Source organism: Nicotiana tabacum, chromosome 13 (genome assembly GCF_000715075.1).
Source record: "Nicotiana tabacum cultivar K326 chromosome 13, ASM71507v2, whole genome shotgun sequence".
NCBI lineage: Eukaryota > Viridiplantae > Streptophyta > Magnoliopsida > Solanales > Solanaceae > Nicotiana > Nicotiana tabacum.
Window position 1 is genome coordinate 67,163,450 of NC_134092.1, and position 72,089 is coordinate 67,235,538.

The window sequence follows — 72,089 nt, forward strand, 5'->3', positions numbered from 1 at the left end:
ATATTCCAGGTGATCTTTCTTGGATTATTTCCTTTGTCTTAACTTACGTCTCGCACTGGCTCCTTATTTATCAATAACATCTCTGGCAGGAACCCTTACTTCCTCTCCTTGATGCCATGCTTGCATAATGTTCTGGAATCATAGCATAACTGTAGGATTGGAATAAGTGCAATCTCATCCCTTTCTCATTTTTATCGCATTCTTCCTTTACCATTCCATTGTTACTAGAACCACTTAATTCTGACTTAATGTCACACCCCTCCATATTCCCCCCTTTAGGGGAGTATTAAGATTTAGCGCTATGACGATCTACCTATAGATGCTTTACCTCTTCATCTTTGGCGTCTTTTCACATCATCGATGACCCTTACTCACCTTACGGTAATCCTTCTGTACCAAGGATAACAAATTTACTTACTCGCGAGGGTGACACCTAGTGTAACTGGCACAAATAGTCCCTTAATCTTAACTTTGCTCACATTGCTTGCTTTAGGGAAGCGTCTTCCTGAATGAGCTTTAAAGGTTATTCTTCTGTCGTCCATTCTATTATCGGCGGAACACAATCTTTGAAATTCTCATGATTCCAACTATTATCAAATCACTCAGTCCCTAATTCATGTTTAGTTTATCTTGTTCACCAGCCCATACCCATTACTCTGGGGTCTAACTTTTCCTTCTGGTAATCACGTTAGAGTCACGAACTTATTTCTCGAAATCAAGATATGACTTTATGGCCTATACTCTTTTGTTGTCTCAAGGCCTATCACCTCTCATCCTTTCTTTCCCTTGACTATAGACTCTGTAATACTGTAATTTCTTTCTTTTTTTTTTGATCTACCATTGTCATCCATGTATCACGTCTTACTCATAATGCTTCATTAACTCTCTTCTTATTTCCCGCTAACATTTATGTCTATCACTTTATTCTGAAAACTCGAACAAGACATTCCTTTGCTTTTAGCTCCCCTTGCTCCATCTACTGGCTCTTCGGGTTTCCTAACATTCTTTTTCTACTAGGGACGGGAGCCACACTAAGGTAATATTTATCCCTTCAAGGCTTCCAGTGCTTATCTTTGTAGTACTCATATCCAGCTGTACTATTTTAGAGTGAACCATTTACAATATCCTTTGGAAATGTCAACTAATACAAACAATCCATTCACCATTTTGGGTTACTCTAACCCCAGCCGGATCCTGATATCCCATCCTTCTCTTAAACTACACCTGTCAGCCCCCATAGGGCATAACTGAAATAGGTGTGATCAATTGTATATATCTCTGTTACTGTTGAAATTAACTCATAATGCTTATATTTCTCTGCTTGAATTGTAAATACGGTTAACCTTCATTAACTGAGTACCTCGTACCCTTCTTCACTTTGCTTCTTTTACTTGCTGAAACTTGTGTCTGCCTTCCGGTTCTCTTATTCTTTTTACCGTAAGAATGGATAGATATTCTTGCCTTAGGGATCCTTACCAAGAAGCTTACACATCTTAGTACACATACGATCAGCTGAATACCTCATATTTATCCATCATAAGCATGATGCAAAATAGAGTTCCTCTAACTCAACTCTTCCACAACTATATCTCTTACCAACCGTCTTTTTGGATGTAGGTATCATCTTATTACGAATAGAATAGAGTTTAGGAATCTAAATTCTTAAAAGTAAGCTCTATCACACGATCTAGAGTAAGAAGAAAGAGTGACAGTCCTAAATGCCCTGTAGCCTTCTGCTTATAAGTGTGGTGCACAACACACCCATAAACAAGACTCTACTAGACACGGCTTGTAGACTCCCTAGGACAGAACTGCTCTGATACCACTTTTGTCACGACCCAAACTGATGGGCCGCGATGGGCACCTGGTGCCTTACTCAACCGAGTACCAACATAACATATCTTTCTTATCGTACTATTGTTGGCAAATGGGCCAAATGGGCTGTAATGTGATAACCAGAATAAACACAAGAGAATACTCAATATGGGATGACCTAACCTAATATAAAAATTTATGCATGTGACATACGGGCCTATAAAGCCAAAATGATCACTCGTACACTGGACATAGGCCGACAAGGCCATACTATCTTTCATATACATGACATGTGTCTACAAACCTCTAAGAGTAGATTTATACCATAAAGGTTATGACAGGGCCCCGCCATGCTAATCCATACACGTTCAAATCATACTGACCAAATAAGCAACTCCGGAGCAAATGGATCCCATAACTTTTTCTCATATCCCATATACATATATATGCATATATAATGCCATCTTTTCATGGGTCAATATACATGTATAAATGAATGCAATGCATGAGAAGTACGTCAATAAAATCTTTCGGAATGTCATAAGACCATTATGCCTTTGTTTAATATCATGAAGTAAACTTTATCAACTTACGTAATTTCTGAGACCCATGAACAAATGATAGAATAATAGGACACATGGAGAATCAAGAACATAAGCATCTCTAGTATTTCTGTGAATAGAGTCATTTATGGAAGTTGTGCATTTGCTCGTTTCGTTTGTATTGTATGGATCATGCCAAAAAGAAAGAAGGGATAGCCTTAACATACCTGAGCCGATTCTCTTGACAATTCCTCTAATATACGTCAATTGTGACAAATCACGTAACTACGGATCGAAGTAGGGAAAAATCCGTATGATATTCTTGAAAAAGATTGTACCATGCTTTCTTAGAATTGCATCTCATGCATAACAGGATCTTGCATGAATTTGCTGAAGCTCATCCATTACTTAGAAGATGTAAGCATCCTCAATTTGTGAATTAATGAGAGGCTTCATCGTTACAACATAACATCATCTCTTAATAAGGTAAGAAGACCTCTTATATTTGTAGGTTTGTGCGGCCCAATTGTATAATGACTAAGCCACAAAAAACTCTCTTAATGCCACCTTATTATATGGATTTAGGAGTCACACTTTCTTTAAGACTTGGGTGCCACATGAGGATGGTGTTCCCCCTTAAGCTTTATTCCCCAAAATTTAATTTACAAGTTAATCTCCCACTTAAAAATCCATAATTATCTAATTATTTACATAATTAAGAATTATCTCAAATTACTTAAAATACTACTTACTTTTAGCATACTTTATACACCTTACTATCATGGTCATGTGGTATCTTGTATAGCACTAATCCATAAATACGGGGTATTGTAGCTTGGACCGTATTTTATCTCAATATGTCAAACTTCGACGAAATTTATTTTCTTCGATTTGCTTACCCTCTCACCTTCACGAATTTACTTATCACTTGTTTGAAATAGCATAATGCTTATAATCTCAAAATAATCTCATTTCCGAACTTACGTCAATTAACTTATGACAAAACTTTAACATACGAAAATGCGGGATGTAACATCTCATTTTCAAGATTCCATCAACTTACTTATGGCGTACTTTCACGTACGAAAACATGGGGTGTAACATGGTGAGTCTCTTTGCCTTAGCAATTTCATTCTCTTTCGTTCATATCTACGCTTTGTGATGCTTAAACCTTTTATGAACCAATGTGCTATTATATCACCCTGCTATTTCCTGGCTCTGAATTTTTTAGACCTCTGAACTTGCTTAATTTCTACCTCCAATGTATGCATATTGCATGTGTTCAGCATAAATAATTCTCACTACCTCGAGCATGTCTAGCCTAATGTATTTTTATGTGTCTGAATGTTTATACCTGCTGCTCGCCCTGAGATGATCTCCCTACCTTATTCTGTATTCTTGTGATAGACCAATTCATGTGTTTTAGTTCCTATTGTATCACTCCTATTTAACTTAATGCTCTATTGAAGTCAGTTATCAACTATGTTTGCCAAATATGTTGCCCTGCTAATTGTGAACTTTAATAAGTGTTCCATGTCTAGTTTAATCCTATGCCGTTTAGTCCTGCTTATGGCTTACAAGGTAAACAATGCAATATCAGGCATTTCTCCTGTGTATAGTCTGATAATCCGATTCTTGAGATATCATTGCCCGCTGTGAGTTCTGGTGTTGTTTGAACTTTTATGTTATGATTGGTATTTGGCATGTTCTATCTTCTTCATGCTCAATTAATGTTTGTTTGTAGACCATGTCCACCAACCTATTTGGTTATGCCATTTTCATTAAGCTCTGATGTTGTACATCTTTATGTGAGGATTCTACTCTATTAGTTCCCTGCCCATGATTCTACTAAACTCTCATGTCTGAAGTCCTTTACTATGCTTTGCTCTGAAACATTATTTGAAGTAGTTTATTATCCTATGATGGTCAATCCTGTCACCTTAGCTTTTAAAATGCAAGTATAAACCTGCCTTATGTATTCCCCCATGAATTTGTCAATATGCTTTAGTGAGAAAATATTGTTAGTCACAGCTCTAAGAACTAAGTGCTTAAGCCTCAAAGCTGTCTAATTAATTCTATGTGTAGTTTGTCACTTGTATGACTAAGTTTGGCATCCATTTGGGTAAGTAAGTTATTCGTTTGGGCCTGGTATGTTGGGCATGCCTTTGATATTTGGGTTCTGATCCACATTGTCTGCACTTGGAGTTTGAGCCTGCAGTCCACATGAAGTTCTAAGCCTATTTGAAGACCAGATGTGCTACTAGGTTATTCTATATTTGTATTTGGGTCTGTAATCATTCAATGTGGTCTGTAATAACTTATAAAACTGAACAATGGGAAAATTAATGAAAAGGGGGCTGGGGTATTCTAATGCTCGCATGAACGGGTAAAAACATGTCTATAGGGTTTAATTGCCTGTTTTGGATATTTGTTTTGACGTGCTTTGATTCTACACACTAATAGAAATCATGCCAATAGGAATCGCGCACACCTCACTTAATTTGTCTAATACTAGTGCATTGTTCAAAATATGTTAGCTCAAGTAACTGCTACACCTTTTTCCATGTCTACTACTGAACGCTTTTAGACAGCACGTTCCTAGGGATTAAACATCTTGCTTAACTATTAGACAACATGCCTATAAGATGCAATAACACACGCTTTGATAATACTCATCTAGATAACATGACTATAGGGTTAATTAATTAATCAGTTGCTTCTGTTATTGTACTGCCCCACTTACGACATGCCTATAAGAATAAAGTGTTATAAAATCAAGTCCAATTGTCAATTGTTAAAAATCCTACCTATAGGATACTCTCACTCGCCTAGGAGAATGGTTTATAAAATTAACGCTATTAATGCTGGGTTGTCAAGCTGTTTCACTGCCTCCCTGCGCAACATTAAAATATCATGCCTATAGGGTTTGTAATGTTTATAAGTTGCGAATTCATTGATCTAAAGTTGCAGTATTGCCTGTACAAATGCTGGAAATCAAAGTCACCTAGAAATTATGCCTATAGAACCTAACGGCTATAACATTTCTTAATTCTAAAATTGTCCATTTGCCTAAATCTGCCCGAGTGCATTTCTTGCTTATGTGTGGAGGCGAACTTGAGCCACTTATTGTCTTTATGTGATGTCCTATATGTTTTTTTTGAATGCGCATTAGTTTTATCCTTTTTGAGCATCCTAAGTAGAGTCTAAAACCATCCAAATAGCAGGTCCAAAAGGCTCCTGGACCATAGGAATGGGATGGGTAGTGCATGCCTAGGACGTGGTTTAGAATTGAATTAGAACGCTTTAGGTAAATAACTTTAACATAGTAATTGGGTAGCAGAAGATGATAGTCTGTGCCCGCTGAATAATATGAGCAATCCCTGTCCTAAAGGAGTTGCGAAGTATTATTTATATTGCACGGGGTGATCCTTTAGGCTAAAAAACTAAAGACCCCCCCCCCCCCTTCTTTATACATTTATTGCTCACACTTAGTCATCAAACATAGAATAATCAAGTTGTACCTTGCAACCTTTAAAGACTTGTGTTGATTATCTATATAGTCTAGTTGTTGCCTGATTCTTTTTCCACGTGTTCTTAATACAACCTTTAAATTACTTGTCTTCCCTCACTTATATGATCACTTAGGACAATTGTAGTGTAATAATCCACTTAACATGAACTTTGGTCAGGACCCACGATTGTAGCCCTCAAAGAGTGCCTAACACCTTCTCTTTGAGGTAATTTGAGCCCTTACCCGATCTTTGGTAACCTGGACTAGTTCTAACAGATTTATTTGCAAATAGGTGCCCTAACGTTAGGTGGCGACTCTTCTCTTTTAACACCCATTTAAAAGATTTGTCACACGTCGAAACTCGCTTTCGCGAGAAAATGGGGTGCGACATATATGATGCACTCCGCACCCAATAGGCAATAACTTGAATATAACTGAAGATGGAAAGAGAAACAAATGAACTATCCGAAAAGTCCAACAGGTATAACCCCAACGGAACCATACTATGAATCCATCCCCACAAGGGAGAACCAAAACACACGAAATAACCACAAAGAATCTCAACCTAACATAAACCCATTGCGGTACATAGACCAGTCCAAACATACTAATCCACATGGAATACCTATCGAGCCATAATTCTCACAATCAACAACCACATGTGTATCAACAACAAACACGTGAAATGCATGACCATAAGCATAGAGAAACATATGGCACAATATACCACCGATAGAAAAAGAATAACATAGAGGAAATAAGCAACTCAACATCCCAAGAGCCATCTCGCTCCAAATCTCGCCACCGGGCCTAAACAGAATCACATCATATGTGTGAACAGCCAAGTAGTCTTACAACCCATCGTACCATAAGAGAGCAACATATGAAAAACATCAAGGCACGGACAACATCCTTCCCGCCTGAGGACACACTCACAGTAAATGTTGCATAAGAATGAGCAAACCTCATCCGATGTAGGGTACACATTCTTACTAGGCCTACCAATGGGCCCCCAAGTCAATCCCAGTCATCCTAAAATAGGTAAATAACCTTCCAAAAGTCCATAGTAACCTATCTATAACACATACCATCAGTTATATAACTCTTAACATATCTTCACAGTCCACAACCAAGGAATAGTCAGCATCTAAGAACATCCAGCCTCTAAACCTGAAGAATACATGAATCTCCATATCTCATCCCAACTCCACCACTCAAATGACTCACACATCACTCGTACACAGTTATCTCACACAAAATACTCACATAAATCTTCTGCGCCACATAGCAAACCTGCACCTCATAAGCCAATAACCAAGTAATACTATTCAAGCATCCGCAAGTCAATACATAGTGAGCCTTTAAAACCACCCACCCTTCTCAGGCAATACAAGATAGTGCTAGCATGCTTTTAAACATCTAAAGTATCCCATGTTGTCTAAAACTCATGACCTTTCTTCTTAAACTAAAATGCAACCTTGTTCATACAATCCCAATGCCTCACGACTCACTGCACCTACCATGCTACAATATGAAGATATGAGAATCTCATGATCAATCCTGAATCACAAGTGGGATAAACACGCCATCAATTAAAAACCTTCCACTTAACTCAATCCATAAAAGACATCAACCTCATGTTGTGGTCAAAACTATCATGAACTCTTCAAAACCAGCTAGCACCTAGCCAAGACATCAGAACTGGGTCTATCTAAATCAACCAAGTCACGTAGACTACCAAACCCAAAAGCAACTCAAATCGAAGTGCTCATTTTGAAGAGACCCTCTGTGAATCTGAAGCTATTTTTTGCATCTCTTTAATACTGCCATGTAGAGTCAGTAATGATATATAGAAGTACCGCAAGTCTAGGCACCATCCAATACAAATCTCGAGTCCTAGCCATACACAAATATGAAAATCCTTAAATACCTCATATGAATCTTGAACCCATTAGAACCTTCTCGATAGTCATCTACTTCACTCCAATCTCTGATGTACAGCCAATAAGTATCGAACAACCTGTGCTCCACCAGCATATGAATATCCAAAAAAAAGCAAGCAATCGATTCCTTTCCTTAGACACTACATTCACAACGAGCATTAAACCTGAATCATCTCAAGACCTCTATATACCCATAAGGTATAGTACATCATACATCCAACCGATCCCTTGATCGGATCATCCTCGAAATCATCCTTTTCCAAGTCATAACTAATCTACAAGCATCCCTTAGTCCAGAAACTAATATAACACATGACCGTATGATCCAATTGTCAATAGCATACTCCCCCATTTAGCTCGAAGCCATAGAACACCTTATTTGTAATGCCTAGTACCCTTCCTTTATAACTAACCTAATTTCGCACTGCTAATCAGCTGAATACTACATAAACTCATGTAACACTAGTCATAAACACTCCAAAGACTATGCCAAGTGCATACTCATCCTCGCGATAGTTGACAGAACTTCCTCAAGCGATCTGAACTCCAATTGTAGCACACACATCCCACTGGATAAAAGGAAAACTCTTTATAGAAACCTCGTATGAATCACACCACCTCAAAACCTCCTCGTAGGAGATAATCCACCTGCTTAGCCTCAAAATGACATCTCTATATGGCTCCACCATTGTCATAACCATTAGCAAATTAATCAATCCTCCTGAGCCTGTACTCGTAAGCCAGATACAAGAATTTTCCTTATTCTACAAATGAACAACTGAAAGATCTACCAACACATATGTATCTAAGTCTGGACAATTCATTGAGACGTTGATCAGGTATCCATAGCTCTTCGCATCCATCCATAATACCACAAGCCATCGGTGCACCACTGATATTGAGTGCTCAATATCACATACAAGTGAATGGAAAGATATCATAGGTATAAGCTTCAAGATGAAACAAAGTCGCATGATAAGGAAAGAAATATGGAAAGTTTCCTAGATGCCATGCAGCCTCTCAAAGTTAGGTATGGACGCCATCATACCGATCCGCAATAATCTACTAGACACTTATTTATGACTCGTAGAACCTATGAACCTAGAGCTCTGATACCAACTTGTCACTACCCAAAATCCCACCAAGTTGTGATGGCACCTAACCAACCCGCTAGGTAAGCCAAACAGTATAAGTCACAACTATAATGAGAATTCATTAATATTTTTAATAAAACTGCAAAAGAATTCAATACAACCACCCCAAGGACTGGTAGTACAAGTTATGAGCAACTATGATTTAGATTTACAAAGCTAGTGAAAGAATAAATACAATATTTATTTGAAATTTCATAAACAAATTGAAATTTTAAGCTACCATGAATAAAAAGGTAGCATGAATCCGAAAAACGGGTACGCCTCCAATGCAAAGCTCCGTCTTCATAGCTACTAAACTCCAAAATCTGCACGCAAGGTACAAAAGTGTAGTATGAGTACAAGCGACCCCATGTACTCAGTAAGTATCTTCACTAACCTCAGAGAAGTAGTAACGAGGTTTTTAAGTCAAAAGATTCTTACTTTGCAGAACCTGTGCATCTCAATAACATGTATAACACATAGAAAATATTCCAGATAGACCGCTATGAAATAAAAAGTATCAACAATAAAGATGTCCAACATGATCCGATTTTGTACCAATTACTAAATAACACGTTCAAAAGAACCTTTATAGAATCAAATGTATCAATGCATGATGGCAACTTTCTTTTTACATCAACCTGTCACGCTACCAACAACTCAACAAAACATGAGATGTCAACTCAACTCAAGTAATCCTATCCTAGCAACCAAATCGTCAAATAACCATCGAGGCATATATTAACAAGTTAAGTGCAGCATAAAAGATGTAAAATGCGTGACAACTCATAAAGAATTCACTTGCAAAAATTGAGGCAACACCTAGTTTGGAAAACAAGTCATCAAATAGAAACACAAACATATGGCACCTCGTGCCCACACAAAAATCAGAATATCCACCCGTATCACTTCGCCTTGACAAAATCCCAATAGCCACCTGTATCACTACATTTTTCAAAATCACAATAGCCACATGTATCACTCTGTCCTAACAAATCTTCATAGCCACTCGTATCGCTCTGCCCTGACAAAATCACAATAGCCACCCGTATTGCTCCGCCCTAACAAATAATAATAGTCACTCGTATAACTTCATCGAACATATCCACATGTACCACAATCACAAAAATACAAAATAATAATTCATCATCAAGAAGCATACCCTCATAACTCATCTATAAAGTGCACAAGGACATAATCAACAAAAGTGCGCATGGGATTCAACAAATAAAACATGACTATGGAAAAATAAGATTTAGCAACCAAGTTCAAGTAGTCATACAAAGGATCACTTGTGTGTCACAGAGTGCACATGTCACAATCAAGGCTCAACACAAGAATACGCACTAATGTATGTTCATAACATACACGTATCTACCTCCGAGGAAAACTTAGCATAAATCTCAAGATTTGCTCATCATGTTCAACATAAGGTATCAATAGCCTCAACATTCCTCTAGCGTTGTTTATTATGCTCACATAGTTGATTAATTGAATAATACATTGAATCAAGTACAACACACAACCAAACAAGGCGTAGAGTAAGCTAGAATTTACCCCAAGCATGAATACCAATGTCACATGTATATACGCTCATCACTTCATATATACATTACCCCCACATGTAGCAAAAATACCAATTAGTAGGAAATATTTCCCCAACCAAAGCTAGGCAATACACTTACCTCAAACAAGCTAAAACAATACTCTAAAAATCCCTTTCCCCGCGAATCGACCTCCGAACAGCTCGAATCTAGCAAAAAATAACTCAATAACATCAAATAATACCATAGGAATCAAACTCAAATGATAAACATTGAATCTTTAATCAAATATTCAAAGTCAACAAAAACGTCAACCCCGGACACCCACTCCAAAACGTGACAAAACTAATAAATTCGAACAACTCGTACGAATAAGAGTCCAACCATACAAGTTTCATCCAAATTCGACTTTAAGTCGGTGTTCAAAATCCATTTATTCACTTTAGAAAAGTTTTGCCAAAACCCCCAAAATGCACTTTCTTATCTTCCAAGCCAAAACCCTCTTTTTTCTTTAAGAATCCTTGATTTAGAGCCAAAATCAATGATAGATTCATGTTATGATCATCAATTCAAGTTAGTTTTACTTACTCCAATAAAGTAAATGAAAACTCTCTCAAAAAGTGCCGCTTCCCGAGCCAAAACCTTGTGAGAAAAAGTGACAAAATTTCAAAAAAAGTAAAAAAAAAATGCAATAGCTGTCGCAGCTCAAATAAGATCATAGATGATCCCAAAACTCAGTTTTTATAAGGCCAACATAATCCTTGCAAGATTACACCAAAGATAGACTTTTGAATCGCCCAGTTTAAACTTAAAATGAGGGTGATATGATATTTTGAAGTTTTTAAGGAAGTCTAAAAATTTTGGGAATAACTGGTATTTTCGTAATTATTGCACCAGAAAATCAGCAATCACAAAATCTTCGTTTTGGCACCCAAAACTCATTTGGAACCTCACGGACATAAACTGTAACGATCCGGCCGGTCGTTTCGAGAGTTATAACCTCATTTTCCCCATTTCTACTTCTTTTTGTGTTATTCAACTATATTATGTTATATCGGGTTAGTTGGTTCGGGTCCAGAAGGAACTCGGAGTGAAATGAGATACTTAGTCTCATAATTGAAAAATTTAAGTTAGAAAAGTGGACCGGATATGGACCTATGTGTAAACGACCTCGGATTTGAATTTTGATGATTCCAATAGCTCTGTATGGTGATTTGGGGCTTAGGAGAATGTCCGGAATATTATTTGGAAATCCGTAGAGGAATTAGGCTTGAAATGCCGAAAGTTTTATTTTTGTGAAGTTTGACCGGTGGTTGACTTTTTGATATCGGGGTCGGAATCCGATTCTGAAAATTGGAATACCTCTGTTATGTTATTTAGGACTTGTGTGCAAAATTTGAGGTCATTCAGACGTGGTTTGGTTTGTTTTGGTCATCGGTTACCGAATTTAGAAATTTAGAAGTTCTTAGGCTTGAATCCGAGGGTAATTTGGTGTTTGGATGTTGTTTTGAGTGATTCGAAGGTTCAACTAAGTTTGTATTTTGATGGTATTTTTGGTTGAGGTCCCGAGGGCCTCGGGGTGATTCCGGGTGGTTAACGGAGTCGTTGAAGTTGGAAATTTCAGCTGGAGCTGCTGTTTCTGCTATTTCCGCAGCTGAGGTAGAAAGGGTCGCAGGTGCGAGGCCACTGGTGCGTGAGGCCTTGAGCGCAGATGCAGAGATGAGGCGTTTGGACAGGTTTCGCAGATGCGCACCTGGGACCGCAGATGCGAGTGCGCAGGAGCGAGGAAGGGGTCCGCAGACGCGGAATCTGTGTGATTGAGTGAGTTGCGCAGGTGCGCACCGGTGTCCGCAGATGCGGAAGTGCAGGTGCGAGAAAATGGCCGCAGGTGCGAAAAACCTGGGCAGAATCCTTAAATATAACCCTTCGCGAATTTTGGTCATTCTTCACAATTTCAACTCGGGTTTTGGAGCTTTTGGAGAGGTTTGAAGAGGAATCAAGGGGATTTCATTGAGGTAAGTTACTTGAGCCCTAATACTTGTATATATGGTGATTTTCCGTTGTTTAATCATGGTAATTAGTGAAAATGAGGGGTTAGGGCTTGGAAATTTTGGAAAAGTAATTTAAGGATTTGAAGGACCAAACGATGTCAGATTTTGATAAATTTGGTATGGTTAGACTCGTGAGTGAATGAGCTTTCTAGTTTTGTGAATTTTGTCGGATTTCGAGACATGGGCCCAGGGGCCGGGTTTGAGCCAATTTCGGGTTTTGGTCTAATTTTGTAGTTTTTCTTGTGGAAATTCATTCCATTAGCGCGTATTGATGGTATTGTACTGATTGTGAATAGATTCGGAGCATTTAGAGGCCGAGTCCAGAGGCAAGAGCATTGCGGGGTAGAGATTTGACCGGTTTGAGGTAAGTAACGATTGTAAATCTAGTCCTGAGGGTATGAAACCCCGGATTTTGTATCATTCTACTATTTTGAAGTGACGCACATGCTAGGTGACGGGCGTGTGGGCGTGCACTGTTGGGGATTTGTGACTTGGTCCATCCCGTAGCAACTGTAAAGTTGCATACTTTGTTGAAACCATTTGATACTTATATGTTTTAGAAAGAATTTCTGTAAATTGGGCTGAATGCCATGTTTGGGCCTTGCGCCAATGCTGTTTGGACCCTTAGGGGCTGTTTCTTACTATCCTCTCATTATTTTCGATTGAAAATCTATACTCAGTCATGTTTATACTTGTTTACCACATAACTCAGTTTTATGACTCTATTTTGATGCATATAAATGTTTTGGGCCGAATGCCCTGTTTTACTGAAATGCCCGAGTGGCTTGAGATATTTATAACTGAGTGAGGCCGAGGGCCTGATTTGTGAGGATGAGTGTGGATCGGGGCTGCCCTGCCTGCAGCATACTTATGACTAAGTGAGGTCGAGGGCCTGATTTGTGAGGATGAGTGTGGATCAGGGCTGCCCACCTGCAGCATACTTTATTATTATCGCACGTGAGATGTTTGTGCAGATTATAGCGCTTGGGCTGAAGGAGCCCCTCCGGAGTCTGTGCACACCCCCAGTGAGCACAGGTACCTACTGAGTGCGAGTGCTGAGTGCCGAGTGCTGAGTGACTGGGAGGCATGAGCGATTGTGAGGTATGCCCGAGTGGCAAGAGTGATTGCGAGGTATGCCCGAGTGGCACGAGTGACTGTGAGGTTTGCCCGAGGGGCTGTATATGAGTGATGTTTTGCCCGAGGGGCTGTTTATGATTTCATCATTTTTTCTCACCTTTACATTGAGCCTTTGTTTGAAAAACTATTGGAAAAATGTCTTTAAAATGATTTTTACTGGAACTGGGTTTAAACGAGATGTTTGATTCAAATCCTGATTTTTAAGAGCATGTGGTAGTTTACTGAGATTTCCTGATATGAACATTATATGCTTTATTGCTCGTCACTACTGCTCAGTCTTTATTTATTGTTGTTACTTACTGAGTTGGCATACTCATGTTACTCCCTGCACTTTATGTGCAGATCCAGGTGTAGCTGGACACGGTAGCGGTTATTGAGTGTTCTGGTTGCAGATTTTCTTGGAGATAACAAGGTTGCTGTTTGGCGATCACAGCCCCTACTCTTCTCCCTCTTATCTTCCTCTAGTTGTATTTAGCTATTTTGCGGGCTGAGTTAGCCTTGATATTGTTAGACAGATTGTAGTATATGCTCATGACTAGTGACACCCCGATGTCGGGCTTTTCTTTTCCGCACTTCTGTTTTCTTTGATTTGAACTCTTTAAATGGAGGTTTTATGTTAAATAACCTTGGAATTATCTTTAAAATGAAAATATTGGTTTGTTTTGGAAATGAGTCATCTTGCCTAGTTCCACGATAGGCGCCATCATGACAGGGGTTAGTTTTGGGTTGTGATCGATTGGTATCAGACCCTCGATTACATAGGTCTCACGAGTCATGAGTGGGTTTAGTAGAGTCTTGCGGATCAGTACAGAGACGTCTGTACTTATCTTTGAGAGGCTGCAGAACCTTTAGGAAACTTCACATTCTTGGATTCTTGTCGTGTGAATTTGTTGATTCTCGTAATTAAACATTTGTTGTTTCATTCTCTCACAGATGAGGAGGACTCGTACTATCGGTCAGGAGGGCCAGCCACCAGTACCACCAGCCAGGGCCGCGAGAGGCCGAGGCCGCGGCAGAGGCCGTGGTAGGGGCAGAGGTGCAGCCCGTACAACAGTTAGGGCAGTACCTACAGATCCACTGGTTGTCCCAGATCAGGACCAAGTTCCAGTTGTTGATACACCAATTCAGGCACCACCTGTGCCTATTGTGATTCCAGGCCTTCAGGAGGCCCTAGCTCAGATTCCGACAACATGAACTGGCCTTGCTCAGGCGGTCTCTATTTCAACGGCCGCAACCATTTCTCAGGCCACGGAAGGCACTCAGACTCCTATCGCTCGCACACTCGAGCAGGTTATTTAGGGACTTCAGACACCAGAACTACCACCAGCCCAGCCGGTTGCTGTTGCTCAGGATTATGTGGTTCCTGCTATGCATGAGGATGATCAGTGCAGGTTGGAGAGGTTTGGGAGATTTCAGCCACCACCTTTCAGTGGCACAGAGAGAGAGGATGCTCAGGACTTTTTGGACAGGTGTCAGAGGATACTCCGTACTGTTGGTATTTTGGAGACTTGTGGGGTCTCACTCACTACCTTTTAGTTTTCTGGGACTGCACTCAGATGGTGGGAGACTTACGAGAGGCGTAGGCCTGTTGGCGAAGCACCCCTTACTTGGCAGCAGTTCTCCGTGGTCGTTTTGGAGAAGTTCGTGCCTCGATCTCGCAGAGAGGAGCTGCGCAGACAGTTTGAGTGGCTTCGCAGGGTGATATGTCTGTGACACAGTATGAGATGCGATTCTCTGAGTTGGCCAGTCATGCTATCTGGTTGGTTCCCACGGACAGAGAGAGGATCATGAGGTTTATTGATGGTCTCACTTATTAGCTACAGTTGCTCATGACCAGAGAGAGGGTTTCAGGTGCTACTTTTGATGAGGTAGTCGACATTGCTCGACAGATTGAGATGGTTCGCGGTCAGGAGAGGGTTGAACAGGAGGCAAAGAGGCCTCGTGGTCAGGGTGGATTTAGTGGTGCTCCTTTTGCGGGTCAGTTCCACCACGGTAGAGGTCGTCATTTCAGACAAGCTCAATCAACTCGGCCATTTCATCAGGGTGCATCATCTGGCCATGGTTCTCACAGTTCTCATCAGGGCCACTCATCACTTAGTGCCCTTCCAGTTCAGAGTTCGTCCCGTGCTCCACCTGTTCAGGGCTCTTCCGTGCCAGGTTCTTCTACCAGTCATCTCGGTGCTAGGGGTTCCCTTCAGTTTTTGCCACCAGCACCAGGGAGTTGTTTTAAGTGTGGGGAGCTTGGTCATATATGGAGGCAGTGTCCTCATCGTCATGGAGGTCTATCTCAGCAGAGGAGTCAGCCTCCGACTACAGCACCAGCTACCTCACCACCCGCCCAGTCAGCTCGGGGTAGAGGTCAGTCAGCTAGGGGTTGCCCTAGAAGGGGAGGCGGATCAGGGGGTGGTCAGGCCCGTTTCTATGCTCTCCCTGCCAGAGCAGATGCTATTGCTTCAGATGCTGTGATTACAGGTATTGTCTCAGTTTTCCACAGAGATGCCTCAGTATTATTTGACCCTGGTTCCACGTATTCATATATTTCCTCATATTTCACCCATTTTTTGGATATGCCCCGTGAGTCCTTAGTTTCATCTGTATATGTATCTACTCCTGTGGGCGATACTATTATTGTGGACCGCGTATATCGGTCATGTGTGGTGGCTATTGGGGGTCTGAAGACCCGAGTAGATCTATTGTTTCTCAGTATGGTTGACTTTGATATGATATTGGGTATGGATTGGTTATCTCCATGTCATGCTGTTCTAGATTGTTACACTATGACAGTGACGTTGGCCATGCCGGGAATTCCGAGGGTTGAGTGGAGCGGTTCTGTAGATTATGTACCAAGTAGGGTGATTTCATATTTGAAGGCTCAGCGCATGGTTGAGAAGGGTTGCCTATATTATTTGGCTTTTGTGAGGGATGTTAGTGCAGAGACTCCTGTCATCTATTCTTTTCCGACGGTACGTGAGTTTCCGGATGTGTTTCCTGCAGACCTACCGGGCATGCCGCCTGACAGGGATATTGACTTTGGTATTGATTTGGTGCCGATACTCAGCCCTTTTCTATTCCACTATATCGTATGGCACCGGCGGAGTTGAAGGAATTGAAAGAACAACTTCAGGAACTCCTTGATAAGAGGTTTATTCGGCCTAGTGTGTCACCTTGGGATGCACCGGTTCTATTCGTGAAAAAGAAGAATGGTTCCATGAGAATTTGTATTGATTACAGGCAGTTGAACAAGGTCACAGTCAAGAACAAGTATCATTTGCCTCGTATTAATGATTTATTCGACCAGCTTCAGGGAGCGAGGGTGTTCTCCAAGATTGATTTGAGGTCCGGTTATCACCAGTTGAAGATTCGGGATTCAGATATTCTTAAAACAGCTTTCAGAGCCCGGTATGGCCATTATGAGTTCTTGGTGATGTCTTTTGGGCTGACCAATGCCCCAGCAGTGTTCATGCATTTGATGAACAGTGTATTTCAGCCCTATTTAGACTCATTCTTTGTTCTATTTATTGATGACATCCTGGTATACTCCCGTAGCCAGGAGGGGCACGCTCAGCATTTAAAGATTGTATTAAGATTGAGGGAGGAGAAGCTTTATGCAAAGTTCTCCAAATACGAGTTTTGGCTCAGTTCAGTAGCATTCTTGGGGCACGTGGTGTCCAGTGAGGGTATTCAGGTGGATCCGAAGAAGATAGAGGCGGTGCAGAGTTGGTCCAGACCGTCCTCAGCCACGAAGATTAGGAGCTTTCTTGGTTTGGCGGGTTACTACCGTCGATTTTTGGAGGGATTTTCATCTATTGCATACCCCTTGACCAAATTGACCCAAAAGGGTACTCCATTTAGGTGGTCGGATGAATGTAAGAAGAGCTTTCAGAAGCTCAAGACTACTTTGACCACAGCTCCAGTGTTAGTTCTGCCATCAGCTTCAGGTTCTTACACCGTGTATTGTGATGCCTCGAGGATAGGCATTGGTTGTGTTTTGATGCAGGAGGGTAGGGTGATTGCCTATGCCTCGCGCCAGTTGAAGACCCATGAGAAGAACTATCCTATCCATGATCTTGAGTTAGCAGCCATTGTTCACGCCTTGAAGATTTGGCGTCATTATTTGTATGGGGTTCATTGTGAGATCTATACTGATCACCGGAGTCTGCAGTATCTATTAAAGCAAAAGGATCTTAATTTGCGTCAGCGGAGATGGTTAGAGCTTCTTAAGGACTATGATATCACTATTTTGTACCATCCGGGGAAGGCCAATGTGGTGGCCGATGCTTTGAGTCACCGGGCAGAGAGTTTGGGGAGTTTAGCATATCTTCCAGCAGCAGAGAGACCTTTGGCATTAGATGTTTAGACCTTAGCAGGCCAGCTTGTCAGATTGGATATTTCGGAGCCTAGTCGGGTATTGGCTTGTGTGGTCTCCAGGTCTTCTCTTTATGACCGTATCAGGGAGCGTCAGTATGATGACCCTCACTTGCTCGTTCTTCAGGACAGGGTTCGGAGAAGTGATGCTAGGGATGTGACTATTGGTGATGACGGGGTGCTGAGAATGCAGGGTCGGATATGTGTGCCTAATGTAGATGGGCTTCGAGAGCTGATTCTTTAGGAGGCCCACAACTCGCGGTATTCCATCTATCCGGGTGCCGCGAAGATGTACCAGGATTTGAGGTAGCACTATTGGTGGAGGCGGATGAAGAAGGATATGGTTGGGTTTGTGGCTCGATGTCTAAACTGTCAGCAGGTTAAGTATGAGCATCAGAGACCGGGTGGCTTGCTTCAGAGGTTAGAGATCCCAGAGTGGAAGTGGGAGCGGATCACTATGGACTTTGTAGTTGGGCTCCCATGGACTTCGAGGAAGTTTGACGCTATTTGGGTTATTGTGGATCGGCTGACCAAGTCCGCGCACTTCATTCCAGTTGGTACTACTTACTTTTCAGAGCGGTTGGCTGAAATTTACATCCCAGAGATCGTTCGCCTGCATGGTGTCCCAGTTTCCATCATTTCAGATAGGGGTACTCAGTTCACATCGCAGTTTTGGAGGGTCGTGCAGCGAGAGTTGGGTACTCAGGTTAAGTTAAGCACAACTTTTCACCCTCAGACGGACGGGCAGTCCGAGCGCACTATTCAGATATTGGAGGACATGTTGCGCGCTTGTGTCATTGACTTTGGGGATTCATGGGACCTGTTTCTGCCACTCGCGGAGTTTGCATATAACAACAGTTATCAGTCGAGTATTCAGATGGCTCCGTACAAAGCTTTGTATGGGAGGAGGTGTAGATCTCCGGTTGGATGGTTTGAGCCGGGTGAGGCTAGGCTCTTAGGTACAGACTTGATCTAGGACGCATTAGATAAGGTGAAATTGATTCAGGAGCAGCTTCGCACGGCGTAGTCCAGACAGAAGTGCTATGCGGATAGAAAGGTCCGTGATGTGTCTTTTATGGTTGGGGAGAAGGTTTTGCTGAAGGTATCACCCGTGAACGGTGTTATGAGATTTGGGAAGAGGGGCAAGTTGAGCCCCCGGTTCATTGGGTCTTTTGAGGTGCTTTAGAGGATAGGAGAGGTGGCTTATATGCTTGCCTTTCCACCCAGCTTGTCGAGTGTGCATCTAGTGTTTCATGTTTCCATGCTCCGGAAGTATATTAGAGATCCGTCCCATGTTTTTGATTTCAGCACGGTTCAGTTGGAGGATGATATGACTTATGATGTAGAGCCGGTGGTTGTTTTGGATCGGCAGGTTCGAAGGTTGAGGTCAAAGGATATAGCTTCAGTAAAGGTGCAATGGAGAGGTTCAGCCTGTGGAGGAAGCCACCTGGGAGACCGAGCGGGAAAGGCAGAGCAGATATCCACGCCTATTCGAGACTCCAGGTATGTTTCTAGACCCGTTCGAGGACGAACGGATGTTTAAGAGGGGGAGGATGTAACGACCCGGCCGGTCGTTTCGAGAGTTATAACCCCATTTTCCCCATTCCTACTTCTTTTTGTGTTATTTAGCTATATTATATTATATCGGGTTAGTTGGTTCGGGTCCGGAAGGAACTCTGAGTGAAATGAGACACTTAGTCTCATAATTGAAAATTTTAAGTTAGAAAAGTGGACCGGATACGGACCTATGTGTAAACGACCTCGGATTTGAATTTTGATGATTCCAATAGCTCTGTATGGTGATTTTGGGCTTAGGAGCGTGTCCGGAATATTATTTGGAAGTCCGTAGAGGAATTAGGCTTGAAATGCCGAAAGTTTTATTTTTGAGAAGTTTGACAGGGGGTTGACTTTTTGATATCGGGGTCGGAATCCGATTCTGAATATTGGAATACCTCTGTTATGTCATTTAGAACTTGTGTGCAAAATTTGAGGCCATTCTGACGTGTTTTGGTTGGTTTTGGTCATCGGTTGCGGAATTTAGAAATTTAGAAGTTCTTAGGCTTGAATCCGAGGGTAATTTGGTGTTTGGATGTTGTTTTGAGTGATTCGAAGGTTCTACTAAGTTTGTATGTTGATATATGACTTGTTGGTATTTTTGGTTGAGGTCCCGAGGGCCTCGGGGTGATTCCGGGTGGATAACGAAGTCGTTGAAGTTGGAAATTTCAGCTGGAGCTGCTGCTTCTGCTATTTCCGCACCTGCGGAAGAAAGGGTCGCAGGTGCGAGGTCGCCGGTGCGCGAGGCCTTGAGCGCAGATGCGGAGATGAGGCGTTTGGACTGGTTTGCAAGATGCGCACCTGGGACCGCATATGCGAGTCCGCAGGTGCGAGGAAGGGGTCCGCAGATGCGGAATCTGTGTGATTAAGTGAGTTGTGCAAGTGCGCACCGGTGTCCGCAGATGCGGAAGCGCAGGTGCAAGAAAATGGCCGCAGGTGCGAAAAACCTGGGCAGAATCCTTAAATAGTACCCTTCGTGAAATTTGGTCATTCTTGACAATTTCAACTCGGTTTTTGGAGCTTTTGGAGGGGTGTGAAGAGGGAATCAAGGGAATTTCGTTGAGATAAGTTACTTGAGCCCTAATACTTGTATATATGGTGATTTTCTGTTTTTTAATAATGGTAATTAGTGAAAATAAGGGGTTAGGGCTTGGAAATTTCGGAAAAGTAATTTAAGGATTTGAAGGACCAAACAATGTCGGATTTTGATGAATTTGGTATGGTTAGACTCGTGAGTGAATGAGCTTTCTAGTTTTGTGAATTTTGTGGGATTTCGAGACATGGGCCCGGGGGCCGAGTTTGAGCCAATTTTAGGTTTTGGTCTAATTTTGTAGTTTTTCTTGTGGAAATTCATTCCATTAGCGTGTATTAATGGTATTGTACTGATTGTGAATAGATTTGGAGCATTTGGAGGCCGAGTCCAGAGGCAAGAGCATTGCGGGTTAGATATTTGACCGGTTTGAGGAAAGTAACGATTGTAAATCTAGTCCTGAGGGTATGAAACCCCGGATTTCGTATCATTCTACTATTTTGAAGTGACGCACATGCTAGGTGACGCGTGTGTGGGCGTGCACCGTTGGGGATTTATGACTTGGTCCGTCCCATAGCAACTGTAAAGTTGCATACTTTTTGAAACCATTTGATACTTATATGTTTTAGAAAGAATTTCTGTAAATTGGGCTGAATGCCATATTTGGGCCTTGCGCCAATGCTGTTTGGACCCTTAGGGGTTGTTTCTTACCATCCTCTCATTGTTTTTGATTGAAAATCTATACTCAGTCATGTTTATACTTGTTTACCACATAACTCAATTTTTTGACTCTATTTTGATGCATATAAATGTTTTGGGCTGAATGCCCTGTTTTACTGAAATGCCCGAGTGGCTTGAAATATTTATGACTGAGGGCCAGATTTGTGAGGATGAGTATGGATCGAGGCTGCCCGCCTACAGCATACTTATGACTAAGTGATGCCGAGGGCCTGATTTGTGAGGATGAGTGTGGATCGGGGTTGCCCGCCTGCAGCATACTTTATTATTATCGCACGTGAGTTGTCCGTGCAGATTATAGCGCTTGGGCTGAAGGAGCCCCTCCGGAGTCTGTACACACCCCCAGTGAGCGCAGGTACCTACTGAGTGCGAGTGCCGAGTGCCTAGTGCTGAGTGACTGGGAGGCATGAGCGATTGTGAGGTATACCCGAGTGGTAAGAGTGATTGTGAGGTATGCCCGAGTGGCAAGAGTGACTGTGAGGTTTGCCCGAGGGGCTGTATATGAGTGATGTTTTGCCCGAGGGCTGTTTATGATTTCATCATTTTTTTTCACCTTTGCATTGAGCCTTTGTTTGAAAAACTGTTGGAAAAATGTATTTAAAATGATTTTTATTGGAACTGGGTTTAAACGAGATGTTTGATTCATATCCTAATTTTTAAGAGCATGTGGTATTTTACTGAGATTTCCTAATATGAACGTTATATGCTTTATTGCTCGTCACTACTGCTCAGTATTTATTTATTGTTGTTACTTACTGAGTTGGCGTACTCACGTTACTCCCTGCACCTTGTGTGCAGATCCAGGTGTAGCTGGACACGGTAGCGGTTATTGAGTGTTCTGGTTGCAGATTTTCTTGGAGATAGCAAGGTAGCTGTTTGGCGATCGCAGCCCCTGCTCTTCTCCCTCTTATCTTCCTCTAGTTGTATTTAGCTATTTTTCGGGCTGAGTTAGCCTTGATATTGTTAGACAGATTGTAGCATATGCTCATGACTAGTGACACCCCGATGTCGGGCTTTTCTTTTTCACACTTCTATCTTCTTTGATTTGAACTCTTTAAATGGAGGTTTTATGTTAAATAACCTTGGAATTATCTTTAAAATAAAAATATTGGTTTGTTTTGGAAATGAGTCGGCTTGCCTAGTTCCAAGATAGGCACCATCACGATAGGGGTTAGTTTTGGGTCGTGACATAAACCATATATGAATTTCAATCACAAAACACGCTACGAACCTGCTCGCATACTCAAATCATAGAAAAGAGGTCATCTTGACCTGATATTTACCGTGGTCAATCTCAAAATTCTTAACTTAACTAATCTCTCAACCAATGATCTAAAACACACCTGAGCCCCTCAGGTTCCCATCCAGTCATACCAAAAAGTATAAATATATTATCCAAACATATACAAAAGGCTCAAAACACCTACGGGAACATCATAACAAAATATTGAGTCTCAAACCGAATAGAATTTTTCTTAAGTTGTTAAATCTTTATTCCTTCAAGAGTGTCTGAATCACATTTACGCACTTTGAATTACTTTAAAACTTTGCATACAAGTTCAACTCAACTATATAGACCTATCCAAAGTCTCGGAACACCTATTGGAGTCCAATAACATCAAAGTCAACTCTTGGTCAAACTTATGAACTCTTAAGTTCTTCAAATTGTCAACTTTCGACATATAGTGTCAAATTCTTCTAGGAACCTCCAAAACCAAATCCGAATATGTACAAGTCCAAAATCTTCTTACAAATCTATGAGAACCATCAAAACCCGATTCCGAGTCCGTTTACCCTAAAATTAAATATTGGTCAATCTTTCTATTTAAAGTTTCCAAATCGAGAGTTATTCTTCCAAATTAATCCCGAACTACTCGAAAACCAAAATCAGTCATACATGCAAGTCATAATACATCATATGAAGCTATTCAAGACCTCAAACTATCGAAGGGAATGCCAATGTTCGAATCAACTGGTCGGTCGTTACATCAATAGAATGGAATTGTTGAAAGGAAGCATAGGCATATTTTCTCTAAGTTACTCATTTTCTAAGAGTGTTTGCTAATATCCACATACTTAATTAACAATTTTTCATCTTATTCCCTACAAGGAAAAACACTCCACTACTACAAAAAAAACTATATGAAATGGTGGAATAACATTTAATAAATGGTAAAACATCATGGTGAAAGAGAGAGTGGTATAATGTCACATACCCTCAAATATAGGGTATCGAAACCTAATTGTGGTATTTTTGGACTCAAGTGACCATAATTGGTAAAAATGACTGGGCACCATTATATATATAGCGCGATTATTCATCGCGCTATACCTTAACGGCATGTTTGTCCGTTAAGGTATAGTGTCGTGAATAGCCGCGCTATATTTGAACTTAAAATGGGCGGAAAAGTATAGCACACATATATACCGCGCTATAGTATAGCGCGGTATATATGCGCGCTATACCTATATAAAAAAAATGTGCCCTTCTCCTTCCCCACCAGACGCGAACCAGCAGCCTTCCCTTTCAATTTTTTATTCCACAACAACGCCCCCCCTCCCCCATTTTCAACGAAAAAAGCTCTATTGGAGCCCACCGGTCCCACAAAAAGTGTAGATTCTCGGTATTGTAGCAAGCTAACATCGTATCTAAGGCGTTATCACGTAGTGGGTTGCTTGTTTCGGCTCCAAATCATCAAATCTTCAACTTTCAAAAAAATTAAAATCGACGTATTCCGACTTATTTTTTGTTAAAACTCATGTATAAAAAATGCCTATTAGTTGATTTTTATTGTGTTCTATGTTATTTCGTGATTGTTTTGTGATTTAATTAATTTTTTATTTTTTATCCGGATTATATCATTAGTGTGCTAAAAAAAGTAGTAAAATAGAGATATTGTTATTTTATGAATAATTAATGTTTTTAGTTGTTATAAAAAAGGGTAATTAGTTATTTTTTACTATGGTATATGTATTTTCGTTATTGTTTTGTTATTAAATCAATTTATTGTTTTTATCCGGATTAGATTATTTATGTGCTAAAAGATTAATAAAGTAGATAAATTATTATTTTAGGAATAATTAATCTTATTTATATGTTATTGTTGTACATATATTAATATGTGACTTTAATGTTGTTTAGTTCCCGTAGTGTTATGTTGTGCCCGTAATTTTAATGTAGTGCCCGTAATTGTAATGTACTGCTCTTTAGTGCAGTAAAATATAGTGCCCTTTTGCGTAGTATCTTTGTAGTTATTAAAATTAATTATTTAATTATCTGTTAGCCCCAAAAATATCTGAAAAAAGATGATAGTTCAAACACAAACTCTCTCAAATTCTAGTCAACAAACGTAAGAAAATAACATTTGAAAACAACAAAGAGGCGACGCGATGAGGATGATCCTGATAGCGTAGCCGGGCGGGATGGGATGCGCCTCAGGCCAGCCAATGCTTTAAAGCATTCATGCTTTGGGACACATTGACATTTATTATTAGGGAAAATGGATAAATATACCCCTCTACTTTTGAATATTGTCTACATTTAACTTCTATTATATTATCCGGCAAAATTTACTCCTATCGTTATACTATCTGGCCAAATTTACCCCTATCATCAGCAAATGTTTATAAATTAGCCTTTAATGTATTAAGTAATCCAAAATCATCCAAATTACTTTTATTTGAATCACTTTTTGTTCTTCTTGCTCCACTATTTTCAGAAATTACTATTGATGTGAATGCTAAATTTATTAGACTATACAAATTATTCATGAATATTTTTAATTACCAATGCACCCACTTATTTTCTTGTAATAATGGGTTTGGAATTGGTTTAATTTTTTTTTATGTTTCAACCATATACACACTGTAGAATTCAATGGGTCTATTTATTATAAATTATATGCGGCTGATCACCATGAATGTACATGTATTATATTCAAATATATTTTGTCATTGTCTGGTTAGTATAGAGTTCGATCGACTAAATTAAGAGTGTACAATCTGTAGGCATTTGATTAAAGTAAAGTTGAATTCGACAATGTAAAGTCTCCGAGGAACTTCAACTTCAATTACTAATACTTGCAAAGTCCCCATACATTTGGTGCAATGAATTCATTAAAATTGGGATGTTGTAAATACTTTTAGAATTTAGACAAGCTATCTAATTTAGAGTTTTCAAATAACTATATTTTGTTTATTAACGGTTGTATTATTTAAAAGTTTTCTCTTATTTTTTTCTCCAATTCAGAGAGCAGGTAAATACCAATTATTTTAAAAATAGTGGTCCAAGAAGAAGAATCGGTAACTTAATTAAAATGATTAGAGAGATTCTAGGTCATTTGACGGACTGAGGGGTAATTTTTAAAAGTTTGCTGATTGTAGGGGTAACTGTGGTTCGATAGTGTAACGATAGGGGTAAATTTAGCCCGATAGTATAACAGAGGTTAAATGTATACAATATCTGAAAGTAGAGGGGTATATTTGGCCCTTTTCCCTTATTATTATCTGTATATATGACATTAAATATATAATAGCAACATTATTTATGTTTTACATAATTTGCGCATGTGTTTTTATTTCTTGGGTTATTTATTAGTTTAATACTACAACACAAAAGAAAACGACAACTTAATATAATTTAAATTCAGTACAATTATTGATAATACATGACACGTAAAACATAAAGATAAAATACTACACTCAACACATCCATGTATTTGTTTAGTCACTATCGCCCATTATTCTGTGCTTCAACCACTTAAATTTCTCTTCCAACCTACTTTTTTCTTATTCTGCCTCTTTTAGTTTCTCCTTTACTACCGCAAGTTGTTATTATAGTTTAAAGATCTGGAGTTCGTATTCACCGGTCATAATCCAATATATAGTGCAAATATGATTTGTAGTATTCCTGATTAATGGGTTCATCATACCATTCTTGATATCCACATTGATTTTCGTCCTACCAATGGGGATTATAACACAACACTATTAATTAACAAGTTATAAAAAAATATTAACAAACATTTTTTCCAAAATAATCACTTACAAGTTGTTGACAGATCCAGCGTCTGCGCCCTCAGATTGCAATTTGACTAACATGGCTTCAAAATCGCACGTTTGCCACAATAACACCTTGGTATGTCATTGTGTCCAGACATTTCGTAATGCAAGAAAAATAAAAAATTAATGGAAAGTTTTCCTATTTGTTTCGTTAAGCGCAAATAATAACTAAAATGCGCTAGGCTTTTATAGGCAGCTAATACACATAACGCATATTGGTGGCGCGTTATGTTTCGCGTGATAATGATTCTTTAGGGTACAAGACAGCTTTTCTAGAACGACGGCTTTTTCAGGTTGACAAGACAATACATATAACGCATATTGGTAGCGTGCTATGTTTCGCGTGGTAATGATTCTTTAGGGTACAAGACAGCTTTTCCAGAATGGCAGTGTTTTCATGTCGACAAGACAATACACATAACGTATATTGGTGGCGCGCTATGTTACGCGTGATAATGATTCTTTAGGGTATAAGTCAGCTTCTTAAACTGAAGCAAGAGATCTGTATTCAAAGACCATTTGAAGAAACATTACAACATCCATTACAAAAATGACACTAGCATTTAATAAGTGGTTCAAGAAGAGGCAAAATGGTGAAGGTTGTTTAACAGATCCCCATGGAACACGTCTTAACACTATCGATCCCTACATTGAAAAACATATGCTAGGTTGCTATACTGATTTGGTTGATGACAAGTGGTATGGTATTCTGCGTCCCTTGAAAAATAAGCCTATAAATATACACACTGATCTCAAAGTTGCAGGGCACATTATTGAGGGTGAAGCGCATTCTACAAAGCCCGAAGGTATGCAAATTTAGGGCGAAAAACTACAACGGGTTCCCCTTTACTCAAAACGATGTGATTATGAAGTACTATGTCGCTGGCATGGGCTTGTTGTGCCACAAGCACTGTCTGCAACCTTCCAAACAAACACACACAACAGTTGTAGAGATGAACTAGAAGTGATTCTGCATTTGATGAAGAAGATTCTAGAGATGGAAAAGGCACTAGATGTTCATCATGCAATGGATTATCTTAACTACCTGGGAGGAACAGATGATCAGTACTGGGATTTATTAGAGACAGTGATTATCCTGTTTTCCCAATAGTTGTCGAGTGGGAGGAACTACCTAAGTTTCTACCACAAATGTTGGACGTAGGAGTCCTATATTGTTGTAGAAATCAAGCAAGTGGTCTTATTGATGATAGCAATGAAATATGAGAAATTTTTATCAACTGGGGCCTAGATTACTATGCCTTTGGTCCCAAAGGGTGCGTACACGATGTTGACGAAGAAGGTGAAGACAGTGACAATGAAATAGTACCAGACAACGACGATAATGGCGAATGACAATTATTATTGTTTTCTTGGGGTGTATGTTAAATTGTTGTACTAAAGTATTAATGCTGAATATCAATTAGATTTAACCCCAATGGAAACATAATTTTATTTCATACATTTTGCAACCTGAACATTTATATACATTTATTACAACAAATTACTAAAACAAAACACTACGTGTATCCTTAATAATTTGGCATATTGGATGAACTTCCACCTGGAGCAGAATTACCACTGCTACCCAAACCAGTTGAAGCGACGGTCGTATCTTGTTTGGGAACATATGCCACATTTACGCGCATAAACGGTATCACCAACATCCATTTGGTTCTGTATACGCGTTCGTTTTTGCACTTGTCGTTGTCGCACATAATCCTTGTTACACACCATTTTAAATGGTTCCTATGGCCAATAATGCTCAGCACCCACTGGCTGCAACTGTCCACTATAGGTGTTTAAGTACACAGCAACACTATATTCTTTATCAACGTACCTCATTACCGCGAAACCTGTATGTTGAAAGCACTTCATGGCATATGAGCACGGCATGTGATAGATGGATCATTTCCCACAGGAGCATAACCTTCTGGTTTCATTGACGGTGTGTGTATTATTCCCCCGGTTATGATGGAGAGCGATGCAAAATTCAAAAATATTTCGCTCGTTGCAATACTGCAAAAATGAATGCCACTGTGCTCGCATCCTGTATATCTCAAATCTTTTTATTGGTATTGGCATAAATTCAACACCCCTTTCCATCAATGACAATGCACCTCTAGATATTTCAACAAACCTCTCCGCCATCTGCTTGAATGACATCCGCACCATGGCAGTGACAGGCAATCTACGTGCAAACTTCAATACCCGTTGAAAGACTCTGACACATTTGTAGTGAGAATTTCCCATATTCTGCCATCATCCGCATGAAAAGTCCACTTGTCAAGTTCATGTCACATCAACCACCTATAGGCTCCTTGGTCTTCCTGCCTGATCAATTTCATTCGCTTCCTGAATTTATACTCTTAGTGATCTGTTGCAGCCATCAATATTAAATCATGCAAGTTCTTGTTCGGATAAGCCCTCTGGAAGTTAGCCTTCAAGTGCCTCACACAGTAACAATGGTAAACATACGGTTCCTGCCATGCACGCAAATCCTGTACAGAACTTAAAATACCGCCATGCTGATCAGATATTAGACAAATACCTAAACGCTGTCTGATAACGTGCTCCTTCAAGTGATTCAAAAATAATGTCCACATCTCTTGGCTTTCATTGGCACAAATAGCAAATGCTAGGGGAAATATACTTCCATTAGCATCTACTGCAATGGCGATCAATAACTTAATATCATACTTTCCATAGACATGAGCATCGTCTATGGATATTACTGGCCGACGATGCACAAAACCATCAATGGCTGGTTTAAATGCCCATAACACATATCTGAATATGTGTTCTGGTATTCCTGGACTCCGCTCAAGATTCCATTCAACAATAGTCCCGGGGTTAAAGTGTTGCAATGCGGCTATGTACCTGGGTAGATAGGCAAAGGACTTATCCCAGTTACCATAAAAAATTTCAAACGCACGTTTGTGCCCGAGAAATACCTTTATTTTGGTAATGGTACATCCATATACCTGGTGGACAGATGTTATACACTCTTTGATCTAGTACCTTATGGACGCTTCAATGTGTGGAAACAAGACAAGAGAAATCAAGTCAACATTCAAGTTAAAATGATTCCCATTGAATGTATAAATTTCACAATTGTGGGTGTCAATGTATTTACCCACAACCCACATATTTCTTTTCAGCTTCCTCGCACGCAGCATCCAATTACAACCTTGAAACCATCTATGACAAATAACCTTGTATACTTCCGGAGATGACTCATGATCCACGATCTCACGACACTCTTTTATGTTGTACATTCACACCGCCCTACTTAAGCGCGCTTTATCAGCAAAAAGCATACACTTTGACAGCACCGTTGCTCTAGATTCATCCCACATTGTTGTTTGAATTTTGTCAAGATCCCTTGTGAAGGCATCCACATCCATATCTGGCATACTTGGCAAATGATCAAGATAGGGAATCTCCCTTGAATGAAACGGCACATGGGACTCGTACACTCTTGGTCTAACGGGAGGTGGAGCATGCTCCCTAGTCAAATCAGGTCAGCATTCTCGTCCTCATCATCATCACCCTCATCAGGGAAGGGTGTGCCATCTCCAGACTCATCAGCATTGTTTTCATAATCACTATTCTCTTCCTGACTCTGCGCATCTGCCAGATCCCGATTAAATATGTCATCTTCGAGCAATTGAGTAAGGACATGACCTTCAAGTTGCTCGTTTTCACTACACAACCAATAAAATAATGAGTTTCTCAAATTCATCCAAATTTTACATATAAACTTTATCACTTCACTTACAAATCATAATGTGTTGATATCCCATGATACATATTATCTTGTTGATGATGACTCCCGGATGGACCACCATGATCCAACACACCAAAACTAGGCATATTCCAACTGGTCGTTGGTTCATAACTTGTAAAATTCGTATATGGTTGGTACCCCCCTATGGAATATATGAGTGTTAATACAAATTCAATACATAAAAATAAACATCGTAACACAAAGGACAATTGAAGTTTACCACTCGGCTTGTGGATTATGTAAACTAGGGGAGAAATTATTTCCTCGCTCCTCATTCACCCGTAGAGATAAGTTTAGATCAGGCCAAACTCTTTCACCCGGAACTTCTTTGGCTAAAACTGCTCCAAAATAACCACCCGATAATTGAGGGATATCCCTCCTTTGCGGAACCTCATTATTGCGAAGGTTTTCAGCCTTGATGTACATTTCCAACATTTTTATTACAATAAGTTCCCGGTATTCATCCAGAGTCTCAAAATATCTTTTAGAGTTTCATCGTCTTCGATGTTAAACTCAGCATAACAAGCAACCCCTTGCGGAGTAACAGAATACAGATATCTTTCGGTTACTTTAATATTCATCGAACGTTTGCTCACGCTCATTTTTTTACATAACAACGATACCAATCTATCGTACTCCATTGTAAGTGGCAACTTAACATGACACTGTGGAGAACAACTATACCGTACTAAGTTATTCTCAACTATAGCGTACTGAGTTATTCTCCACCACAACCTCACCCCCCAATATAATGAAACCCTAATTTTTCTCTCTTCGGACATTATGACAAAATGCAAAATAACTTAACGAACAAATATTTCGGAAGACTTGAAGGACCGTGAATGGATTTTTACAAAATCCTGAAACTCCTTAAATAAGGAAAAAACCAGTCTGGGGGTACAATTATTTGATATATAGCGCATATTTATGGTTGGGGTACAATTATTTTATTCCTTAAGGTTGGCTTCCTTATTAAATGTAGCTATTATCATATCAATTATTAAGCTTTCTTCTATAATCCCCTTTCATCCAAATTTTCATTTACAAGTTATTTCTCATATAATTTTTCAACTTGCTGGATTTATTATTAATATTTTGTTGATTCCTGTATCCTCTAAATAAATAGAGATGTGCTTGTTTAATCTTGGAAAAATACTTCACATTGCTGAAATAGTTTCTTAGGACAGCGCCCAGCACGACTAAGCCAATTCGTGTATCTGCTTACAAATAATATTATTGCAGTATTATTATCGTTATTTTTCGGTATCATTTCCCTACAATCTAAGAAACTATGGCAAGTAATACTACTACGAAAATTTTTTATGGTGCTACCAATTTTGGTATTGTCTCCACTACTACTGTTCCAGCTGTCCTGCCAGATATCCATGATATTGCAAATACGTTATTGCATCCACAACTTGAGCAGAAACTGATATCAAAATACAAGTATGTAAATAAATAGACATGGTTATATATCCAATGCTAATATTAAAACCTTCAAGAAAAATGCACCTCAATGCAAGAGAAGAGTTGAGATAAATGACAATCTCGCTAAGTCAAAATTAAATTTGACTAAAGCGGATAATATAATTATTGCAGTTATTTTCTAAATAAATAATGTGGCCAATGTGAGAAATTGGGTGATAGACTCTAGTACTACTAGGCACATTTGTGTAGACAAAAATGAAGGAGAAGAAACTATTTATCTTGGAGACTCAAGAACAACTCGCGTTCTTGGGAAAGAAAAAATTCTTCTTAAACTCAAGTTGAGGAAGGAGAAGAAACAATTTATCTTGGAGACTCAAGAACAACTCGCGTTCTTGGGAAAGAAAAAATTCTTCTCAAACTCACATCTGGTAAAACTCTAGTATTGAGTGATGTATTGCATGTTCCTAATATACAAACCAATTTGGTTTATGCAGGATTATTAGAAAAAGTTAGAGTGAAGGTTTCTTTCGAGAATGATGAGGTCGTATTACCCAAAAATAATATTTTTGTGTGTAATGGATATTGTAACCATGGTTTATTTGTGCTTAATATTTTTGATACTAGATATAAAAATGAATCTTCTTTTGCTTATATGGTTGAGTCAATTTCTTTGTGGCATGCTAGACTAGGACATGTTAATGTCGCGTATATAAAGAAAATGAAGTCACTAGGATTAATATCCGGTATAGACTCAAATAATAGTGACAAGTGTGAAATATGTGTTGAAGCTAAAAATACTAGAAAGACTTGTTTTTCTGTAAATAGAGAAACTGAATTGTTATCCTTGATTCACATTGATTTAGGCGATTTAAAGCATACTATGACTAGAGGTGATAAAAGATATTATGTGACTTTTATTGATGATTTTTCTAGATATAATAAGTTGTATTTGCTTAGAAATAAAGATGATGCTTTTAATGCTTTTATTTCTTATAAATATGAGGTTGAAAATCAACTTAGTAGAAAGATCAAGAGAATTAGATCTGATAGAGGTGGAGAATATTTATCTTTAAATGATTTTTGTGAAAAGAATAGAATAATTCATGAAGTAACTCCGTCTTATTCACCTGAGTCAAATGGGGTAGCTGAAAGGAAAAATAGAATATTGAAAGAGATGATGAACTCTATGTTAGTTAGTTCTAATGCGCCTGATAATTTGTGGGGTAAAACTATTTTATCTGCATGTCACTTACAAAATAGAATACCACATAGAAGAACTGGCAAAACTCCGTATGAATTGTGGAGGGGTTATAAACCTAACTTGAAATATTTAAAAGTGTGGGGGTGCCTTGCAAAAGTTCTTTTGCCTGAACCTAAAAAGAGAAAAATAGGTTCTAAAACTGTTGATTGCTTGCTTATTGGATATGCTGAACATAGTGCTGCATATAAATTTCTTGCTTTAAAAAGTGATGTGCTTAATTGCAATACTATAATTGAGACAAAGAATGCTGAGTTCTTTGAATATATTTATCCATTGTGATAAAATTTCTCATTGTGATGATCCAAAAGGTCATCTTATGATTTAGAACTCGAATCTGTGCTCTTAAGCCTTAAAAATCTCATTTTTACCCTCCTTGATTTGCTTGCACAGTCCGGACAGGTTTCCGAAAAGATTTTATGTTGAAAATTTATGAAAAGAAGAATTTATGCCTTAAAAGTTTATTTTAGTTTACTTCGGTCAATATTTTGGGTAAACGGGCTCGGATCCGTGTATTGAGGGTCCCGATGGGTCCGTATCGATCTATGGGACCTGGGTGTATGCCTGGAATCGAATTCGGAGGTCCCTAGCTCAAGTTATGAATTTTTGATGAAAATTAAAAGTCTGAAAATTAATTATTTTTAAGATTTGATTGATATTTGGCATTGTTAGTGTCAGGTCCGTATTCTAGTTCTGAAGCTCGGTACAGGTTCATTATGATATTTAAGACTTGTTTGTGAAATTTGGTGAGAAATGGAGTTGATTTGACGTGATTCGGATGTCCATTTGAGAAAATAGAAATTTTAAAGCGTTCTTGAGAATTTCATTTGATTTGGTGCTAAATTCGTAGTTCTAGGTGTTATTTTGGCGATTTGATCGCGCGAGCAAGTTCGTATGATTTTTTAGACTTGTGTGCATGTTTGGTTTGGAGCCCCGAGGGCTCGGGTGAGTTTCGGATAGACCACGGAATATTTTGGACTTTGAAAATCTGGTATTTTGCTGAAGCAGGTGTTCTGGCATGTCCTTCTTCGCGTTCGCGAAGGTCCTCTCGCGAACGCAAAGAGTAATCTGGTGAGGCTGAGAATTCTTCTTCGTGAATGCAAAGGCTTGGTCGCGAACGCAAAGTGATAGGGGATTTACCCTTCGCAAACGCGAAGCACTTGGGGGACCTAGGGGGAGGGTTAGTCGTTCCCTTATCGCAAATGCGAGCAATGCCTTGTGAACGCGAAGGCCGGGGGGAGTAACCATCGCGAACACGAGCAGTGTCTCCCGAACGCGAAGGCTTGGCAGCCAGTCCTTTCGCGAATGCGACGGTGCTCTTGCGAACGCGATGAACACTGTCGCCCAGCGCTTAACAGACTCCAAAAACGGGATTTTAGCCAAAAACTCATTTTTCTCAAAAACCAAACGGTGAGAGGCGATTTTTCAAGAGCCATTTCTTCCCCAAATTGTTGGTAAGTGATTCTAAACTATTTTCTTTAAATTACCCATTACATTTCTTGAATTTTCAACCTAAAATCTAGAGTTTTCATGGTAGAATTAGGGGTTAGGGTAGAAACTAGGGATTTCGGAAATTTGGAGATTTAGACCTCAATTTGAGGTCGGATTCCAAAACCAATTATATATTCGGGCTCGGGGATGAATGGGTAAATGGATTTTGGTCCGAACCTCGGATTTTGACCAAGCGGGCCCGGGGTCGATTTTTCAACTTTTTGGAGGAATATTTGGAAAATTTAATTTATGTAATATAATTGATTCCTTTAGCAATATTTGATATTATTGAGTCATTTTTGAATAGATACGAGTGGTTTGGAGGTGAATTCCAAAGGAAAAATTGTGATTGAGAATTAAGTGGCCTTCAGAGCGAGGTAAGTGTTGTGTCTAATCCTGACTTGAGGGAATTAGGAACCTTAGATTACTTGCTAAGTGAAATCCATGTGAGCGCCGTATATGTGAGTTGACGAGTACTTATGCGCCGCCAATTAACCTGTTTTTCATGTTTCTCTATTTTCCTTATATTGTCTCTTTCCTATGCCTAATTGCTACATGTTTATACTAGTGTAGTTAAATTGATCGCCATTATCATGTTTACGGATTTTCTGTTGGTAATCGAGTATTTATTTAAAAGTTAAGATTTATATTGTGGAACCAAATATTGAAGTAAGGTTTGTAGTTGTTATTCTATCTCCCTGTTGTTATTTATATATTGCATTATGGTAAGGGAGAGTGTTAATACACGAAGGGTGATGTCGTGCCATGATATGAGAGTTAATGCACGAAGGGTGATGTCGTGCCATGATATGAGAGTTAATACACGAAGGGTGATGCCGTGCCATATTGTGAGTGTAAAAGTACGAAGGGTGATGTCGTTCCATATTGTGAGTGTAAAAGCACGAAGGGTGATGCCGTGCCATGATATGAGGGTTAATGCACGAAGGGTGATGCCGTGTCGTTTCAATTGATTTTATGGTGAGATTGAGAGTAAAAGCACGAAGGGTGATGCCGTGCATTTTTTCTTACTATATTCATTATTCATGTTGATTCATGGTATATTGACTGCTCCGATGATCATTCTGTTGTAGTTCTTTATATTGTATTCCCCTCAATATGTTCCCCTCCCGACATTTCCTGTTTAATTCTTCATTTCTGTTATTTGTATATACACTGTTAAATTGTACAGGTTGATTTGTAGGTGCCTTGCCTTAGCCTCGTCACTACTTCATCGAGGTTAGGCTCGACACTTACCAGTACATGGGGTCGGTTGTACTGATACTGCACTCTACACTTTCTGTGCAGATTTTGATACTGGTTCGGGTTGATCGAGATTTTGCTATTGGTCCGATATCCGGAGACTCAAGATAGATCTGTCGGCGTTCACAAACCTTGACGTCCCCATCTATCTTTTCTGTTCTATTGTTTCTTTCATTCAGACAGTTGTATTTCTTTTAGACTATTTCTTGTAGTAAATTCTAGAATGCTCGTCAATTGTTACTCCAGATCCGGGTGGTAGTAATTAATATAGTTTTATGATATTCTGCACTTATTATATTTCATCTTAGTTAATTATTGTTATTTACTGAATAGAAATAAGAAATTGGTTTAATGATTTTTCTAATGTCTTGCCTAGCAAGTAAAATGTTAGGCACCATCACGGTCCCGTCGGTGGGAAATTTCGTGTCGTGACACTCATACACATGTTGAAACAAATAGTGAAATTACCTCTAATGAGGAACTGAAAAGGAGCAAAAGACCTAGGAAAGAATATTTTTCTTATGGAAATGATTTTCAAATTTTTTTTGTCGATAATGAACCATCAAATTATTTTGAAGCTATATCTTCTTCTGATACTAAATATTGGAAAGAGGCAATAAAAGTTGAAATTAATTCTATTTTGAAAAATAACTCATGGATTTTAACGAATTTACCTCCTGGTGCAAAGCCTATTTGTTGTAAATGTATTTTCAAAAAGAAATTTAATCCTGATGGATCTTTAGATAAATATAAAGCTCGGTTAGTAGCAAAAGGATTCTCTCAAAAATAAAATACATATTATTTTGATACATTTGCACCAGTGACTAGAATTTCTTCTATTCGAGTTTTAATTGTCTTAGCTTCAATCCGCAAGCTTTTTATCCACCAAATGGATGTCAAAACAACTTTTTAAAACGATGATTTAGAAGAAGAAATTTATATGGTTCAACCTGAAAGCTGTGTAATTCCTGGACAAGAAAATAAAATTTGTAAATTAATTAAATCTCTTTATGGCCTTAAACAAGCTCCTAAGCAGTGGTGTGAGAAATTTGAACAAGTCTTACTAAGAGACACTTTTTCCTCAATTTAGGTGGATAAATGTGTTTATACTAAAGTGATGGACAATGATTATGTGATAATATGTCCTTATGTTGATGACATGCTTATATTTGGTACAAGTTTAAATATTGTGCAAAGTACTAAATTATTTTTATCTGCTAATTTTGATATGAAAGATCTGGGTGAAGTTAATAGAATATTGGGAATTAAAGTTATAAGGACTGAAGATAGAATAATATTGTCACAAGAACATTATGTTGAGAGACTTCTTAAGAAGTTTGAATATTTTAATGTCACATATGTGAGAACTCCTTTTGATGCTAGCTCTCAATTGAAAAAGAATAATGGTGACCCAGTTGCTCAGTCTAAATATGCGCAAATTATTGGGAGTCTGATGTATTTAATGAATTTTACAAGGCCTGATATAGCCTATGTTGTATGTGGACTGAGTAGATATACTCATAATCCCAACAGGGAGCATTGGTCTGCATTGGGTAGATTAATGAAGTATTTGAGAGGAACCATGAATTATGGTATCCTATATAGTGGATTTCCTTCTAGTTTAGAAGGGTACAATGATGCAAACTGGATCTCTGATTCAGATGAAAGAAAATTCACTAGTGGTTATGTATTCACCCTTGGTGGTGGTGCAATATCGTGGAAAATAGCTAAACAGATGATCATTGCTAGATCGACTATGGAATCAGAGTTTGTAGCTTTGGAATTAGCTGGTTCTGAGGCTGAGTGGCTAAGAAACTTCTTAGCTAATATCCCGTTAATAAGGACGTATTGCCTCATGTGTAACGACCCGACCGGTTGTTATTCTTTCTAGAACCCTGTTCTCCTAAATAAGACTTACCATACATACTTTTACTTATTTATGACTTGCGGCGATGGTTGGTTCTGGATTTGGAAGAGTTTGGGTTGAAATCGGGATACTTGGTTCCTTAAGGTTGGCTTGAAAGGCCAAGTTTCACTTCGGTCAACATTTTGAGTAAACGACCTCGGAATCGATATTTGACGGTTCCAATAGGTTCGTATGATAATTTCAGACTTGGGCATATGTTCGTATCGGGTTTTGGATGACCCGGGAGCGTTTTGGCGCCCAATAGTGAAAGTTGGTTCTTGAAGGTTTTAGAAGTTCTTTAAAATTTGGTTTGGAGCGGGTTTTGGTAATAACGAGGTCCAAATGGAATTTCGAGATCGGAAATAGTTCTGTAGTGTCATTTAAGACTTGCACGCAAAATTTGGTGTCATTTCGAATAGTATAAGTACGTTTCGACCCATTGGAAGTAAATTGAAGAACTTGAAGTTCTTAGGTTTGATTCAATTGGTTTTAGGGTGTGATTCTTTGTTTTAATATTGTTTCGGGCATTCTGAGAGTTCGAGCAAGTCCGTTTTCTGATTTCAATCTTGTTGGTACGTTCATACGTGGCCCCGGGGGCCCCGAGTGTCAATCGGACGAGGCTCGGAGCATGTTGGAATTTGGAAGCCAAAGATAAAGCTCCAGCTGCTGTCATAATCGCACCTGCGCGTGGTAAGCCGCAGGTGCAAGCTCGCAGGTGCAAGCCCCATGATCGCAGATGCGTCCCCCATAGGCTGCCCAGCCATCGCAGAAGCGGAAGAAGGACCGCACCTGCGAAAGCACAGGTGCGAAGGCAGGCATCGCATGAGCGGGTAGTGTCACAGATGCACGTCGTTTGTCATTGATGCGTGGCCGCAAGTGCGATCACCTGGGCCTAGAAGCGAGATGAGGAAGCCTGGCTTTGGTCCGCACCTGCGCGAGTTGTCCACAGAAGCAGAATAGTAGGTGCGCCAATTTAACCGCAGGTGTGGAAGTCGCTGAATGGCATTGATGTTTTAAATCGAGGTTTGAGCACTTTTAGTCACTTCTTACTCTTCTTGGGGGCGATTTTGGAGCTGGTTAGAGAGGGGATTTCCATCAACTAGTTGAGATAAGTAATTCCTATCAAATGTGAGTTAAATACATGGTTTATGGGTAGGTTATAACATGTAAATTAGTGAAAATCATGGGTTAGAGGAAAACCTAGGTTTTTGATAAAAATGGAGTTTTACCACGAAAATGGTTATGGAACTTAATGAAAATCAAATATTTATGTTTCTATAGTTATAGGTAACAACTTTCTTTGAAAATTTCCAGAATCCGGGCACGTGGGCCCGGGGGTGAATTTTAGGAATTTTGCATTTAGGGTTGGGAAATTTCTTAAATAGTAGGGATATGAACTTTTAAGCCTATATTGAATAGTTTCTACACTATTTAGATAGTTTTGGATTGTTCGGCACCAAATTGAGGGTTTGGGCATTAGCTTGGACCGGAAAGTAGGCCTTAAAGCGAGGTAAGTATCTTTTCTAACCTTGTAAGAGGGAAATTTCTCCATAGGTGAACTTAATTAATGTATGATTATTTGTGGGGGCTACGTACACACAAAGTGATGAGAGTCCGTACGTAGCTACTATTCTTGTTATGTCCGGGTAGTTCTAGGCTTACACTATACTTTGTGGGTACTGTTATCTGAACATAATTGTTTATTTGCATTGAATGGAACTAAGTTGAGGATTTCAAGATTTCAAAGGTTTCAAGCAAATTATTATTTTGATAAGAATTGAGAAAACTTACATTATATTTATATTTAACCACGTCGCAAGTATATTCCGCGAGCGGGGTGACTATTTCCACTACTCTCATGGGAGCGGGCCGTTCGCCATGGCAGGTTAATAGATGCATCTATGGTTCGTGCCGTTCGACCCTCGGCAGTGCACAGTTTACATTTTCATGTTGGATCGGGTCGAAAGTCCTCGGTGGGATTTGTTTGTAATAATAGAAGTGGAAGCCCTTTTTATAATTGGTATAAAATTACTATTTTAGAGATCATTTGTTTAAAATGAAGGAAGTATTTTGGTTTCTTAGATATGATGGAAGAACTGTACAGTTATTTCTTGTTCTGAGTTTATTGTTAGTTTTGTGTATCATGCTTATTTAGAATCACATATTATTATATTGTTGGCCCTAGTGAGTGTCGAAGTCGACCCCTCGTCACTACTTCTTCGAGGTTAGACTGGATACTTACTGGGTACATACTTTTATGTACTCACGCTACACTTCAGTACTTGATTGTACAGGATTTGAGGCAGGTGCATCTGGCCACCAGTCCGGCGCGTAGACTTATTTCCCAGCTCGAGACTTCCCGATGAGCTGTCCTTTTGAGTCGTTCTGCAGTAGCTAGAGTCTCTCTTATGTTCTTTTATTTTTTGTCTATTTCCTTTCAGACAGTAGGCTAGCATTGTTTTGTATATTCTACCAGATTGCCCACATACTTGTGACACCATGTCTTGGCACACACACTAGTAGACTTATGATTTTGGTTTGCTCATATGATTACGATTAGTACTAATTGCTTCCATTTATTTATGTTAAAATTGCAAACTCCTAAATCTTCTTTTTAAATAAGGAAAAAGCTATGGTTTACAAATTTATCTAAGCAGGAAGTCACTAGTTGATCAGTGTTGGCTTGCCTAACAATGGTGTTGGGCGCCATCACGGCCTATAATGGAATTGGGGCGTGACATCCTGTGTCTGAGCACTAGGTTCACGTAGGTCTCACAAGTCATGGGCAGGCCTAGTAGAGTCTTGCGGATCGGTGTGGAGATGTCCGTACTTATCTTCGAGAGGCTATAGGGTGTTAGAAAACTACTCTTTATTCATCTCCTATCGTGCAATTGATGGTATACTAAGTTTCTTCCTTCTATTCTCTCACAGATGGTGAGGACGCATACAACGGACGTCCCAGACCCGGGAGGAGTTGCTCCTCCCGTTGCTAGAGGCCAGGGCAGAGGCCGGGGGAGGGCACCAGCCCGAGGGAGGGGATGAGGGCATCCCAGAGCTGCCCCAGTAGTACCACCAGTGGATCCAGTGGAGGATCCCATCATGGAAGAGCAAGGCAAGGTGCATGTTCTAGAGCCAGCCCCGGTAGATTTCATGACAACACCGGGCTTTCAGGAGCTCATGGGCCGTATGTTACGGTTCATGGACACTATGACTCAGACTGGTTTATTTCCAGCAGACCCAGCCACATCTCAGGCAGGAGGGGGCATAGACCCCTACTGCTCAGGCTCCTGGGCACGCAGCTGCAGTATATCAGACTCCGGGTACACTACCCGTGGGCGGGGCCCAGCCAGTTACCGCAACAGCACCTAAGCCTAGACCAGTTGTGGGCGGTGATCCGCAGAAGCTACTGGACAAATGGCCTAGGCTACACCCTCCTATCTTCGGGGGTGAGCGGCATGAGGACCCCAAGGACTTCATTGATCAGTGCAGGGATAGACTGCACAACATGAGGATATTGGAGTCCCGTGGAGAAGATTTCACCGCTTTCCAGTTGGAGGGTAGGGCACGTAGATGGTGACAGTCTTACCTTCTTGGCAGACCAACGGGTTCTCCTCCCATGACTTGGGATCAGTTTACACGGCTTCTATTGGACAAGTATATTCCACCCTCTCAGAGGGAAGAATTGCGGTGTCAGTTTGAGCAGCTCGAGCATGGTCAGATGTCTGTGATCGATTATGAGGCGAGATTTTCTGAGTTGTCACGCCATGCACTTATGATACTTCCTACGGACGCAGAGAGAGTGCGAAGATTTATTGTGGGGTTACACCCCAGTATTCGGGCTAGCATGGCCAGGGAGGTTGAGATGGGTACTGATTATCAACTAGTGGTAGAGATTGCTCGGAGGATTGAGGGCTACCGTCAGAGGGGTAGAGACTATATACAGGAAGACAAGAGGACCCGATTCTCGAGAGAGTTTAGAGGTGACCCGGCTAGGGGCAAAGGTCAGTTTGGGAGGTGTCAACCTAGCAGGCCCACATATCTAGCACCACCACCACTTTCTCGAGGTGCTCCAGCAAGACCCTATTTCAGTGCTATGCCAGAGAGTTCTTATCGCCTACCAGTTAATCAGGGTTCCTCCAGTTCCTACTTCAGTGCCATGCCAGAGAGTTCATACTGCCCACCAGCCATCCAGGGTTCTTCTAGTGGGTATTCAGGCCATCAGGGTCAGACTTCGGGACAACAGTCTATGGCACTGCGGGGTTGTTACGAGTGTAGGGATTTGGGTAACATGAAGAGATTTTGTCCCAGACTTCGGGGCAAGGCAGTACAGCAGGGTCATTAGCCTATGATTACAGCACCAGTCATCCGACCGCCCAGAAATGGAGGACAGGCAGGTAGGGGCCATCCTAGAGGTAGAGGCCAGGCAAGGGGAGGTCAGCCAGCTATTGTTCAGCCAGGCGGAGGCCAGCCAGCCGGCGCTCCAGCTAGATTCTATGCTTTTTCAGCCAGACCAGATGTAGTGGCCTCAGATGCCATGATCACATGTATTATTTTTGTATGCGGTAGGGAAGCTTCAGTATTATTTGATTCAGGGTCTACCTATTCATATGTGTCATCTCTGTTTTCTCATTTCCTAGTTATTCCTCAAGAGTCCTTGGTTACTCCTGTTTATGTGTCCACTCCTTTGGGCGATTCTGTGGTTGTGGATAGGATCTACCGGTCCTGTGTGGTTATATTCTGTGGTTACGAGACTAGAGCGGACCTTCTGTTACTTGATATGATCTACTTTGAGGTCATCCTGGCATGGATTGGTTATCCCCATATCACGTCATCCTTGATTGTCATGCCAAGACTGTTACTTTAGCGATGCCAGAGTTGTCGAGATTGGAGTGGAAGGGTTCCTCCATTAGTACATCTAGTCGGGTTATCTCTTTTCTGAAGGCTCGACATCTGGTCGAGAAGGGTTGTTTGGCATATCTAGCATATGTTCGGGATACCACCGCAGAGTCTCCGACGATTTATTCAGTGCCAATAGTCCGGGAATTTGCCGATGTTTTTCCTTCTGACCTTCCAGGCATGCCGCCAGATCATAATATTGATTTTTGTATTGATTTGGCTCCAGGTACCCAGCCTATATCTATCCCACAGTACTGTATGGCTCCGAAAGAGCTTAAAGAGCTGAAGGAGCAGCTTGAGGAGTTATTGGCAAAGGGGTTTGTAGACCGAGTGTATCACCTTGGGGTGCACCAGTGTTATTTGTGAAGAAGAAATATGGAACTATGCGGATGTGCATTGATTACCGCCAGTTAAACAAGGTTACCATCAAGGACAGGTACCCGTTGCCGCGTATTGATGATTTGTTTGACCAGTTGCAGGGTGCCAAGGGTGTTTTCTAAGATCGACTTGAGATCGGGGTACCATCAGTTGAAGATCCGGGACTCAGATGTTCCGAAGACTGCCTTCCGTACCAGATATGGTCATTATGAGTTTCTAGTGATGCCCCAGCGGCGTTTATGAATTTGATGAACCGGGTGTTCTGGCCTTATATTGATTCCTTCATTATTGTCTTCATTGATGACATCTTGATTTACTCACGTAACCTGGGGGAGCACGAGCAGCATTTGAGAGTGGTACTTCAGACCTTGCGAGAACATAAGCTATATGCTAAGTTCTCCAAGTGTGAGTTTTGGCTAAAGTCTGTGGCATTCTTGGGGCATATTGTATCAGGAGAAGGTATTAAGGTGGATCCCAAGAAGATTGAGGCAGTTCAGAGTTGGCTTCGTCCCACTTTGGTGACTGAGATCAGGAGTTTCCTGTGGTTAGCAGGTTATTATCGCCGGTTTGTGCAGGGCTTTTCATCCATTGCAGCACCTTTGACTAGATTGACCCAGAAGGGTGCTCCATTCCGTTGGTCAAATGACTGTGAAGCTAGCTTTCAGAAGCTCAAGACATCTTTGACCACAGCACCAGTTCTAGTGTTTCCTTCCGGTTCGAGGATGTATACAGTTTATTGCGATGCTTCACGCGTTGGCTTGGGTTATGTCTTGATGCAGGAGGGGCAATTTATTGCATATTCTTCACGTCAGTTGAAGATCCATGAGAAGAATTACCCTGTGCACTACTTGGAGTTGGCCGCGATTGTCCATGCTCTTAAGATATGGAGGCATTATCTGTATGGGGTATCATGTGAGATTTATACTGATCATCACAGCTTACAGCATTTGTTCAAGCAAAGGGATCTCAATTTGAGACAGCGTAGATGGCTTGAGTTACTGAAGGATTATGACATCACCATTCTCTATCATCCAGGGAAGGAAAATGTTGTCGCGGATCTCTTAAGAAGGAAGGCAGAGAGTATGGGTAGATTGGCATTCATTTCAGCAGAGGAGAGGCTACTAGCTTTGGACATTCAGTCCTTGGCTAACAGACTTGTGATGTTGGACATTTCAGAGCCCAGCCGAGATCTTGCATGTGTTGTTGCCTAGTCTTCATTATTGGGGCAGATCAAGGATCGGCAGTTCGATGATCCGCATTTGGCATTTCTCAAAGAGACGGTATTACAGGGTGGTGCCAAGGAGGTTTCTATTGGCGAGGATGGTGTTCTGCGACTCCAGGGTCGCCTATGTGTTCCTAATGTCGATGACTTGAGGGAGAGGATTCAAGAGGAGGCACACAGTTTTCGGTATTCCATTCATCTAGATGCTACGAAGATGTATCGTGACCTGAGACAATATTATTGGTGGTGGCGGATGAAGAAAGACATAGTTGAGTATGTGGCTAGGTGCTTAAATTGCCAGGAGGTTAAGTATGAACACCAGAGGCCAGGTGGCCTACTTCAGCAGATGACTATACCTGAGTGAAAATGGGAGCGCATTACTATGGACTTTGTAGTTGGATTGCCGCGGACCTTGCAGAAGTTTGATGCAGTTTGGGTCATTGTCGACAGGTTGACCAAGTCGGCACACTTCATTCCGGTTGTGACTACCTATACTTCAGAGAAATTGGCCCAAATTTATATTAGGGAGAGAGTTCGGTTGCACGGTGTGCCTATTTCCATCATATCATATAGAGGCCCTCAGTTCACTTCACATTTCTGGAGAGCCGTACAGAGTGAGTTGGGGACCCGGGAGCTCATCACAACGTTTCATCCACAAACCGACCGGCAGTCAGAGCGAACAATTCAGATATTTGAGGATATGCTGAGAGCATGTGTGATTGACTTTGGGGGACAGTGGGATCAGTTCGTGCCATTGGCTGAGTTTTCTTACAACAACAGTTATCAGTCCAGCATCGAGATGGCCCCATTTGAGGCTTTATAAGGTCGACGATGTCGTTCTCCCATCGGGTGGTTTGAGCTCGATGAGGCTAGGTTATATGGTACTGATCTGGTGAAGGATGCCTTGGAAAATGTAAAGTTGATTTAGGAGCGACTTCGCACAGCACAGTCCAGACAGAAGAGTTACACGGATCAGAAGGCGCGTGATGTATCATTTATGGTAGGTGATAAGGTTCTCTTGAAAGTCTCGCCGATGAAGGGTATTATGAGATTCGGAAAGAAGGGCAAGTTGACCCAAGGTTTATAGGACCATTTGAGGTGTTGAGGCGAGTTGGGGAGGTTGCTTTGAGCTTGCTTTACCTCCCAGCCTATCTGGGGTTCATCCAGGTTTTCACGTGTCTATGCTCCGGAGGTACCATGACGACCTGTCACATGTGTTAGACTTCAGCACTATTCAGCTAGATAAGAGCTTAGGCTATGAGGAGGAGCCAGTTGCTATTGTTGCTAGGCAGGATCGCCAGTTGAGGTCCAAGAGGATTTTCGTGGTAAAGGTTCATTAGAGGGCCAACCAGTCGAGGAGGCGACCTGGGAGTCCGAGGTGGACATGCGGAGCAGATATCCACACTTATTCAGCACTTTAGGTATGAATCTAAACCCGTTCGAGGATGAACGTTTGTTTAAAAGGTCGAGAATGTAATGACCCGGCCGGTCGTTTCGCTTTCTAGAACCCCGTTCTCCAAAATAATACTTCCCGTACTTGCTTTTACTGCTTTATGACTTGTGGGGATGGTTGGTTCGGGATTTGGAAGAGTTTGGGTTGAAATCAGAAGACTTGGTTCTTTAAGGTTGGCTTGAAAGGCCAAGTTTGACTTAGGTCAATATTTTGAGTAAACGACCTCGGAATTAGGATTTGATGGTTCCAATAGGTTCGTATGATGATTTCAGACTTGGGCGTATGTTCGGATTGGGTTTTGGATGACCCGAGAGCGTTCGGGCGCCCAATAGTGAAAGTTGGTTCTTAAAGGTTTTAGAAGTTCTTTAAAATTCGGTTTGGAGCAGGTTTTGGTGATATAGAGGTCCAAACGGAGTTTTGTAGTGTCATTTAAGACTTGCACGCAAAATTTGGTGTCATTCCGAATAGTATAAGTATGTTTCGGCGCATTGGAAGTAAATTGAAGAACATGAAGTTCTTAAGTTTGATTCAATTGGTTTTAGGGTGTGATTCTTAGTTTTAATATTATTTCGGGCATTCCGAGAGTTCGAGCGAGTCCGTTTTCTGATTTCAATCTTGTTGGTACGTTCGGACGTGGCCCCGGGGGCCCCGAGTGACAATCAGACGAGGCTCAGGCCAAGTTGGAATTTGGAAGCCAAAGCTGAAGCTCCAGCTGCTGTCATAATCGCACATGCGCTTGGTCAGCCGCAGGTGCGAGCCCCATGATCGCAGATGCGTCCCACATAGGCTGCCCAGCCATCGCAGAAGCGGAAGAAGGACCGCACCTACAAAAGCGCAGGTGCAAAGGCAGGCATTGCAGGAGCAGGCAATGTCGCAGATGCGCGTCGTTTGTCGTTGATGTGTGGCCGCAGGTGCGATCACCTGGGCGCAGACGCAAGATGAGGCAGTCTGGCTTTGGTCCGCACCTGCATAAGTTGTCCGCAGAAGCAGAATTGCAGGTGCGCCAATTTAACCGCAGGTGCGGAAGTCGTTGAAGGGCAGTGATGTTTTAAATCGAGGTTTGAGCACTTTTGCTCACTTCTTACTCTTCTTGGGGCCGATTTTGGAGCTGGTTAGAGAGGGTATTTCCATCAACTAGTTGAGGTAAGTAATTCCTATCAAATATGAGTTAAATACATGGTTTATGTGTAGGTTATAACATGTAAATTAGTGAAAATCATGGGTTTAGAGGAAAATCTAGGTTTTTGATAAAAATGGAGTTTTACGACGAAAATGGTTATGGAACTTAATGACAATCATATATTTATGTTCCTAAGGTTATGGGTAACAACTTTCTTCGAAAATTTCTAGAATCCGGGTACGTGGGCCCGGGGTGAATTTTAGGAATCTTGCATTTAGGGTTGGAAAATTTCTTAAATAGTAAGGATATGAACTTTTAAGCTTATATTGATTAGTTTCTACACTATTTGGATAGTTTTGGATTGTTCGGCACCAAATTGAGGGTTTGGGCATAAGCTTGGACCGAAAAGTAAGCCTTAAAGCGAGGTAAGTCTCCTTTCTAACCTTGTAAGAGGAAAATTTCCCCATAGGTGAACTTAATTAATGTATGATTATTTGTGGGGGCTACGTACGCACGAAGTGACGAGAGTCCGTACGTAGCTACTATTCTTGTTATGTCTGGGTAGTTCTGGCTTACACCATGCTTTATGGGTACCGTTATCTGAACATAATTATTTGTTTGCATTGAATGGAACTAAGTTGAGGATTTCAAGATTTCAAAGGTTTCAAATAAATTAATATTTTGAAAAGAATTGAGAAAAATTACGTTATGTTTATATTTAACCGCATCGCAAGTATATTGTTGATGAGTTTATTTATATTTGAACGCGTCTTACGTGTGATTCACGAGCAGGGTAATAGATGCATCTATGGTTCGATCCGTTCGACCCTTGGCAGTGCACAATTTACATTTTCATATTGGATCGGGCCGAACGTCCTCGGTGGAATTTATGTGTGATAATAGAAGTGGAAGACCTTTTTATAATTGGTACAAATTTACGGTTATAGAGATCATTTGTTTAAAATGAAGTATTTTGGTTTCTCAGATATGATGGAAGAACTGTACAATTATTTCTTCTTCTGAGTTTATTATTAGTTCTGTGTATCATGCTTATTTAGAATAACTTATTATTATATTGTTGGCCCTAGTGAGTGTCGAAGTCGACCCTTCGTCACTACTTCTTCGAGGTTAGACTGGATACTTACTGGGTACATACTTTTATGTACTCATGCTACACTTCTGTACTTGATTGTACAGGATTTGAGGCAGGTGCATCTGGCCACCAGTCCGTCGCGTAGACTGATTTCCCAGCTCAAGACTTCCCGGTGAGCTGTCCTTTTGAGCCGTTCTGCAACAGCTGGAGTCTCTCTTATGTTCTTTTATTTTCTGTCTATTTTTTTTCAGACAGTAGGCTAGCATTATTTTGTATATTCTACTAGATAGTCCATATACGTATGACACCAGGTCTTTCCACATACACTAGTAGACTTATAGTTTTGGTTTGCTCATATGATTACGATTAGTACTAATTGCTTCCATTTATTTATGTTAAAATTGCAAACTCCTAAATCATTTTTTTAAATAAGGAAAAAGCTATCGTTTACAAATTTATCTAAGCGGGAAGTCACTAGTTGATCAGTGTTGGCTTACCTAACAACGGTGTTAGGGCCATCACGGCCTATAATGGAATTGGGTCGTGACATCCTGTGTCTATACACTGTGATTGCCAAGCGGCAATAGCTTTAGAAAAGAATAAATCTTATAATTGTAAAACTAGACACATGAAATTGAGACATGATGTCATAAAATAGTTGTTGAGAGATGGAATAATTTTCATTGACAATGTGTAGTCAGAGATAAATTTAGCCGATCATCTGGCTAAACCTGTGAGAAGAAAATTAATTCTTCAAACCTCAAAAAATATGGGGTTAAGGCCGACATGTTGTCAATAGAGATGGTACCTCAACCTATGTGATTGGAGATCCTATGAAGTAGGTTCATATGGGTAATAACAAGTCGATATTGGCACTGAAACACTAAAAGAGAGTGCTTGACTGCTACTAATTGAGATGTTGAGTTATAACTCTTAATGAAATTCATAGTCCTTATGGATGGTGCATTCAAAAGATGTATATACTTGATGAATTCACTTATATGAGAGTGGAGTAAGCCGCTCCTATGAGATTTTGGCCTAGTCTCTAGAGCTCTCATGAATAATCAGGCACGCGCATGGCCTATTGGGCGCAAAACCGTGTTGAACAGCAAAATTACCGGGGGTCAAAATGTGATTGATAAAATCTCTGACTTAAAATAAGAATTATTGGTTCATAGAAATATTACATTTCACTAGTAATTCTGTGAGTTAAATTTTATTGGTTTAAATTTAGTTCATAGTCCAGAAGACACCAAACCTATTATATTTGGACCTTGCAAATCCAGCAAGTTGTTAATTCTTCTATTCCTTTATCCTTTTTCTATAAATTTTTGAAAATATGTGGGGATTGTGGTAGTATTTTCAAAACTTTAAAAGCCATGTATTTTTTTTAAATTTTACAAGTGTCCTATCTATTTTTAAGTGGCTTCTTGCATGAAGCTTTGTGGCCAGATACTCTTAGATAATTGGTACATGACAAGAGTTTTTACATGTGGCAATATTTCAAAGTTATTGTGGACAAATGGCTTATTTTGTCCAAGTGTCCTTCCAAGAGAAAAAGTGGCATCTTGCATGTTTGTTCATGGACAAGTGTTAAACCACTTGTCAAGATTACCATTATCTTTCTTGCTTATATATTTTCACAATCTGCCCCATCCGAATGGATAATAAAAAAAAGGAAATTAGCTCCTCCTTTGTGGTTCAATCATTACCTAGCTATGTAACTATTATCATATCAATTATTAAGCTTTCTTCTATAATCTCCTTTCGACAAATTTTCATTTACAAGTTATTTCTCTTATAGTTTTTCAACTGGCTGGATTTATTATTAATATTTTGTTGATTCCTGTATCCTCTAAATAAATAGAGATGGGCTTGTTTAATCCTGGGAAAATATTTCACATTGCTGAAATAGTTTCTTAGGACAGTGCCCAGCACGACTCAAGCCAATTCGTGTATCTGCTTACAAATAATATTATTGCAGTATTATTATCGTTATTTTCTGGTGACATTTTCCTACAATCTAAGAAACTATGGCAAGTAATACTACTACGGAAATTTTTGATGGTGCTACCAATTTTGGTATTGTCTCCGCTGCTACTGTTCCAGTTGTCCTGCCAGATATCCACGGTATCGCAAATACATTATTGCATCTACAACTTGAGCAGACACTTATATCAAAATACAGGTATGTAAATAAATAGACATGGTTATATATCCAATGCTAATATTAAAACCTTCAAGAAAAATGCACCTCAATGCAAGAGAAGAGTTGAGATAAATAAAAATCTCGCTAAGTCAAAATTAATTTGACTAAAGCGGATAATATAATTATTGCGATCATTTTCCAAATAAATAATGTGGCCAATGTGAGAAATTGGGTGATAGACTCTGGTGCTACTAGGCACATTTGAGAAGACAAAAATAAATTTTTGTCTTACACCCAAGTATAGGAAGGAGAAGAAACTATTTATCTTAGAGACTCAAGAACAACTAGCGTTCTTGGGAAAGAAAAAATTCTTCTCAAACTCACATCTGGTAAAACGCTAGCATTGAGTGATGTATTGCATGTTCCTAATATACAAACCAATTTGTTTTCTGCGGGATTATTAGAAAAAGTTGGAGTGAAGGTTTCTTTCGAGAATGATGAGGTCGTATTGACCAAAAATAATATTTTTGTGTGCAATGGATATTGTAACTATGGTTTATTTGTGCTTAATATTTTTGATACTAGATATAAAAATACATCTTCTTCTGCTTATATGGTTGAGTCAATTTCTTTGTGGCATGCTAGACTAGAACATGTTAATGTCACGTATATAAAGAAAATGAAGTCACTTGGATTAATATCTGGTTTAGACTCGAATAATATTGACAAGTGTGAAATATGTGTTGAAGCTAAAAGTACTAGAAAGACTTATTTTTCTGTAAATAGAGAAACTTAATTGTTATCCTTGATTCACACTGATTTAGGCGATTTAAAGCATGTTATGACTAGAGGTGGTAAAATATATTATGTGACTTTTATTGAGGATTTTTCTAGATATACTAAGTTGTATTTGCTTAAAAATAAAGATGATGCTTTTAATGCTTTTATTTCTTATAAAACTGAGGTTGAAAATCAACTTTGTAGAAAAATTAAGAGAATTAGATCTAATAGAGGTAGAGAATATTTATCTTTAAATGATTTTTGTGAAAAAAAATAAAATAATTCATGAAGTAACTCCGCCTTATTCACCTGAGTCAAATGAGGTAGCTGAAAGGAAAAAATAGAACATTGAAAGAGATGATAAACTCTATGTTAAGTTAGTTCTAATGCTCCTGATAATTTGTGAGGTGAAACTATTTTATCTGCATGTCACTTACAAAATAGAATACGACATAGAAGAACTGGCAAAACTCCATATGAATTGTGGAGGGGATATAAACCTAATTTGAAATATTTAAAAGTGTGGGGTGCCTTGCTAAAGTTCTTTTGCCGAAACCTAAAAAGAGAAAAAATAGGTTCTAAAACTGTTGATTGCATGCTTATTGGATATGCTAAATATAGTGCTGCATATAGATTTCTTGTTTTAAAAAGTGATGTGCTTAATTGCAATACTATAATTGAGACAAAGAATGCTGACTTCTTTGAATATATTTATCCATTGAGATAACATTTCTCATACACATGTTGAAACAAATAGTGAAATTACCTCTAATGAGGAACTGAAAAGGAGCAAAAAGCCTAGGAAAGAATATTTTTCTTATGAAAATAATTTTCAAACTTTTCTTGTCGATAATGAACCATCAAATTATTTTGAAGTTATATCTTCTTCAGATGCTAAATATTGGAAAGAGGCAATAAAAGTTGAAATCGATTCTATTTTGAAAAATAACTCATGGATTTTAACTAATTTACCTCCTGGTGTAAAGCCTATTGGTTGTAAATGTATTTTCAAAATAGAAATTTAATCCTGATAGATTTTTAGATAAATATAAAGCTTGGTTTGTAGCAAAAGGATTCTCTCAAAAATAAAATATATATTATTTTGATACATTTGCACTAGTGACTAGAATTTCTTTTATTCGAGTTTTAATTGCATTAGTTTAAATCCGCAAGTTTTTTATCCACCAAATGGATGTCAAAACAACTTTTTTAAATGGTGATTTAGAAGAAGAAATTTATATGGTTCAACCTGAAAGTTGTATCATTCCTGGACAAGAAAATAAAATTTATAAATTAATTAAATATCTTTATGGCCTTAAACAAGCTCCTAAGCAGTGGTATGAGAAATTTGAACAAGTCTTACTGAGAGACGATTTTTCCTCAATTTAGATGGATAAATGTATTGATACTAAAGTGGTAGACAATGATTATGTGATAATATATCTTTATGTTGATGACATGCTTATATTTGGTACAAGTTTAAATATTGTATAAAGTACTAAATTATTTTTATCTGCTAATTTTGATATGAAAGATTTGGGTGAAGTAAATAGAATATTGGGAATTAAAGTTATAAGGAGTGAAGATAGAATAATGTTGTCACAAGAATATTATATTGAGAGACTTCTTAAAAAGTTTGAATATTTTAATGTCACATATGTGAGCACTCCTTTTGATGCTAGCTCTCAGTTCAAAAAGAATAATGGTGACCCAGTTGTTCAGTCTAAATATGCGCAGATTATTGGGAGTCTGATGCATTTAATAAATTTTACAAGGTCTGATATAGCCTATGTTGGGTGTAGACTGAATAGATATACTCATAATCCCAACAGAGAGCATTGGTCTGCATTGGGTAGACTAATAAAATATTTGAGAGGAACCATGAATTATGGTATCCTATATAGTGAATTTCCTTTTAGTTTAGAAGGGTACAGTGATGCAAACTGGATCTCTGATTCAGATGAAACAAAATTCACTAGTGGTTATGTATTCACCCTTGGTGGTGGTACAATATCGTGGAAAATAACTAAACAGAGGATCATTGCTAGATCGACTATGAAATTAGAGTTTGTAGCTCTGGAGTTAGCTGGTTCTGAGGCTGAGTGGCTAAGAAACTTCTTAGATAATATCCCTTTAATAAGGACTTATTGCCTCATGTGTCTATACAATATGACTATAGCAAAAAATAAATCTTATAATTGTAAAAGTAGACACATAAAATTGAGACATGCTGTCATAAAAAAGTTGTTGAGAGATGGAATAATTTATATTGACTATGTGTAGTCAAAGATAAATTTAGCCGATCCTCTGACTAAACCTGTGGGAAGAAAATTAATTCTTCAAACATCAAAAGAGATGGGGTTAAGGCCGACATGTTGTCAATAGAGATGGTAACTCAACCTATGTGATTGGAGATCCTATGAAGTAGGTTTATATGGGTAATAACAAGTCGATATTGACACTAAATGTCACGATCCAAAATCTAACCATGGTCGTGATGGCACCTATCGTGTTACAAGGCAAGCCTACTTTCCAAAATATTTTTACTAAACCGATTATAAGAAATTAATAAAACATTTCAATATTTAAATTTTTCATAAACTAAATCAACTCTAAATATAATTATAGAAAATAAGGAAACGAGCCCCAAACATCGGAGTGTCACTAAGTCATGAGCGTCTAAATCTATGAACTAAGAAATAAAACTGTCTAACTGTCAATGTAGTCCAAAAGAAGAAATGATAAAAGGAGTAACAAGGTCCTGCGGACGCTAGCAGCTACCTTGCAGTCTCCAACAATAGCCGGCATGAACTCAACGATCGCCACACTCTAACTCACCTGAATCTGCACATAAAGTGCAGGGTGTAGCATGAGTACAACCACCTCAGCAAGCAACAGAAATAACTAAGGAACTGAGCAATAGCGATGAGCTAAGTAAAATAGTCCAATTATTTATTTTTACAATTTAAAAATAAGTAGAAATAAATAGGTAAATTCCATAACTCTGTAAATTCCACAAAGAAGTTTAACAGATAAATGCAGCAACAATACAAATAAATACAACCTCACAGCAGTGTCACTCCATCACTCATCACTCGCACTCAGCACTCAATACTCAAAACACCAACACTCTGCGCTCACTGGGGGTGTGTACAGACTCCGGAGGGGCTCCCAAAGCCCAAGCACTAAGCACGGACAACTCACGTGCCATCATATCAATACCTGGATCCGCACGGTCAACTCACGTGCTATGCGGACAACTCATGCACTATGGTATCAATACCTGGACCCGCACGATCAACTCACGTGCTACGCGGACAACTCACGCGCTATGGTATTAATATCCTCACAACCAGGCCCTCGGACTCACTCAATCAATATCAATACCTGGATCCGCACGGTCAACTCACGTGCTACGCAGATAACTCAAGCGCTATGGTATAAATACCTGGACCCGCATGGTCAACTCACGTGCTACGCAGACAACACACGTGCTATGGTATTAATATCCTCACAACCAGGCCCTCGGCCTCACTCAATCATGTACCTCACTAGCCTCATTATCACCAACAAATAAGGGAACACAGCCCATATCAAGTATCAACGCATATTAGCAAATAATAGAGACTGAGGTAAACATGTACAATCATTTCTAGGATTGAGTACAAATAATGTGAGCATGAATAAAGCCTAAGCATGATCTGTAACATGAAGACAAACAAGTTCAACAACAATAAACACATAACCACAGATAATAGCCATTAGGCCTCACAGCCTTACGGGATGGACCAAGTCTTAATCCCTCGTGGTGCACACTCACACGCTCGTCACCTAGCGTGGGTATCACTTCCAAACAATCACGTGATATCAAATCTCCCGGTTTATACCCTCAAAGCCAGAGTTAAAACTGTTACTTACCTCAACAAGATGAACCCAACATTGAGCAAGCTAATCAATACTCAGGAAATTTCCACTCCGTGCGTATCCACCTCTGAATGCCCTCTTGTCTCCTCAATTAAATGCCAACGATCCGAAACTGAAATTCACCCATTAATGATAATACAACGATCTACTATACTAAGCAACTTTAATCTACAATATCAACATCCATTGAGACCAACATTAGTAACCCATTCCATAGTTTCATTGTATTCATAAATTTCATCGCCAAGATTACCATTCACCTTCTCTCTTATTTTCTCAAAAGTACTATTCATGCCATGAACTAGAGTTTTATAATCCAATCTTTCAACCATTAAAACTTTTAACAAATGCTTCAAATACTTCTAACTACTCATAATAAACGAGTTTGAAGCATTGGAATTACCTCTAGTAGATCAATCTTGAAAAATCACAACTTTGGTGATTTTTGTGTTCTTGAGGATTTGATGATGAAATCTTATATTTGGATGTAAGAATGTTGTTAGAAATCATGTATATTGAGTAATAATCAACCCAAAATATCATTAACATCTTACTTTGGTTGATTGGACTTGATTTGAGCTCAAAATTGCCCCTTCACTTCAAGAACCCTAACCCCCAAATACACAAAATACCCTCTTTACCCGACCTTGTATTTATAGGCCCAGATTTTTGGGTTTCGGATGCAGCCCTGGATGCTTCGCATCCCCACTTCACTCCTCTTTGAAGGTCGGATGCGGACCTGGACGCTATAGCAGCACTTCACTGCCAGCCTCTCTTTCGGACGCGGCCTCGGATGCTTTGCATCCGCAGGCTCCTCCGCCAGCCTTTGGTAATTTGGTCATAACTTCTTGTAGGAATGTTCAAATGACAAAAAGTTTGAAGCATGAGAAACTATACTTAAATACCTTTAATTCGATAGGTCATCCACCACATAACTCCTTATATATATGTATATATGCTCGTCCAAATTTCGGTCTTGTGCGTACTCATTTGCAACTTTAGTCTATCATGAAATTCTCAACTTGACTTGCACTGAGGGCTCTCCCTAGACCCCACATCACTTATAATATGACTCGTACACTTATTATCATATCTAATTGATGTCCATTCCATTAATAGACCTCGTCTTCACATAAAATAATATAATTAGTGCATATCGACTTTCTTTATAGCGCTTAAGTACTTCAAAATTTTCCGGAGTGTTACATTAAAATACTAAAGAGAGTGCTTGACGGCTACTAATTGAGATGTTGAGTTATAACTCTTAATGAAATTCATAGTCCTTATGGATGGTGCATTCAAAAGATGTATATACTTGATGAATTCACTTATATGAGAGTGGAGTAAGCCGCTCCTATGAGATTTTGGCCTAGTCTCTAGAGCTCTCATGAATAATCAGGCAAGCGCATGGCCTACTGGGCGCAAAACCGCGTTGAACAGCAAAATTACCGGGGGTCAAAATGTGATTGATAAAATCTCTGACTTACAATAAGAATTATTGGTTCATAGAAATATTACATTTCACCAGTAATTCTGTGAGTTAAATTTTATTGGTCTAAGTTTAGTTCATAGTCCAGAAGACACCAAACCTATTATATTTGGACCTTGCAAATCCAGCAAGTTGTTAATTCTTCCATTCCTTTATCCTTTTTCTATAAATTTTTGAAAATATGTGGGGATTGTGGTAGTATTTTCAAAACTTTAAAAGCCATGTATTTTTTTTTAAATTTTACAAGTGTCCTATCTATTTCTAAGTGACTTCTTGCATGAAGCTTTGTGGCTAGATACTCTTAGATAATTGGTATATGACAAGAGTTTTTACATGTGGCAATATTTCAAAGTTATTGTGGACAAATTGCTTATTTTGTCCAAGTGTCCTTCCAAGAGAAAAAGTGGCATCTTGCATGTTTATTCATGGACAAGTGTTAAACCACTTATCAAGATTACCATTATTATTCTTGATAATATATTGCCATAATCTTCCCCTTCCGAATGGATAATAAAAAAAAGAAATTAGCTCCTCCTTTGTGGTTCAATCATTACCTAGCTATGTAACTATTATCATATCAATTATTAAGCTTTCTTCTATAATCCCCTTTCGTCCAAACTTTCATTTACAAGTTATTTCTCTTATAGTTTTTCAACTGGCAGGATTTATTATTAATATTTTGTTGATTCTTGTATTCTTTAAATAAATAGAGATGGGCTTGTTTAATCCTGGAAAAATATTTTACATTGCTGAAATAGTTTTTTAGGACAGTGCCCAGCACGACTCAAGCCAATTCGTGTATCTGCTTACAAATAATATTATTGCAGTATTATTATCGTTATTTTTTGGTATTATTTTTCTACAATCTAAGAAACTATGGAAATTAATACTACTACGAAAATTTTTGATGGTGCTACCAATTTTGGTATTGTCTCCGTTGCTACTGTGCCAGCTGTCCTGGCAGATATCCACGGTATTACAAATATATTATTGCATCCACAACTTGAGCAGTCACTGATATCAAAATACAGGTATGTAAATAAATAGACATGGTTATATATCCAATGCTAATATTAAAACCTTCAAGAAAAATGCACCTCAATGCAAGAGAAGAGTTGAGATAAATGACAATCTCGCTAAGTCAAAATTAATTTGACTAAAGCGGATAATATAATTATTGCGATCATTTCCCAAATAAATAATGTGGCCAATGTGAGAAATTGGGTGATAGACTCTGGTGCTACTAGGCACATCTGAGAAGACAAAAATAAATTTTTGTCTTACACCCAAGTATAGGAAGGAGAAGAAACTATTTATCTTGGAGACTCAAGAACAACTCGGAAGGAGAAGAAACTATTTATCTTGGAGACTCAAGAGCAACTCGCGTTCTTGGGAAAGAAAAAATTCTTCTCAAACTCACATTTGGTAAAACTCTAGCATTGAGTGATGTATTGCATGTTCCTAATATACAAACCAATTTGATTTCTGCGGGATTATTAGAAAAAGTTAGAGTGAAGGTTTCTTTCGAGAATGATGAGGTCGTATTGACCAAAAATAATATTTTTGTGTGCAATGGATATTGAAACCATGGTTTATTTGTGCTTAATATTTTTGATACTAGATATAAAAATACATCTTCTTTTGCTTATATGATTGAGTTAATTTCTTTGTGGCATGCTAAACTAGGACATGTAAATATCGCGTATATAAAGAAAATGAAGTCACTAGGATTAATATCTGGTTTAGACTCAAATAATATTGACAAGTGTGAAATATGTGTTGAAACTAAAAGTACTAGAAAGACTTGTTTTTCTGTAAATAGAGAAACTTAATTGTTATCCTTGATTCACGCTGATTTAGGCGATTTAAAGTATGCTATGACTAGAGGTGGTAAAATATATTATGTGACTTTTATTGATGATTTTTCTAGATATACTAAGTTGTATTTGCTTAGAAATAAAGATGATGCTTTTAATGCTTTTATTTCTTATAAAACTGAGGTTGAAAATCAACTTAGTAGTAAAAGCAAGAGAATTAGATCTGATAGAGGTGGAGAATATTTATCTTTAAATGATATTTGTAAAAAAAATAGAATAATTCATGAAGTAACTCCGCCTTATTCACCTGAGTCAAATGGGGTAGCTGAAAGAAAAAAATAGAACCTTGAAAGAGATGATAAACTCTATGTTAGTTAGTTCTAATGCTTCTGATAATTTGTGGGGTGAAACTATTTTATCTGCATGTCACTTACAAAATAGAATACTACATAGAAGAACTGGCAAAACTCCATATGAATTGTGGAGAGGTTATAAACCTAACTTGAAATATTTAACAGTGTGGGGGGCCTTGCTAAAGTTCTTTTGCCTAAACCTAAAAAGAGAAAAAATAAGTTCTAAAACTGTTGATTGCATGCTTATTGGATATGCTAAACATAGTGCTGCATATAGATTTCTTATTTTAAAAACTGATGTGCTTAATTGCAATACTATAATTGAGACAAAGAATGCTGACTTCTTTGAATATATTTATCCATTGAGATAAAATTTCTCATACACATGTTGAAACAAATAGTGAAATTACCTCTAATGAGGAACTGAAAAGGAGCAAAAAGCCTAGGAAAGAATATTTTTCTTATGGAAATGATTTTCAAACTTTTCTTGTCGATAATGAACTATCAAATTATTTTGAAGTTATATCTTCTTCAGATGCTAAATATTGGAAAGAGGCAATAAAAATTAAAATCAATTCTATTTTGAAAAATAACTCATGGATTTTAACTAATTTACCTCCTAGTGCAAAGCCTATTGATTGTAAATGTATTTTCAAAAAGAAATTTAATCCTGATAGATCTTTAGATAAATATAAAGCTTGATTAGTAGCAAAAGAATCCTCTCAAAAATAAAATATATATTATTTTGATACATTTACACCAGTGACTAGAATTTCTTCTATTCGAGTTTTAATTGCCCTAGCTTCAATCCGCAAGCTTTTTATCCACCAAATGGATGTCAAAATAATTTTTTTAAATGGTGATTTAGAAGAAGAAATTTATATAGTTCAACCTGAAAGCTGTGTCATTCCAGGACAAGAAAATAAAATTTATAAATTAATTAAATATTTTTATGGCCTTAAACAAGCTCCTAAGCAGTGGTATGAGAAATTTGAACAAGTCTTACTGAGTGACGATTTTACCTCAATTTAGGTGGATAAATGTGTTTATACTAAAGTGGTAGACCATGATTATGTGATAATATGTCTTTATGTTGATGACATGCTTATATTTGGTAAAAGTTTAAATATTGTACAAAGTACTAAATTATTTTTATCTGCTAATTTTGATATGAAGGATTTGGGTGAAGTAAATAGAATATTTGGAATTAAAGTTATAAGAAGTGAAGATAGAATAATATTGTCACAAGAATATTTTATTGAGAGACTTCTTAAGAAGTTTGAATATTTTAATGTCACATATATGAGCACTCCTTTTGATGCTAGCTCTCAGTTGAAAAAGAACAATGATGACCCAGTTGCTCAGTCTAAATATGCGCAGATTATTGGGAGTATGATGCATTTAATAAATTTTACAAGGTCTGATATAGCCTATGTTGTGTGTAGACTGAGTAGATATACTCATAATACCAACAGAGAGCATTGGTCTGCATTGGGTAGACTAATAAAATATTTGAGAGGAGCTATGAATTATGGTATCCTATATAGTGGATTTTCTTCTAGTTTAGAAGGGTACAGTGATGCAAACTGGATCTCTGATTCAGATGAAATAAAATTCACTAGTGGTTATGTATTCACCCTTGTTGGTGGTGCAATATCGTAGAAAACAGCTAAACAGACGATCATTGCTAGATCGACTATGAAATTAGAGTTTGTAGCTCTGGAGTTAGCTGGTTTTGAGGCTGAGTGGCTAAGAAACTTCTTAGATAATATCCCTTTATAATGACTTATTGCCTCCTGTGTCTATACAATGTGACTATAGCAAAGAATAAATCTTATAATTGTAAAAGTAGACACATGAAATTGAGACATGCTGTCATAAAAATGTTGTTGAGAGATGGAATAATTTTCATTGACTATGTGTAGTCAGAGATAAATTTGGCCGATCCTCTGACTAAACCTGTGGGAAGAAAATTAATTCTTCAAACCTCAAAAGAGATGGGGTTAAGGCCGACATGTTGTCAGTAGAGATGGTAACTCAACCTATGTGATTGGAGATCCTATGAAGTAGGTTCATATGGGTAATAACAAGTCGATATTGGCACTAAAGCACTAAAAGAGAGTGCTTGACTCCTACTAATTGAGAGGTTGAGTTATAACTCTTAATGAAATTCATAGTCCTTATGGATGGTGTATTTAAAGGATGTATATACTTGATGAATTCACCTATATGAGAGTGGAGTGGGCCGCTCATATGAGATTTTGGCCTAGTCTCTAGAGCTCTCATGAATAACCAAGCACGCGCATGGCCTATTGGGCGTAAAACCGCGTTGAACAGCAAAATTACTGGGGGTCAAAATGTGATTGATAAAATCTCTGACTTACAATAAGAATTATTGGTTCATAGAAATATTCTATTTCACCAGTAATTCTGTGAGTTAAATTTTATTGGTCTAAGTTTAGTTCATAGTCCAGAAGACACCAAACCTATTATATTTGGACCATGCAAATCTAGCAAGTTGTTAATTCTTCCATTCCTTTATCCTTTTTCTATAAATTTTTGAAAATATGTGCGGGTTGTGGTAGTATTTTCAAAACTTTAAAAGCCATGTATTATTTTTAAATTTTACAAGTGTCCTATCTATTTTCAAGTGACTTCTTGCATGAAACTTTGTGGCCAGATACTCTTAGATAATTGGTACATGACAAGAGATTTTACATGTGGCAATATTTCAAAGTTATTGTGGACAAATGGCTTGTTTTGTCCAAGTGTCCTTCCAAGAGAAAAAGTGGCATCTTGCATGTTTGTTCATGGACAAGTGTTAAACCACTTGTCAAGATTATCATTATCATTCTTGCTTATATATTGCCACAGTCTGCCCCATCCGAATGGATAATAAAAAAAAGGAAATTAGCTCCTCCTTTGTGGTTCAATCATTACCTAGCTATGTAACTATTATCATATCAATTATTAAGCTTTCTTCTATAATCCCCTTTCGTCCAAATTTTCATTTACAAGTTATTTCTCTTATAGTTTTTCAACTGGCTGGATTTATTATTAATATTTTATTGATTCCTGTATCTTTTAAATAAATAGATATGGGCTTGTTTAATCCTGGAAAATTTTTCACATTGCTGAAATAGTTTCTTAGGACAGTGCCCAGCACGACTCAAACCAATTCGTGTATCTACTTCACAATGTCATGAAAATAGCCCAAAAATGATGATATGATGTATCAATAAATAACAACAGAGACTGAGATATGATATGCAATGAAATGAATATGACTGAGTATGAATTTTCAATTTAAAATAAATAATTCACAGCAATATGACCTCTGTGGGTCCCAATAATACTAGCATATAGCCTCAACATTATTTTTAATATGATTCTTAGCTCAATTTTTGTGATGACCCAAAAGGTCATCTTATGTTTTAGAACTCGAATCTGCGCTCTTAAGCCTTAAAAATCTCATTTTTACCCTCCTCAATTTACGTGCGCAATCCGGGCAGCTTTTCGAAAAGCTTTTATGTTGAAAATTGATGAAAATAAGAATTTATGCCTTAAAAGTTGATTTTAGTTGAATTCGGTAAATATTTTTAGTAAACGGGTCCGGATCCATATTTTAACTGTCCCGGTGGGTCCGTATCGAATTATGGGACCTGGGCGTATGCCCGGAATCGAATTCGGAGGTCCCTAACTCAAGTTATGAATTTTTTATGAAACTTTAAAAGTTTGGAAATTATTTATTTTTAAGAATTGATTTATATTTGGCATTATTAGTATTGGGTCTGTATTTTGGTTCTGGAGCCTGGTACATATTCATTATGATATTTAAGACTTGTCTGTGAAATTTGATGAGAAACGGAGTTGATTTGACGTGAGTCGGACGTCCAGTTGAGAAGATATAAATTTTAAAGTGTTTTGATTTGGTGCTACATTCGTAGTTCTAGGTGTTATTTTGGCGATTTGATCGCGCGAGCAAGTTCGTATGATATTTTTAGACTTGTGTGCATATTTGATTTGGAGTCCTGAGGGTTCGGGTGAGTTTCGGATAGGCCGCGGGATGTTTTGGAACTTAGAAATTTGCTGGTGTAACTGGTGTCTGTAGCAGACCTCTGATCTTACAATTGCGAGATCAGGATTCGCAAATGCGAACCAAGCAGGTATGGCAATTGTGAGGTTTTTATCGCAATTGCGAAGAAAGCCTAGGCCAGCAGTTCTCGCAATTGCGAGTTTATTTCGCAATTGCGAGTTTATCTTCGCAATTGCGAAGGGGGTCTGGGGAAGGGCATGTTCGCAAATGCGAACTTCTACCCGCAATTGCGATGGGCCAATTGTCGCAAATGCGACATACTCTTCGCATTTGTGAAGGCAGCGGAAATATGAAGGTTCTCGCATTGCGATGACTCCTTCGCATTTGCGAGCTTCGCAATTGCGAAGCTCAGGTCGCAAATGCGACATCCGCAGCTGATAACTTTAGACTTAGACGGGATGTTTCATTCATTCTTCAATTTTTCAAAAGCTAAACCTCAAGAGGCGATTTTTCAAAGACCAAATCTTCCCCAAATCATAGGTAAGTGATTCCTAACTCTTTTCTTTCAATCTTTTATATCTTATAACAAGATTTCAACCTAGAATCTAGAATATTTATGGTGAAATTAGGATTTTTGGGTAGAACTTAGGAATTTTGAAATTTGGGGATTTAGACCTCGAATTGAGGTCGGATTCCAAAAATAATTATATATTCGGGCTCGGAGATAAATGGGTAAATAGATTTTGGTCCGAACCTTGGATTTTGACCAAGCGGGCCCAGGGTCGATTTTTCGGCTTTTTGGAAAAAAAATTGGGAAATTTAACTTATGCAATATAATTGATTCCTTTAGCAATATTTGATATTATTGAGTCATTTTTGAATAGATACGAGTGATTTGGAGGTAAATTCCAAATGAAAAGTTGTGATTGAGAATTAAGTGGCCTTCAGAGCGAGGTAAGTATCGCGTCTAACTTTGACTTGAGGGAATAGGTATTATGTGTTCATTTGCTACGTGTTTGGTTGTTAAATACGATGTATAGGTGAGGTGACGAGCATCTATGCACCGTTGTCGAGTCATAGCATGCGAGTGAAATTCTATTCTTGTCTATTTTGTAGCATTAAATTTTACTATCCATGCTTAGCGGGTGATTTGAAATATTGGGTGACTCACATCTGGTTTCACTGAGATTTGGTATCTTTCGAATATTGATTCAAGGTTGAGATTACATTGTGCTATTGATTATGGATAAAATACTGGTTTCTTTGTGATACTCTTATCTATCCATTGTTATTGATTCTGTGATTGGTGAGGAGGAGTGTAAAGCACGAACGGTAATGTCGTGCATGATTATTTATATTGTAAGGAAGAGTGTAAAGCACGAAGGGTAATGTCGTGCATATTATGAGAGGTTTAAAGCACGACGGGTGATGCCGTGTATATTATGAAAGGTTTAATGCACGAAGGGTGATGCCATGCCGTTCTATTTATTTATTTGGTGAGGTTGAGAATAAATGCACGAAGGGTGATGTCGTGTCGTTCTATTTATTTATTTGGTGAGGTTGAGAGTAAAATCATGAAGGGTGATGCCATGCCGTTCTATTTATTTATTTGGTGAGGTTGAGAGTAAAAGCACGAAGGGTGATGCCGTGCAGTTTTCCTTTGCTATTTTAATTGCTCAATTCGTTTAAGGATTTTCTGTTTAATTCTATCTTTTTATTATTCTAACTCTTTATGTCTTAGTCTCGTCACTACTTCGCCGAGGTTAGGCTCGACACTTACCAGTACATGGGGTCGGTTGTACTGATACTGCACTCTGCACTTTTTGTGCAGATTTTGATACCGGCTCGGGTTAATCGAGATTTTGCTATTGGTCCGATGTCCGGAGACTCAAGGTAAATTTGTCGGCGTTCACAGACCTTGAAGTCCCCGTCTATCTTTTCTGTTCTACTGTTTCTTTCATTCAGACAGTTGTATTTCTTTCAGACTATTACTTGTAGTAAATTCTAGAATGCTCGTGAATTGTGACTCCAGATCCGGGTGGTAGTAATTAATACAGTTTATGATATTCCGCACATGCTATATTTCATCTTAGTTAATTATTGTTAATTTCTGAATGGAAATAAGGAATTGGTTAATAATTCTCTAACGTTGGCTTGCCTAGCAAGTGAAATGTTAGGTGCCATCACGGTCCCGTCGGTGAGAAATTTTGGGTCGTGACAGTTTCAGATACCATATTTTACTTCCCATTTTGATTATATAAATTGGCATAATTTCACAGAAAAACTAAGGTAAATTGGCGTAATTTTACCTTTTTTCCCTCTCCTTTGGTGATTTATAGTCTTTCAGAAAGTTATTATCTTTGCTTATGATGTGTTTCCATTAACCAACACGTAATTCTCCAAATTTCATGTAAGGACCTTTTACGGTTAAAAGAATGATAATTTCGTAAAGAGATTTGCAGATTGCTTTGATTTTAATCATTATTCAAAAGTAATTGCAGTGGTGCCTATTGGCTATTGCATTTGCAATTTGATTTGTTTCCATAGGCTGAAAGAAGATTGATTGTGTTTTTCTTTTTGTGCCTGCTCTGGGAGGTCGAGAGGTGCTTCAATATTATGTTATATCATAGTCATCAAACACGACGAGACTAACATCATTAAATATTAGTATGACCAACTGAGATTTCCAATTAGATATGGACAATTTGGAAGAAAGTGTGACTGTTGTGGTGCTCAGCCAGAAGAGAACTTCCCAGCTCTATGGGAATTGAATTCAGACCAGCACTATACTTTTGGGAGGCGTGGTCAAGTCTAGCTGCAGAAAATTCTAGGTATGCATGATCTTTTATGAGTGCAATCTCTATTGCCTCCTCTATATATGTTCTGTTTGTAGTAGAAAATTTTAATAATTAAAGTTTTTGTTATTGAAATGTTTATATTTATCGATCTTAGTAATTTCTTAGACAGACTGTTATGCTATGTTTTTTGAGGTGGACTGCATGAGTATAAAGATGAAAAGAAGAAGATGCAGACAGATTTTATTAAATGGGAGAACGTATAGGGGTCCGCTCTTAATTGAGCTGATGATGAGACCAACTTTTTTTCAGAGGTTTAAACGGAAGACTAAATTCCATTTCATTTTGAAATGAACTGCGTGACTCTTGCTAACTGCATCATTTTCTTTAGATAAATGATTACTAGCTCTTAGAGTGGATTTTTCCTCGGCTCTATTTATTATCGTTATTGTTGTCTACTTGTCTTAGTCAACAAGATGGAGAATTTTCTGGAAAAAAATTTACAAACTGGGCCAGTGAACTGACTCGACCCCCAATTAACACAAGTGAACAAATAGAGTATAGTAGGACGCTTGAGAAAATCACTTTCGTGCTGCGACGTGCAAACCTACAGCGTGCCTGGTGAGTCACCATTAATAATTGACTTAGAAAGGAGAACGTCGTGGCTAGAAAAAGCACAGTGAATAATATTTGGGAAACAACATATTCTTTTTGAAGATAGAGGGACTTGAACACTACAATTTGGAAAGTCTAGATTTCAGTGTCAGACTGTGGTTGGCAAGTTGCAGGCTTCTTTACCTAGCTGATTGTATTTGTAATAGTCTTTTCTGTATCCTTCCTAATAAATTTGATGTTCTCAAAGGGACGTGATTGTAATAGTCTTGACCAACAATAACATAAATGCTTCACTTGAATGGATTATTCAAATTCGCATTATATGTTGCAGAGTTTATTGTGATGCTTGTAGATTATTTAAATTTGTATTATATGTTACAGAGTTTATTGTGGTGCTTGTAGATTATTTTTATTTCTTGTGCATTTCCTCTGTTTGAATTAGTCTGCCGACACTTCCTCAACGCCCTTTTGTTGCTCTCACTCTCAGCAAATATTAATTTTTTTTTTTTTTATTGTGTCACCAACTTCTTTTGAGTAATTCCTGTAAAAATTAAAATCGTTTTGAGAACTCTACAAGTATGTTTCTTCTTTTTTCAAATGGAGCACGCAAATTCTCCTCAACCGGCAAAGAGAAGGGCTGCAAAAAGGGATTATTTAGAGATAATCCTGGTCTTAATGATGAGGAGGAGATATTTGAGCAGGAGCGTGGATATTTCAAGAGACCAACTAATGAAGTGATCACTGGGAGAAGAATTGTTAAAGTTCATTGCCATCAAAAGGCATCAGCTACAACCGCTCCTTTATCTAACCCTTCTTCCAGGGATCCGCTTGGTTCCACCTACTGATACCATACCACTTTAGAAGCGCGGTAAAAAGACGGACAAGGTAAGACTTATATAATGACCCAATCGGTCATTTTGACTTTTAGAATTATGTTCCCTAAAATAAAACTTCTCGTATGTGCTTTTAATAATTTATGACTTGCAGGGATAGTTGGTTCGTGATTTGAAAGTGTTTGGGTTGAAATCCGAACACTTAGTTCCTTAAGTTCGCTTTAAAAGGTCAAGTTTGATTTCGGTCAACATTTGAGAAAACGACCCCGGAATAGAATTTTGACGATTCCAACAGCTCCATATGGTGATTTTAGACTTAGGAGCGTGTTCGAAATTTTATTTGGAAATCCGTAGTTAAATTAGGCTTGATTAAAATAAGAATTTAAGTTTGGAAGTTTGACCGGAGAATTGACTTTTTGATATCGGGGTCGGAATCTACTAGATACACGTTGTTTACGTACTCATGCTACACTTGTTGTACTTTTTGTGCAGGATCTGAGACAGATACTAGTGGAGGACCTATTATCGCACATCCTCGTTATCCAGGGGCGTAGTGGTGAGCTGCCTTTCTGAGCCGTCCTGCAGCTACCAGTGCCTCTTCTTGTATTTTTAATTTTGTCTATTTTCATTTTAGACAGTATTTGGAGTTTTGTATAATTTACTAGATGCCCATACACCTGTGACACCAGGTCTTGGCACACACATTGGTAGAATTTGGTGTCTTATTATTTTTCTTGGATATAAATTTTATCGATATATGTTTAATTTATTAGTTGGCTTACCTAGCTGTAGTATTGGGCGCTATCACGACCTATAGGTGAAATTGGGTCGTGACAACATGGTATCAGAGCACTAGGTTCACGTAGGTCTCACAAGTTATGAGCAGACCTAATAGAGTCTTGCGGATCAGTACGGAGACATCTGTACTTATCTTCGAGAGGCTATAGGGTGTTAGGAAATTACCTTTCTTCATATTCCATCGTGCAATTGATGTAGTTCTAAATATCCTTCTCTTATTCTCTCTCAGATGGTAAGAACACGCTTTAATGAGGTTCCAGACCAGGGAAGAGCTACTCCCCCAGTTGCTAGAGGCCGAGGCAGAGGCCGAGGGAGGGCTCCAGCCCGTGGTAGAGGGCGAGGACATCCCAGGACTGTTCCAGTTATGCCGCCAGTGGGTCCAGCAGAGAATCCCATTATTAAGGAGCAGGGTGAAGTACCTGTGGCAGAGCCAACTCCGGCGGATTTCACATCTGCACCGGGATTTCAGGATGTCATGGGTTGTATGTTGCGGTTCATGGACAATATGACTCAGGCCGGTTTATTTCCGGCAGACCCAGCCACATCTAAGACGGGCGGCAGAGCACAGACTCTAACTGCACAGGCTCATAGACAGGCAACTGCTGTATATCAGACCTAGGGTGCACTACCCGTGGGTGGAGCCCAGCCAGTGGCAGCAGCTACACCTAAGCCCAGGCTAGATGTAGCCGTTGATCCTCAGAAACTATTGGACAGATGGACTAGACTACATCCTCCTTTCTTTGGGGGTGAGCGACATGAGGATCCCCAAGATTTCATTGATCTGTGCAAGGATGGACTGTATAACATGAGGATATTGGAGTCTCATGGGGTAGACTTTGCTACTTTTCAGCTAGAGGGCAGAGCCCGTAGTTGGTGGCAGTCTTATGTTCTTGGCAGACCAGCAGATTCTTATCCCATGACTTGGGATAGGTTCACCCATATCTTTCTGGACAGGTATATTCCACCCTCTTAGAGGGAAGAGTTGCGGTTTCAATTTGAGCAGCTCCAGCAGGGTCAGATGTCAGTGACCGATTATGAGGCGAGGTTCTCTGAGTTATCTCGCCACGCACTTATGATACTCCCTACTGAGGCGGAGAGAGTACGGAGGTTTGTAGCTGGTTTACATACTGGCATTCAGGCCACTGCTCGAGAGGTTGAGATGAGTACATCTTATGAGCTAGTCGTGGAGATAGCCCTGAGGATTGAGGGTGTACGTCATCGTAGCCGAGAGCAGGTTACTAGAGATAAGCGGTTTAGGTATTCTGGAGAGTTCAGAGGTGCTCCGTCTGGGGGCAGAGGTCAGTTCGTGAGAGGGCAGTCCAGCAGGCCCCCATATCCAGCACCACCGCCTCCTCGAGGTGCTCTAGTGCGACCCTATCTTAGTGCTATACCAAAGAGTTCTTATCGCCCACCAGCTATTCAGGGTTCTTCTAGTGGGTATTCAGGTCACCAGAGCCAGACTTCTAGTCAGCAGCTTATCGCACCGAAAAGTTGTTACGATTGCGGGGATCTCGGTCACATATAGAGATTCTGCCCCAGACTGCGGGGTAGACCAGTGCAGTAGGGTCAGCAGCCTATGATTAACGTACCAGTTGCTCCACCAGTAGTCCGACCACTAAGAGGTGGAGTTCATCCAGGCGGAGGCCAGCCAGTTCGCGCTCCAGCTCGGTTCTATGCTTTTCCGGCCAGACTAGATGCAGAGGCCTCAGATACCGTGATTATAGGTATTATTTCTATTTGCGGCAAAGATACCTCAATATTATTTGATCCAGGATCTACGTATTCATATGTGTCATCTCTATTTGCTCCATTCCTGAGTGTTTTTCGTGAGTCCTTGAGTACTCTTGTTTATGTGTCCACTCCTCTGGGCGATTCTGTTATTGTGAACCGTATCTACCGGTCCTGTATTATTACATTTTGTGGTTATGAAACTAGATCAGATCTCCTATTGCTTGAGATGACCGATTTTGAAATTATTCTGGGCATGGACTGGTTATCTCCATATCATGTTATTCTAGATTGTCATGCCAAGACTGTTACCTTGGCTATTCCAGCATTGCCTAAGCTGGAGTGGAAGGGTTCGTCTGTTAGTTCATTTAATCGAGTTATTTCTTTTATAAAGGCTCAACACATGGTTGAGAAGGGTTGTTTGGCTTATCTAGCCTATGTTCGGGATACTACTGCAGAGACTCCGGCTATTGATTCAGTGCCTGCAGTTCGGGAGTTCTCCGATGTATTTCCTTCAGATCTTCCAGGTATGACACCTGATCGTGATATTGATTTCTGTATTGACTTGGCTTCAAATACCCAGCCTATATCTATCCCACTGTATCGCATGGCTCCGAAAGAATTGAAAGAATTGAAAGAACAGCTTGAGGAGTTACTAGCCAAAAGGGTTCGTCAGACCGAGTGTATCGCCTTGGGGTATACCAGTATTATTTGTGAAGAAGAAGGATGGAACAATGCAGATGTGTATTGATTACCGTCAATTGAACAAAGTCACAATTAAGAACAAGTACCCATTGCCGCGTATTGATGATCTATTTGACCAGTTGCAGGGTGCTAGGGTGTTCTCTAAGATCGATTTTGAGGTCGGGGTACCATCAGTTGAAGATTCGGGATTCGGATGTTCCGAAGACTACTTTTCGGACTAGATATGGTCATTATGAGTTTCTGGTGATGTCCTTTGGTTTAACTAATGCCCCGGCAGCGTTTATGGATCTGATAAACATGGTATTTAGGCCATATATTGATTCGTTTGTCATTGTCTTTATTGATGACATTTTGATTTACTCACGCAGTAAGGAGGAGCACGAGCAGCATATGAGAGTGGTGCTTCAGACGTTGCGGGAACAAAAGCTATATGCTAAGTTCTCCAAATATGAGTTATGGCTAGAGTCTGTAGCATTTTTGGGACATATTATATCGGGCGAAGGTATTAGAGTTGATCCCAAAAAGATTGAGGCAGTTCAGAATTGGCATCGTCCCACTTCGGCGACTGAGATCAGGAGTTTTCTCGGTTTAGCAGGTTATTATCGTCGGTTCGTGGAGGGTTTTTCATCTATTGCAGCACCTTTGACCAAATTAACCCAGAAGGGTGCTCCGTTCCGATGGTCTGATGATTGTGAGGCGAGCTTTTAGAAGCCCAAGACAGCATTGACTACAACACCAGTGTTAGTGTTTCCTTCCGGTTCGGGGATGTATACAGTATATTGTGACGCTTCACATGTTGGTTTGGGTTATGTATTAATGCAGGAAGGGCGAGTTATTGTATATGCTTCACGTCAGCTAAAGCCCTACGAGTAGAATTATTCGGTACATGATTTGGAGTTAGCTGCGATTGTTCACGCTCTTAAGATTTAGAGGCATTATCTTTATGGGGTGTCTTGTGAAGTTTACACTGACCTTCGCAGTTTGCAGCATTTGTTCAAGCAAAGGGACCTAAATTTAAGGCAGCGCAGATGGCTGGAATTACTGAAAGATTATGATATTACTATCCTATATCATCCGGGCAAAGCAAATGTGGTTGCAGACGCCTTGAGTAGAAAGGCGGAGAGTATGGGTAATTGTCTTTCATTTCAGCATAGGAGAGGCCATTAGCTTTGGATATTCAGTCCTTGGCCAACAAACTTGTACGGCTGGATATTTCAGAGCCCAGCCGAGTTCTTGCATGTGTTGTAGCTCAGTCTTCACTATTTGAGAAAATCAAGGCTTGGCAGTATGATGATCCACACTTAATGGTTCTTCGAGAAACGGTACTACGGGGTGGTGCCAAGGAAGTTACTATTAGAGCGGATGATGTTCTGCAACTCCAGGATCGTCTATGTGTTCCTAATGTGGATGGACTGAGGAAAAAGATCCTAGAGGAGGCACACAGTTCTCGGTATTCTATTCATCCAGGTGCTACGAAGATATATCGTGATTTGAGGCAACATTATTGGTGGAGGCAAATGAAAAAGGACATAGTTGAGTATGTAGCTAGGTGTCTAAATTGCCAGCAAGTTAAATATGAGCACCAGAGGCCAGTGGCCTACTTCAGCAGATGACTATACCAAAGTGGAAATGGGAACGCATCACTATGGACTTTGTAGTTGGGTTACCGTGGACCTTGTGGAAGTTTGATGCAGTTTGGGTCATTGTTGACAGGCTGACCAAGTCGGCACATTTTATTCCTGTTGTGACTACATATACTTCAGAGAGGTTGGCCCAGATTTATATTCAGGAGATAGTTCAGTTGTACGGTGTGCCAATTTCTATCATATCAGATAGAGGCCCTCAGTTTACTTCACATTTCTGGAGAGCAGTACAGAGTGAATTGGGGACCCGTGTAGAGCTCAGCACAGCCTTTCATCCGCAGACCGATGGGCAGTCATCGCGGACAATTCAGATTTTGGAGGATATGCTCAGGGCATGTGTGATTGAATTTGGAGGTCAGTGGGATCGTTTCTTGCCGTTGGCCGAGTTTGCTTATAATAACAGTTACCAATCCAGCATCGAGATGGCTCCAGTTGAGGCTTTATATGGTCGGCGATGTCGTTCGCCCATCGGTTGGTTTGAGCCCGGTGAGGCTAAGTTATATGGTACTGATTTGATGAAGGATGCCTTGGGAAAGGTAAAGTTGATTCAGGAGCGATTTTGTACATCGCAGTCCAGAAAGAAGAGTTACGCAGATCAGAAAGCGTATGATTTATCCTTTATGATGGGTGAAAAAGTTCTCTTGAAGGTTTCGCCGATGAAGGGAATCATGAGATTCGGGAAGAAGGGCAAGTTGAGCCCAAGGTTTA